We start from the raw sequence: 72,089 nt of genomic DNA, 5'->3' as shown, positions 1-72,089 counted from the left end.
ACCAGCCTCGCCTGACCCAAGCTGGATATCAGGAAGAGATGTGAAGTAGAGCTAGCGAGGCAAGACAGTTAGGACAATCTTTACATAATGGAACAGTGGCTTTCATCTTGGGATGAACCATGGTATCACCATCTGAAAACACATATCCCTAGTTGCAAAGAGTCGAACACGACTTAGTGACTGAGCACGCACACATGCATCCCCAGTCCCTAGACCTACAGAATCAGAATCTCCAGGGATGAGTTGGGATTATTACTCTTATTATCTTTTTTATCTTTCACAGATAACTCTGATACTGAGTAAGGCCTGGAAAACACTGAGAGAGGAAGGCCATGATGCAGACACAGAGCCTTGGCTTTAGATTCATGAGTCCTGGATCTGAGTTCTGGTCTTGGCATCAATAATGCTCTGAGTTAGGGAAAGCCACTGTCTGGACCTCAATTTTATAATATTCAAGGTAGGAGTGATCATAGAGGTGTCTATCTTGCTCAAAAGGTCATTATGGTGGATGAGCAGAATGTTGCATTTGAAAGCCCCGGTGTAGCAAAAGCGAGAGGAAAACAGAAGGAGAGGTGAGCTGACTGTCTGAATTGGGAGGTGCTACAGGGTGCTTGGTGTTTGGAGCTGGCAGGGCACACAGGGAAGAATGAGCATTGAGGATCAGAGGGTCCTGAGAAGGGTTAATGCAATGATTCAGGTGTGAGTGGATATAGTACAGAGATGGTGAGGCCCTAAGGACATCTGTGTGGCCACAGGCCAAAAGGATTCCAGTTCTCCATGGGTGAAAGGCAAGGCAGTATACACATCTAAAAATAAAACAAACTTCTCCCAACATTGGTCTGGGTGCCCCGAAATGACTGGAGGGCAGTGAGATGCAATTCTGGCTTACAAAAGTTGGCTCTTTTAACACAAACTCACCAGCAGCTATACTGGGGGGAAATATCCACATATTGTGTCTTCCAGACTATTGCCATTGAGAGGACTGTCCAGGCAGGAGGCCCTGGGGGTCTCTGATTCTGGCATCTTCCATCAGGTGTGGGGAAAAATAGGGGACCAACTCCCTGGAGTTTTAACAAAAACTGAGCTGCCATTCCACACTTTTGATGCTCCCAACTTGATCCCCAGAGCAGTTCACTCTGACCCTGAAAGAGTTACTATACCTCAGGGTGGGGGTGCCTGCTCCCCTTCCACCCCTCCTGGCAGCTTCAGGACCCATTATCTCATGAACTTTCCCCATATCCCTTGGAGATAAGTATTTCCTTATGGTAATGATTGTTATTCTCATTTTACAGCTGAGCACGTGGAGACAGAGAGATGGTCCTGAAAAGAGGGATACATTTTCTTCCTTTTCTCTGGACTCCGTCAAGTTCAAATCATAAAATGGGAAGCACGGGGAAGATCTCCGAGTGTTTCCAAGCCTGAGGTAGCCGGGAGCAGTGCTAGAAGGAATGCTTATTGTGGGTTTTGGTGTGCTGTAAAATTTATGTTCAACTTTTTGGGGGCGGTGGATAGCTCCTTTTTATTTTCCTGTGACCATAAAGGAAAGCGGGGTTTCAGAAATAATCCCACAGGGCCTGCATTTTGCATATGAGGAAATCAAGGCCAAAAGAGGGAAATTGTTCTGCAGGCTCTGAGGGGAAGGGCCGAGCCCCTAGCTCCTAGTTGCATTTATGTCTCCCTGCCTCTCAGCCTGAACCATTTCACATGCGCTGTGGGCTGACTCTCCCGGCAAAGTCACGTCCAAGGGTAACGCTGCCTTTTCTCAAGGTTGTCGTGAGCGCCTGGCTAGAGGTGGAATTCTCTGCAAAGTTTGAGAAACATATTGGAATTATCAGCGTTTGGAACACTGCCGTCCTTTGCACTGAGCTTTCACCGCCTCACAGAGCAAATCCTAGACTTGAACTGCTCAACGTTTATCCAGTTTTATTTGCCTCATCAGGAGCCCTGCAATCTTAGGCTGGTCCCCCAGGCTTGGGAGGTATGGGAATCATGCTGGCCTCACAGTCCCCCATGGACTGACCAGTCTTGGAGGGATTTTGGAAACCTCCCCAGCCTGAGAACAGCCTGGGCCCTGGACCTGGGTGCAGGGAAGGGCACAAATAGAGAAGCCAGGATGACTGCTTTCCAGGTGTCTTCCCAGGTAGAAAACAGGCCATCAACATAGAGCTGTGGGCCTGAGTTATAAAAACCAATATGGCAGTCAGTAGAGGGCCACCCCTTTCTATGCAAGTGATCTGTTATTTGAAAGTGAAAGTCCCTCAATCATGTCCCGAAGCTTTGGGACCCCATGGACTACAGAGTCCACAGAATTCTCTAGGCCAGAATACTGGAGTGGATAGCCTATCCCTTCTCCAGTGGATCTTCCCAACCCAGGAATCGAACTGGGGTCTCCTGCATTGCAGGTGGATTCTTAACCAACTGAACTATCAGGAAGACTTCCCACAATTACAAATGTGAATAATCCAAACTCATTTTCATATAGCGCTTTCCAGGTGGTGCAGTGGTAAAGAATCTGTCTGCAGTGCAGGAGACCCAGGTTTGATCCCTGGATTGGGAAGATCCCCTGGAGAAGGAAATGGCAGTCTGCACCAGTATTCTTGCCTGGAGACTTCCATGGACAGAGGAGCCTGACAGGCTACAGTCCATGTGGCCACAGAGTCAGACATGACTAAGTAACTAGCACACGCAGTTTTCTTATAGGCATAAAAGCAGAAAGGTTGGACTTTTGAGAATTACAAATCTATCAGTACTGTAAAAACAAAAAGAAAAAAGAAAAGAAAAACTAATTTTTTTTTGCTTTTGAATTTACTTTAAAACATTAAATTCATAAATAAATATTTTTAGAAAACTAAAAGAAGTTTGTTAATTTTTTTTCTTCAGGTCATCTCTGGTCCTTTCCTAAATCAAGTCTCAATCAGCTGCTTGAGTTATCCTTGCAGATATTGGATCATCTTCATAGTATTTTATCACATCTAAATCTATTTCATGTTATTCTTCTCAGGAATGTTTGTCAGCCAAAGCACCATCCTGACCACTTAATGTACATTTGGACAGAGTTGACAAAAGATATAGAAAAAAATACTTACATTATAAGAACACTGAGTAATGAATGAAATGGCAGAAAGGGTGTTCCACCCCACTTGCTTAGATAAACAGCAGAATGGAGAGGTGAGGAATTTGCATGTGCTGATGTACATAGCATTGACATGGAACAATAGTGAAAACAGTGTTTACAAGTAATTCAGCACTATTGATCATTATGCTATTCTCAATTTTTATAAATTTTAGAGAGTGGAGTAATTTTGAATTTTTATCTTTTTGTATACTATCAATTCATTAAACTTTTTACTGTATTGTGAAATATACAAAATAATGTGGAAGTTTAGAGAAAGGAATAGAGGAAAAAGACTAGAATCAGGATTAAAACTCACAACTTTCACTTCTGGAGAATTTTATATATGATTTACTCAGCCATGTATCTTCTAAAGATCCACCATTCTTACATTTGATATACCCCATTATCTCTTTGGGGGAAAATCATTTCCCAAAAGTCATCGTGTTAGGCACATTTATTTTATTCAGTTCCCATAACAATACTGTAATGTCAGTTTCCTTATGGTCAAGTTCCCATTGAGTACGGTGTTATTTCCCTATGTCTCTAGTCTCTCTAGAAACATGGCCCTTTGTGTCCTGGCTGCTTTAGGAGTTCTGAACTTCAATGTTTATCTCCCCAGACTCTTAACAACTACTCTCTGCCAGGCTTTGCAGACTGTCTTCCTGCCCACTCCCCCCCCACCCCCAAATTGGCAATTGCACCAGATCAAAGCAGAGTCGAAAACTGTGCACACAACTTCGCCCCTTAAGTCTTGGCTTCTATAGTAGTTTTATACTGCCTTTTATTTTATCTACTTGTCTTATTGTTCTCAGCTAGAACAAAGGTTTGCTAGTGCTACTGTGTATAACCAGAAGTGGAAGATAACATATGTTTTTGAGATTTGTATATATAGATGTGGGCCATTCTTTTTAGCAGATGAATATAATTTACATATACAGTACACTGTATTTATTTATAGATGGATATTTGAGTGTTTTCCAATTTTCACTGTTGAAAGCAATGCTGCAATGAATATTCTTGGATGTGTTTTCCTGTGCGTATCTTTCAAAATTCCTCTAGAATATACATCTGGGTGTGGAATTGCAGAGCCAGAAAGGATGCTCATTTGTAATTTCGTTCCTTAATGCCAATTTTCTTTCCTCAGTAGAAGATCCCGCTTTACCTTTCTCCCAGCGACTCATAACTGTTTCTGTTTCCCACTACCTTCGATAATTGTGAGACCATTTAATTTCCACTCATCAAATAGAAATGGATTTGTAGCTTCTTATTTTATTGGTAGGACTCTCAAATTCATTCCATTTCAGGGTTCTACTTCTGGAAATTCCTGTTCACATTCCTAGTCAGTTTTTCAAATGAGTTGTCTCTTCCTTATAAATCTATTTTTTTTCCTCCAGTTTTATTGACATGCAATAGACATAGAGCATTGTATAAGTTTAAAGTGTACAGCGTAGTTATTTGACTTACAATGGCAACCCACTCCAGTACTGTTGCCTGGAAAATCCCTTGGATGGAGAAGCCTGGTAGGCTACAGTCCATGGAGTCACAAAGAATTGGACACGACTGAGTGAGTGAATGGTACCCCACTCCAGTACTCTTGCCTGGAAAATCCCACGGACGGAGGATCCTGGTAGGCTGCAGTCCATGGGGTCACTAAGAGTCGGACATGACTGAGCGACTTCACTTTCACTTTTCACTTTTACACATTGGAGAAGGAAATGGCAACCCACTCCAGTGTTCTTGCCTGGAGAATCCCAGGGACGGGGGAGCCTGGTGGGCTGCCGTCTATGGGGTTGCACAGAGTTGGACACGACTGAAGCGACTTAGCAGAGTGACTTCACTCACATCATAAAAGGGTTGCCATGATAACTTTAGTGAACATCTACCAGCTTATATACATATGCAACTCAAGAAATAGAACAAAATACTTTTCCTTGTGATGACAGCTCTTAGGATTTACTGTCTTAACAACTTTCATATATAACATACAGCAGTGTGAATGATATTTGTCATGCTGTATACTGCATCCTTAATGCTTACTTATAACTGACACTCTGTATCTTTTGACTGCATTCATCCTACTCCTTGCCACATACCCTCTCCCTCTGGGAACCATAAATCTGATCTCTTTTTGAGTTTGTCTGTTCATTTGTTTTTGAATTATAATTGAACTCCAACACTGTGCTAAAGATATAACCTCATACCCATCAGAATGGCTATTTTCAAAGAGACAACCAAATAACAAAAGCTGACAAGGACATGGAGAAAAGACAACTCTCATGCTCTGTTGGTGTAAGTTAAAACAGGTTTAGTCACTATGTAAAACTGCATGAGAGTTCCTCAAAAAATATAAATAGAACTACCATATAATCTCTTTCACAATCCCTCTCCTTGATTTTTATCCAAAGAAACTTAAAACACTAATTAAAAAGGATATATGCCCTCCTATGGGTTTCCCTGGTGGCTCAGTGATAAAGAATCTGCCTGCAATGCAAGAGAATCAGGTTCTATCTCTGGGTCAGGAAAATCCCCTGGAGAAGGGAGTGGCTACCCACTCCAGTATTCTTGCCTGGAGAATTCCATGGACAGAGGAGCTTGGTGGGCTACCATCCACGGGGTCGCAGAGTCGGGACATGACTGATTGACTAAGCACACACATATCACATGCACTCCTATATTCATTGCAGCATTATTTGCAATAGCCAAGATATGGAAGTAATCTAAGTGCCCATCAAATGATGAATAGATAACAAAGTGATACACATGCAAATATATATATATATATATATACACACACACATACATATAGGTATATACACAATGAAATATTACTCAGCCACAAAAATAATGAAATCTTACCATTAACAACATCATGAAAGGACCTAGAAATAGCCTAGCATAAGGGTATTATGCTAAGTGAAGTACAACAGACAGAGAAAGACAAAACTGTATGATTTTACTCATATGTGAAATCTAAAAAACAAAACAAATAAACATACATAACAAAGCAGAAACAGAGTCATAGATACAAAGAACAAATAGGTGTTAACAATGGGGAGGAAAGAAACAGAAAGAGGTACAAACTTCCAGCTGCAAAATAAATGAGTCATGGGTTGAAATGTGGGGGAAGAGTCAATAATATCTCCATATGGTGACAGAGCATAAGTAGACTTATGCTGGTGATCATATTGAAATGTATAGAAATATCAAATCACTATGTTTTGTAGCATGAATGTATTTTTTATACAACCTGGGTACCAATTAATCCTCAGCTTGCTATATATGCGGCAAATTAATCTGAAAGCATCTATTAAGTTCCTTCTACATGAAGTGCTTTGAGACATTGCTTTGCCAACAAAGGTCTGTACAGTAAAAGCTATGGTTTTTCCAGTAGTCATGTAAGATGTGAAAGTTGGACCATAAAGACGGCTGAGTGCTGAAGAATTAATGCTTTTGAACTGTCACGTTGGAGAAGACTCTTGAGAGTCCCTTGGACTGCAAAGAGATCAAACCAGTCAATCATAAAGGAAATCAACCCTGAATATTCACTGGCAGGATTGATGCTGAAGCTGAAGCTTCAATACTTTGGCCACCTAATGTGAAGAGCCGACTCATTGGAAAAGATACTGATGCTGGGAAAGATTTAACGCAGGAGAAGGGGAGGACAGAGGATGAGATAGTTGGATGGCATCATGCCATCACCAACTTGATGGACATGAGTTTGAGCAAGATCTGGGAGATGGTGAATGACAGGGAAGCCTGTCATGCTGCAGTCCATGGGGTCGCAAAGAGGCAGACACAACTGAGCAACTGAACAACAAGATGAAATTCTAGGGACATGGGGGTGAATAAGACAGACTGGGTTTCCTTTTCATGGGTCATATGTTCTGGAAGGGGGATCAGATTATCAACAAAATTAATCAATATTTATCTATTAAGCTAATAAAATAGTTTTCAATCAGAAGAAATATAAAATAAAACCTGAAAATGAGATGAAGAGTGATGGTGTGGAAAGTTTTCTTCAGAATGGACAGGTCACAGAAAGCCTCAGACTAAGACAGGTTGAAATGAAAGCACTCTGTAAAGCTGAGAGGAGAATGCTCACCCATAGGGGTAAAAACTAGTCCCAGGCCCTGAGACAGCCTCAACTGGGCATTTAGTGTTTTCTTTGCTATGCACCCATCCTCCAAAGGCCGTCACCCTCTGCTCCAACAGGGCCACAGTATTGCTCATCTGAGTTCAGGTTGCAGCAAGCTCAGTTCAATTCAGTCACTTGGTCATGTCTGGCTCTTTGCGACCCCATGGACTGCAGCACACCAGGCTTCTCTGTCCATCACCAACTCCTGGAGCTTGCTCAAACTCATGTCCATCGAGTTGGTGATGCCATCCAACTATCTCACCCTCTGTTATCCCCTTCTCCTCCTGCCTTTGATCTTTCCCAGGATCAGGGTCTTTTCCAGTGAGTCAGTTCTTTGCATGAGGTGGCCAAAGTATGGGAGTTTCAGCTTCAGCGTCAGTCTTTCCAATGAATATTCAGGACTGATTTCCTTTAGGAGGGACTGGTTGGATCTTCTTGCAGTCCAAGGGACTCTCAAGAGTCTTCTCCAACACCACAGTTCAAAAGCATCAATTATTCAGTGCTCAGTTTTCTTTATAGTCCAACTCTCACATCCATACATGACTACTGGAAAAGCTATAGCTTTGACTAGATGGACCTTTGTCAGCAAAGTAATGTCTGCTTTTTAATATGCTATCTAGGTTGGTCATAGCAAACTAGAAGTTCAGATTACTCTCTGTTACAGTAAGATGAGTTTGGCTCAAGCCCCCTGGCAGTGATAATAACTGAAGAAGAGGGAAGTTTATCTTTCTTGAAGCACAGGTTGTGACATCTGGACACCATTCTGACCAGCACAACGAGCATCTTGGATTCAGATTGCCCAGCTTCATATCTTCCTTCCATCATTTTAGTTCAGACCTTAAAGGGGGTTCTCTAAACACCGTGCTTCACTTTCCCCTCATACAGAATGAGGGTCATTAGTATTAGGCAGGCCTCTCAGATGTCCCCTGTGATCTTCGTCTCTTGGGATCCATGTCCTTGTGTAATTCCTTCTGAAGAATGAAGGCTGGATCTAGTGACTCACTTCTAATGACTAGGATAAAGTAATAGGTTTCTTGTTCTGAGATTAGGGTTTTTTTGTTTTGTTTTAAAGATTAGACTTCCACTGAATTAAACTGTGATGCAAATTCATGACTGATTCATATCCTGCAAAATAAGGATGGCTAAGTTGCATTAGAAGGACTGATAACAAAGGACACACTGAAATGTTATATAAATCAAAAATTTTGCATTATCCAGAGCTGAGTATAACTATTTTCCCCAATATCCAATAGAATTCAAGCCATCATTATAGAAACAATTTATATATTTTTGTAGATTCTACATATAAGCTGTAGCACATGATATATATTTTTTTCTGGTTTACTTCACTCAGTATGACAGTCCTTAGGTCCATCCATTTTGCTGCACATAGGTTTATTTCAGTCTTTCTTATGGCTGAGTAAGATTCCATTGCAAATCTGTACCACGTCTTCCTTATTCATTCATCTGTCAATGGACATTTAGGTTGCTCCCATGCCCTGGCTATCGTAAAGAGTGCTGCACTGAATGCTGGGGTGTGTGTGTGTCTTTTCAAATTGTGGTTTTCTCTGGATATATGACCAGGAATGGGATTGCAGGTCATATGTTACCACTATTCTTAGTTTTCTAAGGAACCTCCATACTGTTCTCCATAATGGCTGTACCAATTTACAATCCCACCAAAAAAGTGGGAGGGTCCCTTTTTCTCTACACCCTCTCCAGAATCTAGTATGTGTGGACTTTTTGATGATGTCCATTTGACCAGTGGGCAGTGATACCTCATTGTAGTTTTGAGCCACATTTCTCTAATAATTAGTGAGGCTGAGGATCTTTTCATGTGCCTTTTGGCCATCGGTATGTGAAATTAGGTTTTCAAGGGCTGTGACTTCCACCTTGCTGACTCTCACTCTCTCTTGCTTGCTCTCTTTAGGAGCCAGATGTATGTCAAAGGGCCTAGAAGACAAGGAGTTAAGGATGCCTTCCAGCCAGGAGTCACTGAGGGACGAGGGACGGAATCTTACTAACACCCACTGAGCAAGCCTGCTCAACTGAATGAGATGATGTGCCCATGCCTGAGAACTGATACTGCCCTGTGAGAAACTCTGAGCTGCAGGACCCAGCTGAGCTGGGCCTTGATTTTTAACCCCCAGACACTGTGATAATAAACACATGTTATTTTAAGGCATGAAGATTTGGGGTAATTTGTTACACAGTAATAGATAACAAATGTAACAAATGGCCTTATCGGGTAGTACCTGTGATGATGACATTATTTAACACAAGTAAAGTGCTGTGAACACTGCATAATACTTGATAAGGACACTTTAAATGTTGGGAGTGTAAGTCCTACTTATTGCCAAGGTTAGGCAACTTCTGCAATATGCAATATTAAGGCTGACAAAGATTCTTGTCTCACACAAATCCCCCTTAAGCCCATTGGACCACAGTTCAGACCCAAGAAGCAGCCTTGCAGTTACAATGTCAAGGCTCACATTTTTTTTTTTTTTCAAACTTTAGACTCTTTATTTTATATCTGGGTATAACTGATTAACAATGTTGAGATAGTTTCAGTTGAACAGTGAAGGAACTCAGCCATACATATACATGTATCCATTCCCCTCCAAAACCCTCTCCCTTCCAGAATGGCACATAACATTGAGTAGAGTTCCATGTGCCATCCAGTAGGTCTTGTTGGTCATCCATTTTGAATACAGCAGTGTGTACATCTTATAACAGGTCAACACTCCAGCCAACTCAGTTCTGACTTTCTCCAGAAAGGCTTTAGACACAAACCCCACTCACAAAGCCCTCGTCTTCCTCTGGAAACCTTCCCTCATTATTTTCAGTGTCCAACACACAGTATGGTCTGGAACTGTATTCTGTCTTCTCCTGGCCCTTCCTCCACCCCCAGATCAACTTGCAGCCCATTGAAGCCAAGTCATGAAATATTACAGAGCTCGGAAACAGATCACATGCGTGTGATCTTGGACAAGCCACACAACCTCTCTGTGCCCATTTCTTCATTTGTAAAGTGAGGACAGAAATACAAACCTCAGAGGTTAAGACCTTCACAACTTTAGCAGAATGCCCGACCTAAAATTCACTGAAACATCTCAGCCATTTCCATTATTATCATGCCTTTGTATTTGCCTCCAACCAAGCATGAGGTACTTGAAGGGGATTCCACATATGCTGTTTTTTCTCCTATCACCATCTTAGTATGCAACTAATTTCTTAATGTTACTGCACTGATATCCTTGCTTAGTGGGATTCAAGCTTCAGTAGAGTGGAATCTTTGCTTGTATTCTTCACAACTTGATTCCAAGGACCTAGCACAGTGCTTAACATACAGTAAGAGTTCAGGAAGTGATGATTGAATTGACGAATGAATGATGATGCTTGCAAGGCACTTAACCTCTGAATTGGCTTTCTCTGAATAGGAATAATACCACTACTGCAAAGAGTAGTTGCTGCTTTCAAATCCCTGCAGTTTATTCTATTCCACTGGCCAAAAATTTAGTTCAGGTTTTCTGTTAATCAGTGGTCCCCGATCTTCATGGCACCAGGAACCAACTTTGTGGAAGACAATTTTTCCAGGGACCAGGGTCAGGGGGCATGATTTCAGGATGATTCAAATGCGTGACATTTTTTGGGCACTTTCTTTCTAATATAACACTGTGGCTGATCTAACAGGAGACACCTGTCTACAGTTCAGAAGTTGGAGACCTCTACAAGATGATATGGAAAAACCTGACCTATCTTTTTGGCCAACCTAATATGTCTAATAGTACAGCTCACCCTTCCTGTGTGGAAGCTGTTTCATGTGGTTCTGCTGACACTGACCAGAGGGGTGGTACTGTCACCAAGCTGGCCTGGCCAATAGAGAAATATCACTTCTTTGGCTATGGGGATGCACAGATGAGTATATGCTCTAAGCAGTTTCAATCCATAAGATTAGATCAGTGTGTTGTGCCTGAGGGGCAGAGAGGAAGGGCCAGGGATGTCTGGGTGAGCAGCCTCAAGAAGGAGTGGGCCTCATGCTCTTTTGTTCATAAGGATTGGCTGAGAATAAGCTGAGACAAATGAGATTTCAGGAATGGACTTGTGAACTGGTTTGGACAGATGGATGGAAGAGCCAGAAAGAAGCAATTCTCTGTCTGAGATGTCATCCTTCGATTTTTGTTTTTCAAACTCCTGCTCATCCTTCAAGATCTCATTTGAGGATGTTTTCCCTCCTCTAACTCTCCTAGATTGAACTGACCATGAAGGAAAAATAGAACAAGTGAGGGAATGGAAGACATTGTCCTGCCCCAGGTCAAACCAGACATTTCACTTGTCCACAATGGCCATGTGTTTTTTTCTCCTCTGCTGGGTCTAGGAGAACTTCCTGAGCTGACCTAAGTCTGCCAGAGGTTACTGGAGTTCCTTCAGTCATATTTTGGGGAAGACGATGTGCCAAGGGGATGCCTGTATTAAAGTGGGTATTAAAATTATTAGATTATTTATCCATTATTAATTATTTTAATTTCTTAGGGTTTTCCTTTTACTCCCTTCCCATATTCAATAAATCTCCCAGAGCTGTCAATTCTTCCAATGTAGCTGTCCCTCAATGAGGTCTTGCTTGGACTGGAAAACCAACTTCCCAAATGGCTTGCTTGGCACCACTGTCCCCGCTTTAATGTTAAAGTATTCATTGAAACACTGGCCTTACGATTGCAATCTATCTGGAATTCAGGGCTAATCTTGCCATTCGTCTACTAAAATCTCTGAAGAAATCTCACTAAAAGAGTAGGTCACTGCTACCCTGACCTTCACACCCTTCTTGGCTGGCATGTCACACATCTGTCCTGTGTGTTCTATTCTCTCCACTCTTCCACCATACCAGGATCACATCCCTGAGCCTTAACCTGTGCTCTTCCCATTGCAGAACCTATAGCACTCCCTTCTCCTCCAAGGAACTCAAGGCCAACTCAAGACACATGCTCGGTTGAAGCCTTCTACACATCACCATGAGTTGTCCTTTGAGCTCTTCATCAGAGACTCATCATGTAGTATTATGGCTATTTGTATGCTTGTATTATCTTCATCTGCTAGACTGGGAGTAATTTGATGGTCTTATTAATCAGGGTATCCCTAGCTCCTGATACAGTAACCAGAATATAAGTGAAAGTGAAAGTCGCTGTGTCATGTCCAATTCTTTGTGAACCCGTGGACTATAGCCCACTAGGCTCCTCTGTTCAACTAATTCTCCAGGCAAGAATACCAGAGTGGGTTGCCATTCCCTTCTCCAGGGAATCTTCCTGACCCAGGGATCGAACCCTGGTGTCCTGCATTGTAGGCAGATTCTTAACTATCTGAGCCACCAAGGAATCCCAACTAGAATATAATAGATATGCAAAAAAAGTTAGTAGAGTTTCTATGGATGCCAAATATGTTCCAGGTATAACGCACAATATGGATCTGACCTAGATCCAGTCACAACTCATGGTAGTGTCTGAAAGTCTTGAATGGAGGTGGGGGTGGGAAAGGATTCCTGTAGAGTGTGATCTGGGACTCATCATATGGGTAGTGACTTTAGGAATGGAGTGCAAAACAATTTCTTGCCCTCAGGGTAAAAACAGGGGGAGAATTCCCAGTAGAAATAAGTGGCCCAATTTGAGGAAAATTAGAAGCAGCCAAAAAAGCTTCAAGAATATTGAGTGGCTGAAATTAGTGGAGAAGTAAGAATCATTTGCTGAAAGTCTTCATGCTGAAGTGATGGTCCTTGGCTTGCAACACCGGTCACCTGCTTTCATGAACTTCCAGACAGCAGAAGAAAAGGCGAGAGCCCACATATGGGATGACTTAAATTGGTGCAAGGGAATGTGTGTGTCACTCGGATCGGGGGGTGGTACGTGCTGCCTTATTAGGTCCAGGCTGAGGCCACGGTACAGTCATAAATCAAGAAGCGGGTGTTTAAAAAACAGTGGAAGTGCTAAGGAAACGTGAAGTGGCTGACCTGTGGGGCTGGGCTGTTACTCCCAACAAGAATTTCGATGACTAATGATGTGGATACAGAAGTACTTAACTTTCTTATAACCGCACGTGTAATTTATTTAATTCTGGGGGTATCATGCAGTTCTGGAAACCCTTTAAGATGTTGGTGATCTGTTGAAAAAGGTTTCCCATTATTCAGAAGAGGCTGGAAACATATGCTTCCAAAATCTGTCCCCTGCCCCCTACCGCGCTCCTGGTAACTGGGATTCAAGGGCAGAAAGGTGGGATTGACAAGAGGCCACCCACCTTTCTACTTTAATGTATAGTTTGTGAAGTTTTACCAGTAGATAATCGTTCACCTGGGTCTATGAGAGCTTTAAAAAGATAAAAACTGGGAAGGAGGTAGAGCTGACTTCAAGATTTAGTGCAGTGATTCCCAACCTTATGGACACCAGGGACCAGTTTCATGGAAGACAGCTTTTCCTTGGACCAGGGGCAGAGGGATGGTTTCAGGATGTCTCAAATGCATTACATTTATTGTGTACTTTATTTCTAATCTAATTCTGCCCCTAATCTGACAGGAGGTACTGTCTGAGGCCCAGAGGTTGGGACCCCTGATTTAGTAGATCAGGTTCACAGAGATTCATAGCAATCTGCTGAGAAAAAGGCCTAGATGCTTAGAGGCATTGAAGGATGACAAATCATGGAAGCCTGAGACTGTTCCCCTGCCTGCCTGCCTGTTGTCCTGTGTTCATATATAATATGCTTCTTAGATGTATGTGAAAGTTATATTTAAATTGAACAAGCATCATAAATTTATAGATGCATAATAAGAAAACGCTGGTCTCAGCTAATTATCAGCTAGCACATAATCCTTAATTGGACCTTACTTGTTTGGTGCAATCTTAGAAATAATATTTTTAGTATGTTGTTTGTTTAAAATAGTTTCTTTTTCTTTTCTTTTTTACTTTATAGCTGAACACAGGTAATGAGCTTACACCAAGTGAATGATACTGTTTATTTGTTTATTTTATGTCTTTTCTACAAGCAGGCCAGTTTTATAAATCTTCTTAAATAATTAGTATCATTGATCCTTTCTATTATATGTTTGCTTTCTATTTCATTAAAATTTGCTGTTACAGATTTCTTATTTGTTTAATTTTTTTACTTTCCTTGAATTAATATCTCCGGTACTCTTTTTAACTTCTGGAAGTGAATGTGTAGCTGATTGATTTCCAATTATTCTCTATTTCTAACATAGGCTATTATTTTATTATCATTTTCTAACAATATTTTAAAATTTCTATTTTGATTTCTTATTTGATCCATCATTAACCTGGAAGTATATTTCTTGATTTCTAAGCATATGAGTTTCCCAATTATGTTTATTACTGACATTATTTCTCTATTCTGTCAGGTTCAATCTGCAGCCAGATTTACACTCTGAGCTTTTAATTTCAGTTATAACATCCCTGGTGGCTCAGATGGTAAAGAATCTGCCTGCAGTTGGGGAGACTGGGGTTTGATCCATGAGTCTGGAAGATCGTTTGGAGAAGGGAATAACTACCCACTCCAGTATTCTTGCCTGAAAAATTCCATGGATAGAGGAACCTGGTGGGTTACAGTCCATGGAGTCACAGAGTTGGACACAACTGATGGACTAACACTTTCATTTTTCACAGAGTAACTTTCATTTCTAGAAGTCAAAGTTCCATATCATTCTAGAAAATATTGCTTCTATATTTTTGTGTTTTCTGCTGAAATTTTCAAACCCATCTTTATTTCTTTAATAGGCAGCAAGTATAGTGGTTTTTATCATCTAAGTCTGATAATTCCCATATCTGAAATCCTGGGGTCGGTGCTGCGACTCCAGTTCATGGTATCTGCACTTGCAAGCTTAGTGCTAATCATTGTCCTTATAAAAATTATTTATGGAGGTTGTCCAAGCCTTTTCATGAAGGTACATTCTTCTAAAGAGAATTTAAAGTTCTTTTTTCTTGCTGTTCATCTAAGGCATTATGTGTGTGTGTGTGTGTTGTATTTACTAGTCCCTAACTTAGGATGCGAATGCAACGGCACCCTACTCCAGTACTCTTGCCTGGAAAATCCCATGGATGGAGGAGCCTGGTAGGCTGCAGTCCATGGGGTCACTAAGAGTCGGACACGACTGAGAGACTTCACTTTCACTTTTCACTTTCATGCATTGGAGAAGGAAATGGCAACCCACTCCAGTATTCTTGCCTGGAGAATCCCAGTGATGGGGGAGCCTAGTGGGCTGCCGTCTATGGGATCGCACAGAGTTGGACACGACTGAAGCGACTTAGCAGCAGCAGCAGCAGCAACATAGGATGCATTCATAACAACTTTAGACCAATCCAACGATTTGAGCTTTTTTTTGTATTGTCCTGGTGAAATCAGTTTTAACTCATTCATGGGGGCCAGGCATTTGTTAAAGCCTTGAAGGGTAGGTTTTCTCTTGTTTTATATGTTCCTTATTCTTCTAAGTGTTAAGACAACTTCCATGTTCCATCCAACAGTTGGAAGTATAATATAAGGTAAACCCTCACTCACCCTTACTTTGAGTATGTAGTAGATCATAATCTCAGATTATTGTGAATTTGTGTGGATGACCATCAATCCCAGATTTTGTTCAGGCTTTCACATCTATCCATCTTCAGCTTATTGGTTTCTATGTAGTTAAAAAAGCTTCACACTCATTATTTCTTCCAGGGAGACAAACGTTCTTTGTGTCAAAGTAATTTTGCCTTCTTGTTTAACTTATAGGATTCTTACCTTCAGGTTTGATAATGTGGATCACTGATAGTCTTTAATGAATTTTTTTACAATATTGCTTCTGATTTGTGTTTTGGTTTTTTGGCCACGAGGCAGGTGGGATCTTCGCTCCCTGACCAGGGATTGAACCTATACCTCCTGCATTGGAAGGCGAAGTCTCAACTACTGGACCATCAGAGAAGTCCTAAGTCTGTACAATTTTGATCAAGAATTTCCACTAATTTGTCAGCATTTTGATGCTTTTAAGAAAATTTATTTATTTTTTTCCTATTTTCATAAGAATTGTTCAGTTCAGTTCAGTCACTCAGTCGTGTCTGACTCTTTGCAACCCCATGAATCGCAGCACACCAGGCCTCCCTGTCCATCACCAACTTCCGGAGTTCACTCAGACTCACATCCATCGAGTCAGTGATGCCATCCAGCCATCTCATCCTCTGTCGTCCCCTTCTCCTCCTGCCCCCAATCCCTCCCAGCATCAGAGTCCTTTCCAATGAGTCAACTCTTCGCATGAGGTGGCCAAACTACTGGAATTTCAGCTTTAGCATCATTCCTTCCAAAGAAATCCCAGGGCTGATCTCCTTCAGAATGGACTGGTTGGATCTCCTTGCAGTCCAAGGGACTCTCAAGAGTCTTCTCCAACACCACGGTTCAAAAGCATCAATTCTTTGGCGCTCAGCTTTCTTCACAGTCCAACTGTTACATCCATACATGACCACTGGAAAAACCATAGCCTTGACTAGACGGACCTTTGTTGGCGAAGTAATGTCTCTGCTTTTGAGTATGCTGTCTAGGTTGGTCATAACTTTTCTTCCAAGGCGTAAACATCTTTGTTAGAATTGTTAGATGTCCTTAAATAAAAATTGGTCCAAATAGCTTAGCCTGCTGTTTCTGGGAGCCAATATTTGCTTTTATTTGTAAAAAGAAGCACACAAAAGAGCTTTTCTCCATCACTTGTTATTTTATTTAGAAAATTTTACAGAAAATAATATTGTTGTATTAATGGTTACATACTGGAAAAGCTATCCTAAGTATTGGGAATCTTTAATTAGTGGCTTTTTACTAATAGGATATGAATAATCTCTCTGAATTCTCAACAGATGTTGGAGAGTTAAAACTGTTGTATTTCAAAGGAAACGGATGCATTTACTATAAAGTACAGTAATATGGTTCTTTTGATCATTGTATTATGATTTAAGTCAGACATCTTCATTGTTTGTGCAATTTCTCCAAACCCATGAAAGATGATATATTTCCGTCTGGCAGAAAACCAACACTCTGGATTGGGTACTGGGTTATTTAACCATCTCAATAAATAATTTACACTTGAGGATATTATGCAGAAACCTTTTCAATTAACTGGTGTTGACAGGGAAACTAAATATAGTAGTCAATGAAAATTTTTTTCAACACATTCTTGACCTAACAGGCAGAAAAAAATCTTATTTAAAAAATTATTTACTCTAGAAAACCAAGGCACTAAAGGGAAAAATTGTGAATAATAATGGTTATAAATATGAGAATTAAATATCTACATTTTTTTTAGAGAAAAATTTTAAGTTTAAATATGTACATTATTTTAGTTCACTAAAAGTAGTGTCCACTGGAATAGTGGAAGGAGGCTCTAAAATCTGAAAAATTTTGGTTCAAATTCTGAACCCATCAGGCTTCAGGCAAGTCACTAGGCTTAGGAATAGAAATACCTTCTAGTGTTGTAACGTTACAAGGATCAGAGATAATATATGTAAAATATCTCATATAAATAGCAGTTTTTATTATTCTAGAAAAGGGCTTTCTCTTAATTTGTCCCATGAATTGATGATGCAAATCTTAGGGATTAGGAAAAATGTGACATTATTTTAAAAAGAAAATAAGCTCTTTAATTTTTTTTTATTTTAAATTTTATTTTATTTTTAAACTTTACATAATTGTATTAGTTTTGCCAAATATCAAAATGAATCCACCACAGGTATACATGTGTTCCCCATCTTGAACCCTCCTCCCACCTCCATCCCCATACCATCCCTCTGGGTCATCCCAGTGCACCAGCCCCAAGCATCCAGTATCGTGCATAGAACCTGGACTGGCAACTCGTTTCATACATGATATTATACATGTTTCAATGTCATTCTCCCAAATCTTCCCACCCTCTCCCTCTCCCACAGAGTCCATAAGACTGTTCTATACATCAGTGTCTCTTTTGCTGTCTCGTACACAGGGTTATTGTTACCATCTTTCTAAATTTCATATATATGCATTAGTATACTGTATTGGTGTTTTTCTTTCTGGCTTACTTCACTCTGTATAATAAGCTCCAGTTTCATCCACCTCATTAGAACTGATTCAAATGTATTCTTTTTAATGGCTGAGTAATACTCCATTGTGTATATGTACCATAGCTTTCTTATCCATTCATCTGTTGATGGACATCTAGGTTGCTTCCATGTCCTGGCTATTATAAACAGTGCTGTGATGAACATTGGGGTACACGTGTCTCTTTCCCTTCTGGTTTCCTCAGTGTGTATACCCAGCAGTGAGATTTCTGGATCATAAGGCAGTTCTATTTCCAATTTTTTAAGGAATCTCCACACTGTTCTCCATAGTGGCTGTACTAGTTTGCATTCCACCAACAGTGTAAGAGGGTTCCCTTTTCTCCACACCCTCTCCAGCATTTACTGCTTGTAGACTTTTGGATCGCAGCCATTCTGACTGGTGTGAAATGGTACCTCATAGTAGTTTTGATTTGCATTTCTCTGATAATGAGTGATGTTGAGCATCTTTTCATGTGTTTGCTAGCCATCTGTATGTCTTCTTTGGAGAGATGTCTATTTAGTTCTTTGGCCCATTTTTTGATTGGGTCATTTATTTTTCTGGAGTTGAGCTGTAGGAGTTGCTTGTATATTCTCGAGATTAGTTGTTTGTCAGTTGCTTCATTTGCTATTATTTTCTCCCATTCTGAAGGCTGTCTTTTCACCTTGCTAATAGTTTCCTTTGATGTGCAGAAGCTTTTAAGGTTACTTAGGTCCCATTTGTTTATTTTTGCTTTTATTTCCAATATTCTGGGAGGTGGGTCATAGAGGATCCTGCTGTGATGTATGTCGGAGAGTGTTTTGCCTATGTTCTCTTCTAGGAGATTTATAGTTTCTGGTCTTACGTTTAGATCTTTAATCCATTTTGAGTTTATTTTTGTGTATGGTGTTAGAAAGTGTTCTAGTTTCATTCTTTTACAAGTGGTTGACCAGATTTCCCAGCACCACTTGTTAAAGAGATTGTCTTTAATCCATTGTATATTCTTGCCTCTTTTGTCAAAGATAAGGTGTCCATATGTGTGTGGATTTATCTCTGGGCTTTCTATTTTGTTCCATTGATCAATATTTCTGTCTTTGTGCAGTACCATACTGTCTTGATAACTGTGGCTTTGTAGTAGAGCCTGAAGTCAGGTAGGTTGATTCCTCCAGTTCCATTCTTCTTTCTCAAGATAGCTTTGGCTATTCAAGGTTTTTTGTATTTCCATACAAATTGTGAAATTATTTGTTCTAGCTCTGTGAAGAATACCGTTGGTAGCTTGATAGGGATTGCATTGAATCTATAAATTGCTTTGGGTAGTATATTCATTTTCACTATATTGATTCTTCCAATCCATGAACATGGTATATTTCTCCATCTATTAGTGTCCTCTTTGATTTCTTTCACCAGTGTTTTATAGTTTTCTATATATAGGTCTTTAGTTTCTTTAGGTAGATATATTCCTAAGTATTTTATTCTTTCCTTTTCAATGGTATTGTTTTTGTTTAGTCATATCTGACTCTTTTCAATCCCATGGACTGTAGCCCACCAGGCTCCTCTGTCCATGGGATTTTCTAGGCAAGAATACTGGAGTAGCTTGTCATTTCTTTCTCCAGGGGACCTTCCCAACCCAGGAATCAAACCCATGTCTCCTGCTTGGCAGGCAGATTCTTTACTGCTGAGCCATCAGGGAAGGTCTTTTTTTTTTTTTTTTTTAATACAGATGCACTTATTTGAAAATTAATTACAGGGCAGAATAAATACCTACTGGTTATGGCAAAATTAATTGTGTTGGCTTTGGAAAAATCATATCTAATCAACTGAAGGCAGGCTGCTTACTAGAATACACAGGACTCAGCAGACAAAAAATGGACAGCAGTACTATATAGAAGCGGTAAACTATAGAAGCTTCCAGGGCAATTTGTGGGGAGATTAATTCTTTTTAGCCTATGAGCCTTCTTTGTTGACATTCTAGCTCCCCTCCTATTAATTTCAAATTAGTACTGACTACAGTTGTCAAAAAGGTGACACACTTACTAGAGTTTTCATGCTTGTCATGAGTTTTGCATAAGATTATGTAGGAAAATCCAGCATTACTTTCACAAGTCAGAAAGGCCTTCTTCTCCCTGTGAAGGTTGAAGTCACTCTCTAAGGAAAACTAAGACACCATCTTCCAAGCCAGTTAAGTCAGCTCCATATACCCTGGCTATCAGCAGGGTGGTAGACCGCTTAGTTTTAGATCATTAATTAATGAATTAAATAACCATCCTAATATCTTGTGGGTAATATGTATATTACAGCTCTGTACCGGATGTTAATAGGAAATAAGAATGTTCAAACATGTCCCTTCTTTCTGGTTCTTGAAAACTGACATCTAGACTTCAAATCTTCTCTCACCTTTATTTCTCTGATTTGATTTGCAACAGATAAATAGAACTATTTAGTCCTAGGGTAGCCCAGGTTTCAGTTATGAATGTCTTTTTAATCTGTTCACACTACCCCAAACACTTATGTAGGATTATCCATTATAAGTCTTTCTACAATCTTAATCAAATTGCCTGCTAAAGGAAGCCTGATATTTATTACATTTTTTCTTAAATGGAAAACAGCTGTGATAAATTAATTCACTCACCAGAAATCTCATATTAGAAATGATTCTCAGAGATTTTCTTAACTGCCAGTCTTTCCAACTATGAATAATATATTCCTCCACCCCTGTGTCTTTGAGCATGGCTAATTCACTTGGCCGCTTTTCTACCTCTCTGTGAGGTATACTCTCTAGTATACCTCACCCCCTAGACTAACAATATTTAGATGATAAACGGATATTTAAAAGAAGGAAAAAAAAAAAAAAAGAATCACTCAGAAGGCAGCATAGTCAGCCACAACAGAACGCAGGATTACAAGGTCCACCTTAAGATCCAGATCCATCCAGAGCATCAACCCCCCTCCCCTGCTTACGCAGGTATCACTGCTAATGTCATCAAACACGCCACCTCAGAATTAACTTCCTCTCCTCTGGTTCTATAATAACAAATCAAGATTCTGATTTCATTCCCCAGGTGAATTTCTTTACTTGGGTAAAAATGTTACCCAAAGGAAAGAGACTTCCCTCTCCTTTTGTGGTTTTTTGTTATCAATAGAAATTTGGACAAATTCAAATATCTGAAACTGCTAAGACCCAAACATTGTATACTGATATTCCCAAAGACTTGCCATGTTGGCTGCCTCTCATCATCAGCCCCCTCTCTTTCAAGCTGTAATATTCAATTTCTTCATGTTTTCACTTGCTCATTTGCAAGGTGATTTTTATTTACAAATTTATGTTTCTTCTCTCTAGTCAGTAATTCCAGTGGTCTGTTTTCTCTATAGAAAACAAAATCTATCCCAGATAGTTTAAGGAGGAAGAGATAGATTATAGTACACTCGGTGCCTAGAGAATAATGGGAAGCGCTGGAAAAGTGGGATAGGTTATAGTCCCAGGAATGACTCCAGAAACACAAAAGTACTGACCTGCAAGTGGGAGTCTGGAGGGCGCCCATGGAAATACAGAGTCACCGCTGGCAGCACCACAGCTAATAGTTGGGATCAAGAATCCGGGATCAGGAGCCCACCGCAACTGCAGCCCCCTCTCAATAACCATTAAGAAGTGAATGGACAGAATTATGAGGTCTATCCCAATTGCCTTTTTCTATCAAAAAAAAAAAAAATAAAATTTAGAAAAACAACCAAAACCCCCTATCAAACTAGACAAAAAGAAATTACTCTGTACCCACAGCCTTTCTTGCCAGCAGAAAATAGCCAGAAACACCAGGAAGAAGTATTTCTTTTTAATTATCTCTTCAAAATGTCACTCTAGGGGTATCTTCTTGCTGGAAACAGATTTTCATCAGGAACATAGACAATGTATGTTTTTTGTTTACTGTGTTACAACTCTCCAATCTATGCAAGCTAAAAAGCATGCTCCAGATGTAGGTGGCAAAGAAAATTGAATTGCAATTGGCCACATCCAGAATGTTTTTGGTTCTATTCATCTTATGTTTCTATAAATTTAACATGTTATATTGGAGTTAGCCTATCTTTCACATAGCCTACTGCTCACAGGTGATCACTTGATATGTGTGTATGCATTTGTGGGTAAGACTGAAGTTGTCCACTGGAGTTCAGTTCAGTTCAGTCAATCAGTCGTGTCTGACTCTTTGTGACCCCATGAACCACAGCACGCCAGGCCTCCCTGTCCATCACCAACTCCCGGAGTCCACCCAAACCCATGTCCATTGCGTTGATGATGCCATCCAACCACCTCATCGTCTATCATCCCCTTCTCCTCCTGCCCTCAATCTTTCCAAGCATCAGTGTCTTTTCCAATGAGTCAACTCTTTGCATCAGGTGGCCAAGTATTGGAGTTTCAGCCTCAACATCAGTCCTTCCAATGAACACCCACTGCTGATCTCCTTTAGGATGGACTGGTTGGATCTCCTTGCAGTCCAAGGGACTCTCAAGAGTCTTCTCCAACACCACAGTTCAAAAGCATCAATTCTTTGATGCTCAGCTTTCTTTATAGTCCAACTCTCAAATCCATACATGACCACTGGAAAAACCATAGCCTTGAGTAGACAGACTGTTGTTGGCAAAGTAATGTCTCTGCTTTTTAATATGCTGTCTAGCTTGGTCATAACTTTCCTTCCAAGGAGTAAGCGTCTTTTAATTTCATGGCTGCAATCACCATCTGCAGTGATTTTGGAGCTCCCCCAAATAAAGTCTGACACTGTTTCCACTGTTTCCCCATCTATTTCCCATGAAGTGATGGGACCGGATGCCATGATCTTAGTTTTCTGAATGTTGAGCTTTAAGCCAACATTTTCACTCTCCTCTTTCACTTTCATCAAGAGGCTCTTTAGTTCTTCTTCACTTTCTGCCATAAGGGTGGTGTCATCTGCATATCTGAGGTTATTGATACTTCTCCTGGCAATCTTGATTCCAGCTTGTGCTTCTTTCAGCCCAGCGTTTCTCATGATGGACTCTGCATATAAGTTAAATAAGCAGGGTGACAATATACAGCCTTGATGTACTCCTTTTCCTATTTGGAACCAGTCTGTTGTTCCATGTCCTGTTCTAACTGTTGCTTCCTGACCTGCATACACGTTTCTCAAGAGGCAGGTCAGGTGGTCTGGTATGCCCATCTGTTTCAGAATTTTCCACAGTTTATTGTGATATGCACAAAGTCTTTGGCATAGTCAATAAAGCAGAAATAGATGTTACAAGCCACTGGAGTTAGTTGCAAGTTATACTTAGTGTGATGTCCTATGTGAGATCCTATATAGTTTCATTCCAATGGAGGCTACAACTAATGATTAACTATGTAATGTGTGTATCATTGAACGTCCCCATAGCACACATAAAGAGGAAAAATAGCTAAATTCTCATTGGAAAGAATACTCTCATTTGATTTTTTGCAACATTTACTTTAATGAGATATTGTTGTTGTTCAGTTGCCAAGTCATGTCCAAGTCTTTGTGACCCCATGGACTGTGGCATGCCAGGCTTCAGTGTCCCTCACCATCTCCCGGAGTTTGCCCAAGTTCATGTCCGTTGAATCAGTGATGCCATCCAACCATCTCATCCTCTGTTGCCCTCTTCTCCTTCTGCCTTCAATCTTTCCCTTCAATATAATGAGATACAGATCCCAACTCTGCTGTTCCTTTCCTTTCTACTTTGCCATAATTTTCTAATTTAAGTATAGTCGCTTTTTTATAGCTTCCATTATTTTTTCAAAATACAGTTATCTTCTTTTCCAGTTCACAGGAAATTATAGAGCAAAAAATGTGTGCTCAGAGAAAAAGGGAAAATACACAGTGACTTTTGCAACACCCTCAGCTTCATTTATCTATAGGATGGCTCGTGATAGCTCTGTGTGAGCTTTTGAAAGTTCAGCCAAGCCAGCTGCAGTGATCAGCACGGAGACAATAGCTCCCACACACGGGGCTACATGGATTAAAGAACCCGATCCATCAGTAAATCTGCCAGATGGCAGTGGAAGAAAGCTTGTAACTCTCTCACTTTCATTTCAACAGCAGCAAACAATGTTCCATGTTTAAAATAAACTCTTCCAGATGAGCTAAAGATAAACTCTGAGGTTGGTGGACTTGAGCTTGCTAGGCTGCAGCTCTGAAGTGTTTGATTACATTAACACAAAATCCCTGGGTAGAACCTGCTTCTGTCAACAGAATGCTTAGGCTCGAACACCTACTACACAAAGCCATTTCCTGTGCTTTCATGGGTTGGTGGCAGAAACTCACTTGGCTTTTTTCACTGAACTAATAATGATTGCGTGTGTATATGTGTGTGTGTGTGTGTGTGTGTGTGTGTATACACACACATATATCCCTGTTCAGCATTCCTCAAAGCATGTATACAACTCCTAGATATACATAAAATGGCAACACTGTGTGTAGGTCTGCACAGATAAAAGTGTTTTGAATATATTTACAACTGAAACTTCTATTTACTCACTCATTACTGCTCCCTTAGTAGCAAAAAAGATGCCATTAGGATTTAGTCTTTCTGCTGATGACTGGATAACTATTCAATCTATGGGCTATACAAAAAACAAAAACAGGAAGGAAAACAAAAGTACAAGTATTTTTTTAAGTTAGAATTTACAAAGGAAGCTTGAAAACAGATTTTAAGACTTGCAACTTAAGACAGATCAAGCTGTGATACATCATGTGGGACACGGCAACTTCTGAAGATACAATGACATACTGAAAAAATAATTCTATTAAAAGTGTTCAAGAATTTATTGGTTTAATGCAATCTGTAGGAGCTTTAAATGAGAGAGGGAAGCAAACAGTTGATGATGAAAATACGTCTTCAGTTCAGTCACTCAGTCGTGTCCGACTCTTTGCAATCCCATGAACCACAGCACGCCAGGCCTCCCTGTCCATCACCAGCTCCCGAAGTCCACCCAAACCCATGTCCATTGAGTCGGTGATGCTATCCTCAACCATCTCATCCTCTGTCATCCCCTTTTCCTCCTGCCCTCAATCTTTCCCAGCATCAGGGTCTTTTCAAATGAGTCAACTCTTTGTATCAGGTGGCCAAAGTATTGTAGTTTCAGCTTCAAAATCAGTCCTACCAATGAACACCCAGGACTGAGGCTACAAAAAACATTTAGGACCAAATATATCAAATAAATATATTGGGACATTAAAAAATAAAAGATATTCCAAAATTTAGATTAGAAGGCTTTGGGAAAATATGATACAGATACATTCATAACCAGTTCCTCCAAACTGAAATTTTTCTTATATGTCAGTGATAGCTCTATTTTATACAATAGAAGCCTTCTTATTTGAACTTGGTGGGTCACATGAAAAGCTGATTAAAGAAGGAAATTGTAAAAATGAATAATATGCACTGCAACATTATTATTTGAAGTAAAAACATTTAACATGTTTATTCATTTCCCAACTTCTGATATAAAGCTAAGGGTTTGTCTTCACTATTTTTCTGAGTATGAGCTCACTTAGAATTCTATCTTCTAATAGTCACATAAATAGGGTAGTCTATGATTTCCAGATTTTGTGTCTCTAGAATGGAGTGAAAGTTTAAAGCCACTTGCAAAGACTGAATATGGACAACTTTTAGATTTTTGTAATATTTATTTTTAAGTATTTGACAGTTGTTCTGAGACTTTATCCGACAGTAAGTTTCTATTGATTCACCTTCATTTAGCTTTTACAAAGCACTCAGCTTTCTTTTCATAAAATTTCATTTTCTCTTTGTATTTATATTTCATCAGTTTGCATTATGATTAATAACTTCTAGTGTGATTAATAAAAGGCATAGTTAACATACACGTGTAGATTTGGTTTGGTTTCCTTCGCTGCCTCCTAGGTCCCCTGAGCCTTAGAATAATGTCTGACACATTCTAGGTATTCAATAAATATTTATTAAACAAAATGAATGGTACAGAACTTACCCTTCCTAAATGTATCACAGAACAGGTGAGGGCAGGAGTGCCAGTGACGGGCTAGAGGGAGCCTCCCAACCTAGTGCATCCCCATGCTGTGGGCCTCAGTCACCATGTTTTACAAAAAGAACAGAGAACTGGTTATTATAGCCAGTCTGTTAGAGATGATCGCTGGCTAAGAGTGCTTCTACTGTACTTTGATTAAACATCTAGCATAGCAAAAACTCTTTCTTTGTATAACTGAGTGTTCCCTCTAACTTTCCTTTAGGAATACTCTCTATTCCTCCATGTTAACCTGTAACTAACTTAACTGCCTGCTGTCCAGGGAAGGTTGGGAAACATGTGAAGCTCCTTCTGTGGGGCCAAGCTCCTGAAGAGTGATTAGGAACATGTCTTCACTGCAGTGTTCCTTAGCACATTTGGAATCAATTAAATATTTAAATACAGGTTCTCTTAGATCTCAGGCCAGGCCCAGCAGGTTTGTGAGAGAGGGAGCTGAAGGCAGATAACTGCTATTCTTCACACCAGAATCTGGAGCCGCAGAGAGATTTGAAAAATATACTCTCTCCACTTCCTGGGTCTGCAAGCAAACAGTCCAATGAGATGAGAATGATTAAGAGAAACAACATGAGCCTTACTAAGAAATAGGAGTAACAGTGTACTTGAGAGCTGCTGCCTTACACCGTGTCTTAAAAACAAAAAGAATATATTCGGATGCTGCATAAGTACAACAGTATGGCCTGAGTGATTCAAGAATGTTTTTATATTTTTTAAGGATTGTCAAAAAAAAGAATATGTAGCAGAAAAAGAATATATACCTGTGGCTTAATAACCTTAAGTATTTATAATCTAGCCTTTTTTATTTAAAAAATTGTTTTAAATTATGTTTTAAAATTATTTATGTTAACTGTGCTTAGTCTTTTTTGCAGCTTGGTCTTCTCTAGTTGCTGTGTGTGGGCTGAGTTGCAGTATGTGGCCTCTTAATTACCCAACCGAGGATCAAACCCGGGACCCTTACATTGGGAGTGTGGAATCTTATCCATTGGACTACCAGGGAAGTACCCAATCTAGCCTTTAAAAAAAAAAAAGTTCGCTGGCTCTTGATTTAGAGGGTTTTTTTTTTTCCCATTATGTGTACTCAACTAGTTACTATTAACAGTATGGGGACGACAGGACGACAGAGGATGAGATGGTTGGATGGCAACACCAACTTGATGGACATGAGTTTGAACAAGCTCCAGGAGTTGGTGATGAATGGGGAAGCCTGGCGTGCTGCAGTCCATGGGGTTGCAAAGTGTTAGACCCAACTGAGCAACTGAACTGAACTGATTAACACTACAGTGATAAGGTACGTTGGGAAGAGGAAATGAACATGTGGCAGGCATTTTGTTAAACTCTTTACTCTGTTGGTTTCTTCACTGAACCATCCTCCAAAATAGGCATTCATGTCTCAATGACAGAGCCAAGAAAACAGAAGAGATGGTTACTTAACCTCAGGTCACAGAATTGTTCATTAAACCCAATGTCGTGGTATATTTAAGTAGTGGGGCCACTGTCCTAATTAAACACTACTTAGAATCCCACTATATAAAATAGTTACTCTGAGCAAAGCTGAGGCAGAAGACCCAGAAGTCTCACCTTTTCAGAATAACCTGCTTGAAATAGACATCAACATTTCAAAAGATTAAGTCAATAAACAATGGGTTTCCAAATCAATTATTCCATTGTATGGCATGTTACACGCTTATCTCAATAATAGTTTGCTAAAGGTAAGAGTATCACAGTAACAAAACTGCCTTTTTCTTATTTCCTTGTCCAGTGAAATAGAAGTGAGTCAACAGAAAGGGGAAAGGAAAGCAAAAGGTTTAAATAATCTTCAAAATCTAACTAGTTCTACTATAGTGATTAGTCCTTGAGTCCACTGAACATCAAGTGGGAAGGACATCTTCCAAATGGCAGCTCATTTGACCTGAATAGTTGGTGTTTCCAGACAAGTTTCTAGTTTTCCATGATAAGTTAATATATCCAATTTTATTATGGTGCCACAAATAAGAACTCTGAAAGGCTCAACTCTTACAAAAAAGTCCCAAATCCCCTGAAAAGCATCAGGTATCAAAATACAGCCAGAAAAGATGGTATTAACTGAAAAAAAAAAAAAAAAAAAAAAGGTTCCTTTTTAATGAAGTCAAGGTGTAGGACAGATTTATTAGCTTCCATTTTTCCAGGTTGCATTCTGATGTATTTCCTGCCCGTATTTCTAAATTCAGCAGGTCTTTTTTAGGATTATTTTTTAAAAATACATTTCAAAGAACACAATGCAGCTATAATGACTACACCTGCAAAGACACACCTGTGATAATACAAACACTCAGTGCTCCTCGTATTCACAACCCAGTGCCCTAACAGGAAACAGACCTTCTCTACCATCTGCCAAGATGCTGCCTTTTTTAAAAAGAACTGATACTGGTAACCAGATATTACAGTCAGGACTGCTCCTGGTCAAAATGGTCATTAAATTCTGTGTAGTTCAGTCTATTCTTCACTGTCATAATTCACTTTTCCAATATTATGAGATGGTTAAAACAAATAGTTAAAATTATTTTTTATGCTTATAATATTCCTACTTAATTTTAATATTTATTCATACATAATCCATTATTCAATATGTACTGTGTATCAGGTACAATACTTGGTTCTTGAGGAAATAAATCTAGTAAGAATATATTTCCTTGGATAACTCCTATTCCAACTGCCTAATTGGAGTTGTGAACAAATAATTAGTGTACTAAATTGCTAAATTTCAAGTGCTCAGTAAGCGCATGTGTCTAGAGTCTGTCTTATTGGACAGTGCAGACAGAATTATTTCCTCACTGCAGAAAATTCGACTGGACAGCGCTGAGTGAAGAGTACAAGGTAAGCCTGTGGCCAGTTCAGGGAGAGTCTCAAAAGTATATTAAAAAGTTTAACTGGAAATTGCTTATAAACTACTGAATTCCACAAATTTCTTTCAGGAAAAGCCTTTGAGAACTCCATTCTCAAAGCATTGCTATAATCTGGTTTACCCACGCAGCTTCTATATTTGAATAATACTTCAAATTTTAGAAATAATACTTCAAATTTTAATATTTTAGAAATATTACTTCTTAAAGCAGTGCACAAAATGTGTGGGAAGAAAATACACTGGCCATACCATCAGTAGAGGCTAGTGATATGATAAAGGATTAACTTCAAAGAAGCTTCTAAAGAAAAACACAATTAAGAATCTGTATCAATAAATTTATTCCAAGTAAGAATTGTGCATTCACACCAGGCATATTATTTCCCCACAAAAGCCAGTATCATCATTAAGATATTTAACACTAAATATACCATAAAACTCACAGGTATGTGAAAAACTTCTCAAGGTATCTATTTCAGGTCATTAAATTCTTCAATATTTGTAATCTATGCATAAACATATCACTCATAATTATTTATATGCTTATTATATATATTTAAAACATCTTTTGGGAAATTTTATGCTCTCCAAATAATAACTTCTTAGTAACTTAAAAATACCTCTATGAACCTCTTAGCAGTACTATTGTAAAACCAAAATTGTATTTTCAAGCAGCAAGGATCCAAGACACACCATTCCTGACTAAAGACAGGGCTGATATCCGGTTTTCCAAACAGCTCTCGTCCATTCCTTATCCCTATTTTAATATGCCAACCATTACTTCACTGATATCCCAAAGTTTTCTCGCCACAGACTCATCCATAGCTTTGGGCAACAGTTCTTCTTCTTTACAGTCCCCAAAGTACCTCCCTGAAACACCTTCGACCTCAGGTGAAGAGGCCAAATAAACTGCAGTCTGGGCTCCCTCTTCTGGAGTTTTGAAGAAAGCCCATGACACTAAATTGAAAAGTGGTCTGACTAACAGTGGGATGTGTATGTGCCTCCCGAGGTTAGTCCGCACTATGCCAGGGTGTAACACATTCACAGTGACGCTGGTGCCTTCTAAGCGGCGGGCTAGTTCTCTGGTAAAAAGAATGTTAGCCAGTTTGCTCCGACTGTAACAGAAGCTTTTATTATAGCTCTGTTCACTGTTCAAGTCTTCAAAGTTGATGTCTCCATATTTGTAAAGTTTAGAGGAAACGACCACAATTCTGCTGGGAGCTGAACTTTTGAGGAGTCCAAGGAGAAGGTTGGTGAGTAGGAAGTGTCCCAGATGGTTCACCCCAAACTGCATCTCAAATCCATCTTCAGTCTTCATATAAGGGCACTGGAAGACCCCAGCGTTATTGATCAACACATCCAGTCTAGGCTCTTCCTTCAAATGGCAAAAAGAGAATGGCAGAATTAGGAACACAGGCCTTAAGCGTGCCTAAAATGAAATTAAAAAAAAAAATTCCCACAAACTACTAAAATTCTAAAAAATGCCTCTATGAGTTTTCAACAACTGAGAAAAAAAGACGATGAAAACTTGAGTGCTTATGAGGTGCCTGACTTGTGCTTTTCATGTTATCATCATCTACTCTTAACAATTCTATAAGCAAACGAAAGCACTAAAGTTAGGTGATCTGTCCAGTATCACAGGGTTCCTCAGTGGCAAACAAAAATTTGAAGATGAGATTGACACCAGTGGCCCTATTCTTAATTGGTAAGCTAGACTGCTTTCCTAATTGAGATTTTTAAACCAAAGTGAGACAACCAATGTGAGCTCGAGTGGAACTATAGCAGAAGACAGGTCAGCACTGTTCACTCCCACGGCTGTCAGGATTGCTTTACTCTGGTTTTCTAAAGGTAAAAGGCACCATGCAGATGGAGCAACTTTAAGTTGTTTCCTTACAACTGGGCCAAGCAATAGAGAGCATCAGGGATACAAATTAAGACTGGAGAGAACATCATGAATAGATCAAAGAAACATTAAGACAAAAATTACAGTTATACAAATATCAGAAACACCACCATGAATCAGATATACCAAGTCTCACAGTAACAGAAAAGGAGACTAACAGGAGGTAGACCCAACAAGCACCTTTGACCTCTATTATGATTTTAGAATTCAGTTCTTTTTTCCTATATGAAAAGCTTTCAAGCTTCAAAGGGTCCCCAACTTAGAAGATCTATACAGTTAGAGTTCTGCAGTTTGATCATATCCTTCTGCATCCCTCCAGATTAAAGTCCTAAAATTTAGACTGTCAAAAGGGAAGTCTTTTCATTCTTACTTAATGTAAAGTGGCTTTCCCTCATCCTTTCCTGGTTCCTCTGTCTCTTTTGATAGGCAGAGGGAAAAAAAAAAAAAAAATACGTGTTCCAGGTGTAAAGACACAGTGATGACCCACAATTATATAAATCTGAGGTCAAATTTCAAATATTACTGGTCCTTTTGCCAAACATAAATGAAAAGAAAAATGTGTTAAATTTCACAACTGTTATCAGAGCCTACCTGTCAGAGGATTAACTATTTCTCATTCTGTCTGTCTCAGCACCTTTTGCTTTTCCAATAGTCGACTTCAAAAAGAAGGCAAAAGTTCACCCGTGGGGGAAAGAAAGGAGTGTTCGTTTCAGTAATCCTTTGGAAGAGTTTCCTGTATTAATCATTTCTAAGCCATCATTCTTTGCTGGGCTTGTGTATTTTAAGACTTTATCATTTACTGTTTTTTAAGTTCTAGAAGATAAATGAGATAAATACCAAGAATACCAACTTGTGGGAAATTTACACTTCCTTTTTTTTGAATTCTGATTACAGTCACTGAACTACTGAACTTCAGAGCCAGGAAGGAACTTAATACATACTTAGCAGGAAGGACAACAACTTTGTTATCTGTTTATTTCCTTAACTTTTCATTGGTTTGTCAAGTGCCTTTACTTTTCAAATAAAAAACCATAGTATCAAGGAGTAAGTATACACTGCTGCCCCATCTACATCTTTAATGAATAGGAAGGTCCATTTTTGATCCTTCCAACATCTCTTATAAACTATTACTTCTTATTTTCTAAACCTGTTTTACTTGATAATGTAATACTAGTCCTAAAAACAAAATGAAACAAACCTCTTTAGATCTGTAACAGCTCCCCAACTGTGCATTAAGGAACCCTAAGAGTCACAAGGAACTCTCAGGATGATCTGGAGTGTTTTAAAATTTCAAGGCAAACAAAACAACATGTTGCTCAACATCTCAACTACAGTCTCCAAGTGGCGCACAGCTTCAACATTTTATATTGAATATATTCAATATAATATATTCTATATTCCTTCTGATGATGTCCTATCTTTGCAAAGGTGAGTGTTTAGCAGTTGTTGTAATAAATGCAAGTACGATGTTAAAAATCAGCAGAGAACAGAAATGAGGGTGGCAAAGTCCAATCTGATTCCGACAAGCTGGTACAGTGAACAGATGCACATTTCCCAATTGTATACTTATGGTTATGATAATTATGGTTATTAAAAAATGAAATAAAAATATCTTTTCTTTCAGCTATGTGTATTTTTTTTTCCCAAACAGCTATTGTTACAGAAATAAGTAACAGGTTGTTTGGACCTAGTTACTTAATGAATTAACTAAGTTTTTGTTTTGACCCAAAGGCATCATGAAAAAATTAGAACTGTATGGAGCTTATGTTCTAGACCCAGGAGACTTCTTTTCATATGGGCTCTTTTTTTTTATGCCAGCTAATTTTAGACATCACTCTTCTGAAGACCTCTGGCAAGTCACCTCTGCAGGAAACCCTTCTATCACAAATTCAGCAGAGGACATCCATTTCAGTGTAATATTTACTATCTATACAAAGAAATCCTCTGCCTCACTGGCATACAGAAGAAGTACAGGGGTTAAAAGCAAGGGCTTTAGAGAGATCCTGGGCCAATTACTTAGCCTACCTATGCCTTAGAAGCCTTACGATGCAAAATGGGGATAGTAATGCCTACTTTGCAGGGTCACAGTGAGGACCAGATGACAATAGCAGCCAAAGTCACTTTAATTTCATTAAAAATTAGAAGTATATATATATATATCTGAAATGCTTAGAACAGCTCCTGGCACACAGGCATTTTCAATAAATACTAGGTATGATATTTTTATTTCGGTCCCTATTTAGAGCACATGACCACTGGCGTTACAAGCTCCAGTCTATTTGGAAATTAGGCCAGAGTCTCCACTAAGGATACTACTCAAGAATTCACTGGTGGCAGAGAGCAACTTCCTACTCCAGCAGGGGAAAATTAAAAAAAAAAAGACTTGCTCCAAAGTCCCTGGCGAGCAACCTCCCCTATCTGCTCTCAGGCTCTTTGAGAGATGGCTTAGTGCAAAAGAGTCACTTGGGACACAGGAAAAAAACAATTCAGAGAACTGGCGTGTCTCCTTCTGGGCTGTCCTCACATGGCAAGAGGAAATGTTCAGAAATTCGCTTATTTTCCTCTTGGGTCCACTTTTTTTCCCCCTCAACATTTTTGGAAGACAGAAGACTGCCCTACCAATTTTTCCAGCTTTCAATTCCCCAACAGCCTCCATCACTCGATCATTTCTACTCCTGGCCTCGGTCATTCCTAAGGTCACACCCCCTCGACTGTGGGCGGTCCTTTCCTCGTTCAACCCACGGCCCTCCAGGCCCCGCCCTGGCCGTCGAGACCCCCCACAATAGCCGGTCGCGGATCTCCAGAAGGTGCCCCAAGCCCCACACCTGGAGCATCTCCTGACAGAAGGAGCGCACGGAGCTCAGCGAGGCGAGGTCCAACTCCTTGACGACGAGCTCGCCGGCACCGCCGGAGTTGGGCCCCGAGTCGGGGCCTGCCGCCGGGCAGACCTCGCGACGGAGCTGACCCGCCGCCTCCTCGGCGCGCTCGCGGTCCCGGCAGCCCATGATCACTCGAGCCCCCAGGCGCAGCAGCTCGGCCGCTGTGGCGCGGCCCAGGCCGCTGTTTGCCCCCGTGATCAGCACGGTCTTCCCGCGCATGAGGCCGGAGTCCCCGCCTTGGTGCAGCCGCTGGACGTTGGACCCCACAAACCGCCGGGCGGCTAGCCACAGGATCCCACCTAGTGCAGCCAGTAATGCTGCCGCGGTAGCCACTGCCATAGCCGCCGGGGCCGAGGGCCCACCGGCCCCTGCGCGGGACTTCCGGGGTCGCGGCTTGCCAGGTCCAAAGCCGGCCACCTGTACGCAAAGGACACTGGGCACGCGGCTCGTCGTCTCCTGAAGGCGGCGTGGGGCATGCTGGGACTTGTAGTCTCTTTTCCGAGGGCACCTGATTGGCTAAGAGAGTCCGGCGTTTGTGGTACCTCGGTGGAATGGGCTCCTATCGCTAGAGGAGGGTGGCCGCAGGTCCTTAGATTTTCAGGCTCCTGGGGCCACTGCCCACGGAAATCCCAGAGTGGTGGTGGCCTTGCCTGTGGGATGCCTAATGACTACTTTGAACTTACGAATCTCTTTTTAGGCTGCTTTACAAATCCCACAATTTAGGGCTAGTTTACTGTGTTTTCCGTTTAGGACACCTGGGACTTGTTAACCCTCAGTTCAGTTTACCTTCATTCTCTGGAGGATGGTCCCTTTAGAACTGAAGTCTGAGGAAACGCTCCCCTCCCCCCCCCCACCCCCCCCACCCCCATAGCTGATGCTAAGAACTTAAGCAGCCTGAATCAGTTAGAAACAGAATAGATCTGCGGTTCTCAGACTTCGGCGTTGCATCGGAATCACCCGCAGGACATGTAAAAACAGAAATTTCAGGGCCCAGGCACTAGCGTTTCGAATTCATTAGAAGCCAAGATGGAACCTGAGAACTTTGTATTTCTAACAGGTTCCCAGGTGATTCTGATGCGGCTGATCTGGGGACCACGATCTGGGAACGGAAGACTATTTAGCATTGATCACTGTATAAAAAGTCATCCTCAGATGGTCTTACGGGACACTGAGAGAGATACACTGTGGAAAGCTTGGACTTACTGTACATATAGACTTACAAACAGGCTCATCCACAAGTGTCTTCTTTCCTGTTTGCAGAGGATATTAAATGTAACAAGGAAGTGAAAGTGTTTTTTACATTGTAAAATGCTTCAGAAATGAGGGAGGTGGGGGTGGCTATTGCCACAGAGATACATCTTTGAGCTGCAAACTTCAAACTTTAGGCCAAGTTACTCTTAAGCTGGAATACATTTATCTACTCACCCATCTAGTGTGTGCCAGGCCCAGTGCCCTGTGGAGTCACAAGGAAATAGGGTCCTATTTCTGCCCTCAGGGTGCCTACTGTCTGGTACAGAGACCTCCCTGCCTGCCCCCATTCTAGAATCTTCAGGAAAAAAAGAGACACACAACTTTTATAATTTGAACTATACTCCACAGATGATTTTGATAATCCCTCCTCCACTTCCTTATATTTGGGAAGGATATAACATGCAACCAAAGGCATAATATTAATACAAAGAGCAAATGGGTAGGATGCCAGAAGGTAGTTTCTTATTGAGTGCTGAGAATGGAGCTCAGAGATGGGACGAGAACCAGGAACAACAGTCTTGAAAGGGAGGCCTTTATTCCACCCTACCTGTAACTTGAAGCTGCCTCTCCAACTCACTGAGCCAGGAGCACATGTTTCCTCTCTCTCTTCCTTTCTCTCCTTCCACATCTTCCTATCCTTCAAAGCCCACCTTCATTTCCTGACAACTTCCAGCCCATATAGATCTCTGCTTCAACCTCATGTGTGATCTTCAGTTGGCACTGAAGACTATTAACCCTTTGGTGTTGGGTATTTGAACTTGTACCTTTGATTTCTTCTAGGGGATTGTTAAATAGGATGGGATGAGATAATATCTGAGTCTGTCTTGTGGCCTTATTATTGGGTAATGCATAGAAAACAATAGGTACTCAGAAAGCATAATGACTGATATTATTTTAGACTGGTTTACAGCCAGTTAGGAAGCAGATCAAAAAGTCTGTGTCAGCAGCAGTCTGGTTTACTAGAACTAGGGATGGAATATGTAGGTGGGGTAGAGAAGAAATGGAGTAGAAGGAGCAAGAGAGGGTATGAGGAAAAGAAATAGCATATAGCTTCTGAAGTGAGATCTGAATTTGAATCTTAGTCCTACCATTTATTACCTGCATATCCCTGGTCAAACTATTTAATCTTTTTGAGTGTTAGGTTCTTCACTGATTAAAAAAAAAAAAAAAGGAAGGTAATAATGTCATGAAGTTTTCTTTGATGAAAAATAAAGTAACAATTGAAAATAACCAGCTCATTGTTTCTAACATTGTAATAGATTATGAGTACTAACCAATGTTTTTTTTTTTTTTTTTTGTAAATGAAAATCACAACAGAATGACAACAATGAAGCTAGGAAACTACACTTACTGTCACATTTTGAAGTGGAAGGCAAGACTTCTTTCCTCATACAAACATTGGACCTACCTGCCAGAACCAAAGCCAGAGACTTCAAATATGAAGCCGTGTAGTCCACAGCTAGTCCAGAGGCAATGAACCCACCAAATAAGCTTCAAAGATTCTAGGATGCTCTGTCTGGAACTCATCTTGGGTGAAAGTAACTTGTATGAATAACTAGCTTCTTTATTTCTGAATGAGCAATATCAAAATTGTATACTCAGGCAGGTAGAGTGGTATTTTCATTTTTGCACTAATAGAAAGGCAGGGACAACAGACTAAAAAGCTCCAGTTTTCAAGAGTGTACTTAAACCCTATCTTTCCACTTGTGAAGACCCACTATTCTATAACAATGATGGGTAATGATTCTAGCTACCAACATCCAAAAATGAACAATGCTTTGTAAAAGGAAGTAGGCTTCTGACATAGCCCTTTTGCAAGTTCTAAACTTTCTCTAAAGAGTCATCACTATGACTTATACACAGAGGTAGTTGCAATGTTATCAACAGCATTGACAGCTCAAATGGAAGTAGCTTGAAGGTAACTTGAGAGTTCAAAATGTTTTTAAAAACTCAAGAGAAAACCTTTGCAAATTAACAAAGTTGTGAGGTCTAGTCTACCGAAATACCTAATTACCCTAGGGATCCATAGGTGATTCCATAATACCAGACTCGATGCTTTATTTCTCCTCCCCATCCCTAATTGTTCACTTTTGACTAATTCCATAAGGTACATGAGCTGTGGTGGTGCCATATTTCTGCGCCCCTTCAATGTGGAACATATGATCATCAAAGAAGAGATGGGGCCTTATCTTTGCCAAAATGGGACCCTTGGGGGCTCCAGCAAGGAAAAGAGCTTCGTCTATTTCTAGACCCCAGCGGCGAAGGGTTTTCAGCACGCGGGCGCCTGAACTGGCTGCACTCCTGGCTGTAACCAGGTAGGTCCGGATAGGGCAACATAACCGTTCGTCTTTGGCATAAAACTTCTTTTGCAGTCTGCCTAAATCTTCCATAAAGCCTTTCAAGGGACCCTGCAAAAGGAACATATGTCACAGCTGTCATCCATGGAGCAAAAGTAAGTGAATGCTAAAAAGCAGATGTTTATAAGAAACTTGTAATACTGCATGAAGCATGCAGCATAGACCAGTAATACAATGCTGAAACTCTTCCGTTTATTGTGATTATGTTTCCTTGTATGGAACCATCCTTGCATTCTTAGAATACAAAATAGGATGGCCATATAATTTATCATTTGAACACACATATTTTAAGAGTGAAAGAAGCTTCTGTAAAAAGTTGAACCAGGGCAACAGACATAAACTATCCATGGGAAAATGGGGTTACTCTAAAGTTTAGCTTAGAACTGAACCAAAAGCACTACTTTTTAAATTTATTTATTTTTGTAGAATTGTACATTTTAATATTTATATAAAGTGTACTTTTCTATCTTGTTCAATTTCTTCAGGGTTTGAATCCAATCTTGTCTATATTTACTGTATTTTATATATACACCCTACTTCACACTTACTTTTATCTTCAACCTTTCTGAACACTTACTTTTAGCTGTACTTCTAGCACAGGATAGAGAATTGGATTTTTCTATGTGATACTATCATAAAGTCTTAATTTTTAAAACAAAACTTGAGTTTATAGTAGGGGTGAAATTAAAATGTATGACAGTATTACAAAACATGGGAGGGAGGAATTAAGAGTGTACTCTTGTAAGATTCTTCCATTATACATGATGTGGCATAATATTATTTGAAAGTAGAGTGTTATTGATTAAGGTTATATATTATATATCTGATGCTAACTACTATAAAATCTAACACAAGTAATAAATCATTAATGGTTATGCAATTTTAGGAAGCCTAAAAACATACAATATACACAACAAGTGCTAAGTCACTTCAGTCGTGTCTGACTCTTTGTGACCCCATGGACCACAGCCCTCCAGGCTACCCTGTCCGTGAGATTCTCCAGGCAAGAATACTGGCGTGGGTTTCCATTTCCTCCTCCAGGGGATTGTCCCAACCCAGGGATTGAACCTGTGTCTCTTATATATCCTGCATTAGCAGGCAGATTCTTTACTACTCATGCCACCTTGGAAGCCCCCATGTACAGTAAGTTAAAAAGCAAAAATAATAAGAGGAAAAAAATTAAAGTTAACTAAAGATGAAACAAATCCAAAAAATAGGAAGATGGTAGATTTTAATCTGAGGCTTCCCTGGTGGCTCAGATGGTAAAGAATTCGCCTACGGTGCAGGAGACCCAGATTTGATCCCTGAATCAAGAAGATCCTCTGAAGAAGGAAATGGCAACCCACTCCAGTATTCTTGCTTGGGAAATCTCATGAACAGAGAGACTGGCAGGCTACAGTCCATGGGGTCTCAAAGAGTTGGACACAACTGAGTAACTTAACAACAGCAACAAATAAGTTTCTGCTAATTGAAGGACACCGAACAATATTTAAAGAATTAAAAACAAGCGCAGACTGAGAGAAAATATGTGCAAAGAAATATATGATAAAGCACTTGTACCCAGAATATATAAAGAACTCTCAGAACTCAATAATAAAATGAAAAACAACCCAATTCACATGAGCAAGAGATCTGAACAGAAATTTTTGCCAAAGAATACATATAATGGCAAATAAGCACTTAATAAAATGTTCAATATCATTTGTCATTAGGATATGCAAATTAAAATCACAATGAGGTACTATTATGTAACCACTGAACAACTTAAAACAAACAGATGAAAAACAACTGACATTACCAAATACTGGCAAGGATGCAGAGTAAAAGATCTCTCATGGAAATGCAAAGTGGTATGACCACTTTGGAAAATAGTTTCCTTAAAGTTAAACATATATTTATCCTGTGACCTAGAAATCTTACTCCAAGGTATTTACTTATGAGAAATGAGATTTTATGTTACACAGAATCCTGTGTGAAAATGCTTAAAGTAGCTTTATTTATAAATGTCCCAAACTGGAAATGACCTAAATATTCTCCAGTAGGTAAATTGCTAAGAACATGTGGTTCATCCATAGAACAGGCTGCCTCTGCTGCTGCTAAGTCGCTTTAGTCGTGTCCGACTCTGTGAGACCCCATAAACAGCAGCCCACCAGGCTCCCCCATCCCTGGGATTCTCCAGGCAAGAACACTGGAGTGGGTTGCCATTTCCCTCCCCAATGCAGGAAAGTGAAAAGTGAAAGTGATGTCACACAGTTGTGTCCGACTCTTAGTGACCCCATGGACTACAGCCTACCAGGCTTCTCCGTCCATGGGATTTTCCAGGCAAGAGTACTGGAGTGGATTGCCATTGCCTTCTCCGTAGAACAGGCTAGTACTCAGCATAAAAAGGAATGCACTACTGATACACGAATGACACGAATGAATCTCAAATGCATCATTTGAAGTAAAATAAGTCAAATTCAAAAGACTGCATCCTTTGGGGCTCCATTTATATGATACCTGAAGAGGCAAAACATTAGGGACAGAAATCAGATTAGTGGTTGACAGATCCTAAAGAGAGGGAGTACAATGACTTACAAAGAAACACAAGTGAATTTTGTTAGTATTTTGAGTTTGATCATGGTTTCATGTCTGTACATGTATGTTTGCCAAAACTCTCAGAACCATGCACTAAAAATGATGAATTATACTATATATGAAATACACCTCAACAACTCTGGTTAAAACAGACACATACACACCCATGTGCGTGTGTGTGCACACACATACACAGAGATCACTATTCTAGAATGGTGAAATGAGACAGATATCAAATCAGGAGACAATGAGAATGGATAAATTAATCCTGTCCAGCTGTCCCATTTGCTGGTGACCCTCAGATCTCCTCCATTTGAGACAATTGGACATTGTTGTGACCAAACCACAAGCCCCACGGCCAACATAATTGAAAGTCATGGTTAGGAATCATGCCTCATAACTTCTTTCCCATCAGTGGAAACATCTGGCAAAGTCTGGTCTTTATAGAAGAGCTACCCTTTCTATGTGAAAAGTAGCGTATTTTCCCACCGTCAGAAGGACCGTATTATGGAAACAAGTATGCTTAATAAAATTCATTGGGTATTTCTCCAATAACTAGTGTTGAGCTTCACAATTGTTTAATGGGAAAAATGATATAAAATATGGAAAAAGAGGAACTGATAAGTACAGAATCTAAAAGAAAGTTTGATTATTTCCCTGAGATGAGGAAAAATGGTGTTTTAAGATTATCTTGAAATAATTATTTGCATAATTTTTAAATGCTATTTTTTCGAGATCTTGTACATTTTAATAATATTTAAAGGTTAATATACGATTGGCTCTAAATTTCAGCAAAGCAGGCATGTCAATTATAACAAAGGATATTCCTCGTATTAGTAAACTTTGTTAACACTGAACAACTTCTTGACATGAGCTCAAGACTTCTAAACAAGCTATTTAGGAAAGGACTATGAAGTTAAACACACACATGAACACAGAATTTAAATATCACTTGAGCTGTAATGTGCGGTAAGTTAGTAAAACATTCAGCTTTCAACTAGTATCTTCATGGTTTTATAAATGTAATAAAACTGACAATATTTAAGTACATCTTAAGTTCAAGAAAAGCTGAGAAAAAAATGCCAATTAAAAAAAGGTCTTGGTAAGATTCACATATTAAACCTGAATGATCTATTGTTTCCTATCCAGTTTGGAGAAAATTTTGATATTCAGATCTCCTTTGGTTCCGAAGTTGTAGGTTTTATTTATTCTAGACCATAACTTTAACACTTCAATTCATGGATTGATTTCCCAAAATCTAAAATTTTAATTTCAGTTTGATTCATTGTTCATAATTTGCACTTTTTTGAGGCTCATTATTTGACTGGGTTCAAACTCTAAGTTTTGCAGATTTTTCTCAATCATGTTATGCCTTCATGGAGTTTGAGGTCATGGATGAGAGATTCAACAAGTTTACTGACTGGCTGGAAATGATCTTACTATTTTGAGAACTTATTATGTAGAATTGGCTAATTTGTAAGCTGTATTACCTCTCTTTCTTTACTTATAATTTAGAGGAGATGAACTCTTTATCATGAGGAGAGGATAGAAACATTTCCAAAAGGATAAAAGAACACTAAAATTAAAAAAAAAAAAAGTTGGCAGCTTTAAAATGAGGCGTTCATGAAAGAAAGAGAGAAGGCTACAAAGGATAAGAAGTGAGAAGTGCCTAAAAAAATTTATAAATCATCACAGTGAAGAAATAATTACATCTATATGTTGGAAAATAAGTAGATCAAAATTAAGCAGCTTCACTGAACCTACCTGACCAAGAGGCTTATTGTCTGCTAGGGCTTCGTGTTGGAAGCATTTGTCCAGCCCGTGATCCTTGGTACCGTGTTCAGGCTCCTCACAGAAGAGGACGGCGTCCCCATCAAAGACCACACGGAGCTGTGTGTCGCAGTAAGACATGTCCTTGGTGCCTTCATACATCGTTGCAGAGGCGATCCCTGGCAGACCATTGGAATTAATAAACAGTCTTCTTAGGACCATGAGTTTTAGTGTCTACTATTTAAAAACAAAACAAAGAACAGTCCTCCCGGACCTTGAATTTCCTCTCTGGCTGTGACCTGACAACCACACATCTCAAACGAGCTGTCTTTGAGCTGCCTCTGTTGCTATAAGGGATGGGAGAGTGTAAAATGGGTGTAGGACAATCACTGAAGATGTCCACCTCAAGGAAGGTCAAAGCTCTAAAAGACAAACTTAAGGGCTGCCACTTGTGGAAACATCTTAGCAGAAAATCCAATGACGATGATGTAAACAACATAATCATTGAAGCCCAAGGAAACACTAGTGAGACTTCTTTATTAACGAGAAAGAAAAAACCAAGGAATACCTTCTTGTATTGCTTCTAGTACTTTGTCAGAATCCGCAGAAACATACAAGTTGGTAAGATATGCCTTCAAATAGCCAATGGGGCTTTTTCCTCCAGTCAGACAGAAGCGGTCAATTAGTAATCCTATTATCAGGCAAGAAAGACTTTGTTATGGCAGAGACTAAAGACAGCATGCTTACTGGAAATGCAAATGAAAGCTGCCTTCGGAATAACTGAGTGCCTAGAAAAATTTTAGAATTATGTTCATAGTACCAATATTGAAAAATGTCTCAGTTATTTTATATAATAGTAGGTATGTCTGGTGCGTGATAATTTATGAAGTATATCCAGATAGGCCACGCCAGTTTACTGTCACAACAGCCGTGATGGCAGGCACTAGTATCCTCATTATAGAAAAGGAGACTGAGACATAAACACTTGTTTCAGCCCACTAGATAACATTGACTCTTGTCTAGGCTAGAAGAGTGCACGTTTACTTCAGCTATAGCATCCTCACTCGATGAGAGGGCCAACTGAGATGTGCTCTATTTTTAAGTACCATTTCTGTATTTTCTTAGTAACAATACAATGTAATAGCCAGTAGTGATAGGATTTAAACTATTTTCCTAAAACTGAAGAACAAAAGGTCTGAAATTGTCTCTCTTGACTTGAAATTTTAAATGAGGTCATTATCAGACTAAAAATTAATAGACCTTTAAATGCCTTCTGAATCAACAACAGCTTTTAAAAAAACACTAGATGCTTGTGAGAAGTCTGTAAAATAGGCACTTACATACACTGTGGATGAAAGTATGAATTGGCACGGACTGTCTAGAAAGTAATTTTGTATTTAGTGATAAAAGTATTTTTAAATTAAATTAATTTATTTTTAATTAAAGGATAACCGTTTTACCAAATTTAAATCTTATTTTTACTTGGACATACCCATAAGACTGGATATGTCACTTAGCAAATAGGCTAAAGGTCTCCACATAAGTCAGGTAAATTCATAAGAGAAAAATGGGGACCTCCCTTGAAACTCTCTAACACACTGATGGAGATGTCATGAAGAGTCTAGTGTCAAACAAATTTTCCCTGTAAAGGAATAAAGACAGTTTTGCTGGCATGGGTATGAATTTGATGTATGGGGCAAGCAGCCGGGGAGAGTCAGATGTTAAGAGTGGAAAGGAAAGGTAAAAACCTTAAAACCTTTAACACACATCTGTGGTGAGCAAGAAGTCTGATCACACAGAGAAAGCCCTAGGCTGACGGCACCTTGAAGTCAAGTTCAGAAGTGAAAAACGTAAAACAGAGAAATATATTGCAGGGCCTGGGATTAAGACTTTGAAATTCACACTTGACAAGTTAAGTCCAGAGCTTTGGGCCCGACTCTGGACTGAAGTTAAAAATGAACATGGCCTCTCTTGTTCTGACATAGGCAAATAAACATTCTCACGCAAAAGAGGGTGTCAGTATCAAAGAGGCTGCATTAGTTAGGCCACGGTGAGCAAAATAACATGGCTTCTCTCTTCCAGAGCAGCAAGCTGTTCCTCCACACGGTATTTATTTTACTTACCGTAGTGATTGACGCTGTTTATAAGCCGCACTCCCACTTGGGCATGGTTATTAGTCATCAGTACAATATCAAATAAGTCCTGTTCGTCAGGATACAGCTCACGGAGTCTGCAGTTGACATGCTGCAGTGCCTGTAGGTTACAAACACGGACGTGTGTGAGGAGGGCCAGGCAAGGTGGGCATCGGGGGTCTGGAGGGAACGGATCCCTTAGGTGTCCAATTCAAGCTCCGAAGACTCTTCCCTGAGAGACTGTGGCTCCTTTAAGGCAGGGTTATGCCATTCATGTCAGTATTTTCAGCCTCTCATACAAAGGACCTCAGCAAATGTTTATTGAAAGATGGGTGATGTTTTGGTTTACTAGAATTATTTCTGTGAGGTAGACATAAGATCAGGCTAACCCTTTTAGGGTTTGTCTATTTTTGTTTTTGATTCATAAAACCTGCCTTTTTTGATCATCTGATGATTATTTTTTATTGTGAAACATATAGGCTGCCTCAAGAGTTCTCATGTTATCCTTGCATAGAGGCCATGTTAATGGTCTCTGTATTGTTCCAATTTTAGCACAAGTGCCACCAAAGTGAGCATTTTGTGTATTTTTTAAATGTGAGTCTTTAGAATAGGTTTGTGGTTTCCTGCAATGATTCCACTATGCTCCATAACTACTTTCTACTTACAACTAGCAGAGGTGTCATTTGTTTCTGCCTGGTTATGATATTATTGTATCATATTTGTATAAGCTGTATAGGGGATCAGAGCTAGAAGTGCTATACATTTTGGTGCAAATTCCAAGATTACTTTCTCTATTAAAATCATGCCCCTAAGTGCCAAGAGCATCTTGACTTTTTTAATGTGCTGTGGGGCAGGAGAAGCTAATGTGAATTTCATCGTATTTGAATGGGGTGTTTCATTTCTACTACTTGGAATTGTAAACTCACTATTACTTCTGGTTATTGCTCCTTCTGTGGAGGGAATGATCGTTTCTGTTACAGATCTCAGGATGTGGACTCAGAATTCCAAACCTCGAGCTGCAGTCCCTCCCTCAACAGTGTTGAAGTTTCTTTGAAAATACAAAGTGACCTAGGGTCAACTTGCAAATGGCAAGAATGACAAAGGTAGACTAGGAATGATAAGGAAAACTGGATGAGATCCTAAGGGTTGGCATGGGTCCTTGCCTGCCCTCTAAAGTCCTGGAGGGCCAGAGACAGCTTTGCAGAGTACCTTGACAAAGCGGAAGGCCGGCCCTGGGGTCAAGACGACATTCTCGTTGGTAAGCTGATACTCCATGTATTTCTCCAGACCCTCTTCATCATAGATTTTCCTGCTGTCCATCATGTTGAAGAGTGCCCCGGATGACACAGCAACAGTGATGGCATGCTTGGGTTTGGGCTGCAGAGAGGGGCACCAACAGGAGGACAGTCACACAGATACAAAAGGGTCAGAAATAGAGCTCATGCCAGGGTAGGGTGGGAAGCAAATAGGTGGTCCTGGCTTGGAGGACTGGGATGCTGAAGACAGCCAAGAATGGGATCCTGGCATCTACAGTGCAGAGGGGCAGGTTTAGGGAGGAGAAGCAGTGGCCTGAGTGAGCTTCCCTGCACCACGGAGAGGAGCTAGGCCTCAGGGCTGGGCTGTGTGGGGGTAAACCCGGGTGCCCAGGGGAGGCAGGCCCTGCTCACCGGCCTGGGGCGCAAGCAGTTGGGTGTCTTCTCGTACAGTGTTCTCACAGACGCCCAGTAGGCCTCATCCTCGTCCTCCTCTTCCTCTCGTTTCCTGGCCAGGTCAGACACACAGTCGTGGTCCATCTGAGAGGGGTAGAGCATCCTGCGCTGAGTATAGGATTTCCATTCGGAGGGAGGCGTGCGAGAGTATTCCCGCTGGTGTGTGTCCCTGGAATCGTGCGAGTCCCGGGAGCGGGACATGTCTCGTGTGTCCCGGGACTCTCTCTTATCTCGGCTCTCTCGCATCTCCCGCCCCGTGCTGTGAGACCAGGTGTCAGGATTCTCAGACTTGGTGGTGCGCCGGGACGTGGTCTGCAGCTGGGCCTCCGGGGACACGGAATTCCGTGAGTCGAGTGGCATGTTTTGCGTGGGTGGCGAGGGCTGCGCTGACAGCTGTTTCGGTGACTCTTGATGGCTAGGGGAGGTGGATGAAGTCCGGGAGGTCGTGGAGCTATTGGGGAGCTGGAACAAGAAAGTGGGCCTCTGGGTTCCATGCTTGCTTAGGATCCCTGTACTCCTCTCCGCCCAGCTGGCATCAAGGAGCTGTCCCTTCTGTCTGTTCCATTCCTAGCTCTTACATGGATCCTGGTTCATCTCAGCTTCTTTTAAATAGGGCTTAGTAGTAGTAGTAGTAATTTAGTCGCTAAGTCGTGTCCAACTCTTGCGACCTTATGGACTGTAGCCTGCCAGGCTCCTCTAGGGATTCTCCAGGCAAGAATACTGGAGTGGGCTGCCATTTCCTTTTCCAGGGGATCTTCCCAACCCAGGAATCGAACCTGGGTCTCCTGCATTGCAGGCAGATTCTTTACTGACTGAGCTATGAGGGAAGCCCTTAAATAGGGCTTAAGGGGCTCCAAATGTTAGACATTTCTGTTATGTGAACACAAAGACAGCTCTCATTTTCCCCAGCTGCCCTGTCAGCACCTCTCACTTTCTTTGTTCATTTCCTTTTGTGATAGACAGGGTGGAGGTCCTTTTCCTTGCTCCTACATAGTTGGCACACACTTTGCAAAGTTCTGTCACTTTGTTCACATACACCTGCTTAGTCAGAGACCTCCAGGTAGGACAGAGGGCTTGAGTAAGGGACCTTGCTTGCCCCTGTCTCCACCTGCCACCTCCAGTTAACTCAGCGAGTGGCTGGACAGGAAGTCCCCACCACTGAAGGCACTATAAAGCATCATCTCGGGGCATGTGTCTCCACCTTTGCCCCCTGTAGTTAAAGCAGCGAATGCTGGGAAGGTCGGCAGGCTGGAGAATCAAGTGACTCCCCTTCAGAGTTTCTTGTGCCAGGGAAGTTCAACTGGAGAGAATCATCTTCCTAAACTGGAAGCAATCTTTCTAGAGAAAGGACTCTTTCACTAAGGTGTAAGAGAGATTATAAGTATCCATATATCATTCCAGCTTTTGTGACTGTTTCACAAGTTTCAAAAGGCATGTTCTTGGTTAAATTATTGAGCCAGTCCTCCTCACAAAGATAGACAGATTGTTTCTCCCAGTGCCTGGGACCAGGTCACCCTCTGCATTCAAAAACTTAATCTCACGACAGACTTTTTATTTTGTGTGACTAGGCCTAGTTAAGGGCTCACAGTGTCACACAGCCTAGTATTCTTCAACAATTTATCTCCTTTGTTGACCTTTTCACCCCCTCTTCTGAGTCTTGAGTACTCAATGAATAGTTTTTAAATGTGTGAAGTAAGGAAGGAGAAACCATGGAGTTTAATCATTCAGGGAGCCGTTAAGAGACCTAGAGACTCTAGGTTTTGATCTAGTTCTGTGGGCATTACTAATGAGAAATCTTAGGTGACTCTGTGTTTCAGTTTCCTTACGCTGGGGATTAGTGGGGGCGGGAGTGTGTGACACTAATTAGCTGAAAGATATAAAATACACAGAACAGGGCCTGGCACATAGAAAGTATCAGTGCACATTGCTGTTATTATTACTATTATTCTGCAATGTGCTCTTCCCTTTCGTGTCCATCTCTACCTTAAGACTGGTGTTCTTGCTTCTGGACTCCTCTGCTGATGGAGGTCTGGTGGATGGGCTCCGTGAAGTTCGAGACCACTGATTTCGCACTACGTACCCTCGAGAGTCTGACTTCGGCAAAGTTAATTCTTGTGATCCCTTTTGAGGAGAGAAGAGACCCAGAAGTGTAATACCCCACCCCCACCCCCTGACCTTCCACACATGTGCTGATGAAATAGCCATGTCGAGCTAAATATGGCAGTGCTCAGTGAGAAGGTCCCTGCCCTCTATAACCTGTAATTCAGCCTTAGCCCTTGTGTATTTTTCTAGCTCTGATTGAATCCTAACTTCTGTGAGGATCTATGAAGTGGGAATCTACCTGGAAGGGCATCCAAAACCAAGAAGCAAATCTGATATCTCATGTTTTTTCACCTGTGACTCCAAGAGTCTTATGCGAAGCTTAGTAGAGTTGAGCATTCTTCCTCCCTTTTCCCCACATCTTTCCTTAAGGATAAGCCTGTTATCAGATGCTGAAAAGACATCTCCAGCACTTTTGACCAGACTGCAAAGATGAAAGCAGCTGGTACCTGGTTAAGGCTGCCGCAGTGCTCCAGGCACTGCAGGAGAAGGAATAGCGCCCTCTAGCACTCCCTTTGGGAGGAACAGGATGGAGGAGACCATGGAGAGGCAAGTGGACATTTCTATTCCCGTATCCTTCCCCTCACCCAGATTGCCTGTGGCTCCCCTCCAAAATCAATAGTTTGATCTCTGCTCACCCTGATCATCGTGATCTGCCGGCCCTGTTCCCACAACAGGCACATGTGAATATAAATACGTATTGTGCGGCAGGGGCTAAGAAGTACTTTTCCCTCAGCTGCACAAAGGCAGCGTCTACACGACGGGTGACCCCGCATGGAGCAACATCTCAGCGAGTGATTCGGTATGACTGCACGTCTCATCTGAAAGATGGTGCAGAAAATGGTCAATGTGATGGCCAGACTCCCCTTCCCTCCCTGATTTGAACATAGACCAGTCTCTTCCCTTAGGCTGAGCAGAGGTTTCTATACCACTTGTTCTGTATGAAGACTGGGATGTGGACTGGACTGGGAGGCAGGGACCAGCTAGCTTCTCCTAGGTTTTTCTTGACCTCTCCACAAGGGCATTAGGTATCCCTTAATGTACATCTTGATAGTCAGTCTTTTCTCCCCAGACTCCACTGCCCCCTAATATTTTTTGTTATGCTGTCTACTCTTTAATTTTCTCACCAACTCTAAAGAGGTCAGCTCACCTGAGTGGTCAGACGAACTGATTTCTCAGAATCCTTTCTAGATTTGTCTCCTTCTAGGCTGTCTTTTGAGTACCTCGATCCAGTCTCATTCTTGACATGGAAACAAAGAATGTTTATTAATTTTTTACCTCAGGGACATTAGAAACCTTGGGTATGGGGAATGAAAGGATAAATAAGAATTAGAATTTGTCTCTTTGCCATTATCAAAAAATATAAATTTTAGATATTATTTTCTCCCCTGTTCTAACAAGCGTGAGTAAAAAGAATGCATATCAGAGAACTATACAAACAAATTTTTAATATAGAAATTTGTTGATGTATAGATTTGAGGTGGTGGTAGTTTAGTTGCTAAGTCGTGTCTGACTCGTCTCACTCTTGTGACCCCATGGACTGTAGCCCAGCAGGCTTCTCTGTCCATGGGATTTCCCAGGCAAGAATACTGGAATGGGTTGCCATTTCCTTCTCCAGGGGATCTTCCTGACCCAGAAATTGAACCTGGGTCTCTTGCTTTACAGGCATTTTCCTGCATTTCAGATGGATTCTTTACCAACTGAGCCACCAAGAAAGCCCAATAGATTTCGAAACATGAAACATTTATCATTTGAAAAATGATAACGGGGGAAATACTTTGGGATAATTTCCCAGAGGTCAGTAGCACTTAGAATTAAGTGTGGAGTTGCTTACACAGAACATTTTTTTCCCCATTACTCAGAAGGTTGCTTCTTATGGAACTTTTTCATTTGCCATGTAGAATCGAAACTTCTCTCTCTTTTTTTTTTTTCCATAAACCAATTTTCTGTAGATCTGAGCCTCATCAATAATAGATTTTTAAAATCAAAGACTTTAATCCTGTAGAAATCAATCAATAGGCATGTATTCTATCCGTATCATCTAACTATTCATAGCATCAAGAGTGAAAAGAGGTTTCTTATCAATAAACTAATAGGGAAGGCCATGCAGGGAAACACAAGATAACTTATTTCATGGACATCTATTCCTTTTTTTTTTTTTCATTTTAAATTGCAGGAAATACTATTTTACTGAACCAGTATTTCTATTGCTTCCTGCCAATTCAGTAACTATAATGCAGTCAAGATTAATATTATTTATCTATTTAGGGAGCTCAACTTCCAGCATAAACTGAGGTTTTCAAGGGCAGTCTGTTAATCTCTTTATGCTCTGTGTCTTGCACTCACGAAAAATCTCCAGTTGAGTGATTGAGTCTGTGTCTGAAGAGAATGGCATAGCTGTGCAGTCCTAGAACTAATCCTAAAATCTTTTTGTCACCATGCCCCCAAACACACACACACCACCACCACTGCCACCATCACCACCATAAAATCCCACCACTTCTAACTCCAAAAGATATTTTAATCCAGTCCCTCTTCTCCATTTCTTTTACCATTGCCTTGTTCTAGGCCTTTAGATCATTATGGACATGTAATCTTAAAATACAGCTTTTAACCAGATTTTATGGCCTCAAATCCTCTCAACTTCTAGGTCTATCTACTCGATTTATTTATGATATTTATAAAATATAAATCTACTGATGCTTTATTTTCAGGTGCATTCTTCATTCGCTTGGTTAGAGAGACAAGAGACTCATGCTGTATCCTGTCCACCTCTAATTTGTATACCCTCCACTCTACATCTTATCTCTGTTCTATTTATGCCAAATGACTTGTATTTGTCTGTATACCACCCTTATTTTCTTAAAACCTCCTTTTCCCCTCAGTGTTCTTCAGAACTAAGCTCAGCATGACCTGGGAGAAGTTCCCAGTGTTAAACATTCCTCTGCGTTGCCTGTGTCTTGTGTACACACTTTTACTGAGCGCCAAATTGAACTTTGTTTATGTATTCTCTTTCCTACTAGGCTGTGCATTCTTCAAAGATAGCAACTGTGTTTCACCTCTTACCACTAGCATATGAGCATCTGCTCAATGAATGCTGATTATTGGATGGACTTATACCACATGCTTTCAGCTCCTTTTCCTCCACTCTCCATATTCTTTACCTCTCCTTTTGTCTCTATGCGTGGTCATCCTCTAAATTTGATTGCTGCAAAGCACTGCCCCAGAGCAAAGGAAGGGCTGACATCTATGTTTCCTCAGTTCTTTGGCAAGATTCTAGGACATTCAATTCACTGACCTTCTTTTTCTGTTTCAGAGATGTTTGACTCATTTCTCTAACTACTGATATTCTTTTGTTGTTATGTAGATTTTCTTCTCCCCAGCTCCATTTCCTGTTGTTTCTGTTGCTCAGTTTAGGTTTGCATTTAGAATGTCAAATTTATGACATCACATGTGATTCCATAGTAACCAGCTGACTGTGTGACTATGTGACTTTTTTAAAAAAGAAATAGTATTTATTTGAGTGCATCCATTCATAACCATTGTCTGGGTTTTTATGAATCAATGTCTAAACAATGTTCAAATGTTTAATATCATCATCAGCATTACTGTTTCCTTCTTTTTAAATCTGTCTAATATTTCTAAGTTACTCATCCTATCAATCCCGTTTGTGGGTGTACATTTTCTGGTACTGCCAAAATGAATGGCAGACTCATTTGTGGGCCTGATCATTTCTTACTATTTATCCTGACAGACTTTGGAGAACTTTCTGAAAATCTGGAGACTATTTTTAACCGCTGAGACCTGTTCTACGCTTGAGTGTAGCTTCAGTGTTTGGTGTATCTTTCACAATGGCAAGGCCACGTCCATTCATTAAGTTAAAGTACTTAATGTGGATAGACATAGTGTGGCAGAATGACACTTTCACTGTTTTTCCTGGTGGTTGCCCCATCCCGAAAACATCTAAACATACATCTGTCCCTCTTGTGTACACACAGAGAAGAATGTGTAAAATCCAGTCCCTGACTCTGGTGTATAAGGTCCAATAATGTTCTTCACTTATGGTTCTGCTTTTAGGTCAGAGACATGTGCCATGCCAATCTGATATTGTCAAGCCATCATGGACTGAGACAGGAGAAGTTCTGACAGCTTTAATCAAAGTTCTCCAGAGGTCTTCTAGATAGTTGGTTATGTACACACCAGGTTAGACCACCTGGTTTTCCATCCTTAAATTCTGTCCCCTCCCAGCCCCCATTTCTCACTGTGATCTCTGACAAGTTGTTGAATTATCCTAAATCTCAATATCCTCATTTAGAAAATGAAGATAATGATGGTATCAGCACCAAATGGCAGTTGTGATAGTTGAAATATAAAGTTTTGAAGACAGTGGCATTCATGAGTTAGCAGTGGACACTGTCCATGTCACAAAAAGGATAGCTTGGGGCATGTTGGGCCTCATGTTAGTCAACATAGCTGCACCTTTCCTGAGGCAACAGAATAGCTTACGGAAGGAAAGAAAAATTTGATTTTCCTGTTGTCTTCATCTGCCACTTGAATTGGTTTGCTGCGTCCCTTTTCTCCTGCTGTGTTACAAATAGCCATTTATTTATCAGTTTAAACAAGTCTGTTTATTATCTCATAGTTTCTCAAACTAGAAGTCCAAGTGGGCTTAACTGAGTTCTCTGCTCAGGATCACCTAAGGCTGAAACCAAGGTGTATGCCGGGATGGGTCGGAAGTTCTGAGGAAGAATCTGCTTCCAAGTCGGTTCATGTTCAAGGAATCCAGTTTCCTGCAACTGTAGGGCTGAAGTCCAAGTTGCTGGGTGTTGGCCAGTGTCTACTCTCAGCTCCCAGAGGCCATTCTCAGGTCCTTGCTCCAAGCCCTCCCTCTCATTAATGGGGAACCTCCGTCATGTTGAATTCCTCTCTTGTCTTGAATCTCTCTGCCTTTCTCTTCTGTTAAGAGACAGAGACAATGCTTTGTTCTTAAAGAAATCAAATGATTAGGTTATGCCTACTTGGAAAAATCTCCTTTTAATGTAACCAAGTCAGCTGATGAATAACCTAAATGATAGCTACAAAATCTCTTTGTAGAACATATCATGGAGGTGGTGTCCCACTTCATACAGTGGGAAGGAATCATTTAAGGATAAGGGTCTTCTGTGGGGTCATCATATTAAACTGTGTCCACTACACTCACTTAACTTACTTTACCTTAGTGACCTTTCAAATCCAGAGCTAAAAGAGTAAAACCCAGGCTTGCAAATTATTGACCACCATCTTCTACCTCAAGGAATATAGGCTAACTAGGACTTCTTTAGGCACTTGATTTAAATACCTTTTCTATTTTTGAAAGTATGGGCTGGGAAAGTTAATAGATGGAGAGGTGTCTGAGCTTATTCTTAAGTCTCTTGGATTCAAGTGTTTGGATATTTTTGGAGGAGTGATGAACGTATCCCTTTAGCCCTTTGATAGTCTGTGACTGTTTAAGCAGTCGTGGGACAGCCCTGGGAGCACCTTGAAGCACCTACTGAGTGTTTGTTGTTGTTGTTTAGTTACTCAGTCATGTCCTACTCTTTGTGACCCCATCGACTACAGCCCACCAAGCTCCTCTGTCCATAGGTTTCCCAAGTAAGAAAGAATACCGTGGGTTGTGATTTCCTCCTCTAGGGAATCTTCCCAACCCAAGGACTGAACCTGCATCTCCTGCATTGAGAGATGGCTTCTTTACCACTGAGCGACTAGGGTGGCTAGGGAAGTCCAATGATTTTTTTTTCCCCTAAAAATAAACTCAGCAGTGGCCACAGGACTGGAAAAGGTCAGTTTTCATTCCAATCCCAAAGAAAGGCAATGCCAAAGAATGCTCAAACTACCTCACAATTGCACTCATCTCATACGCTAGTAAAGTAATGCTCAAAATTCTCCAAGCCAGGCTTCAGCAATATGGGAACCATGAACTTCCTAATGTTCAAGCTGGTTTTAGAAAAGCCAGAGGAACTAGAGATCAAATTGCCAACATCTGCTGGATCATGGAAAAAGCAAGAGAGTTCCAGAAAAACATCTATTTCTGCTTTATTGACTATGCCAAAGCCTTTGACTGTGTGGATCACAACAAACTGTGGAAAATTCTGAAAGAGATGGGAATACCAGACCACCTGACCTGCCTCTTGAGAAACCTGTATGCAGGTCAGGAAGCAACAGTTAGAACTGGACATGGAACAACAGACTGGTTCCAAATAGGAAAAGGAGTATATCAAGGCTGTATATTGTTACCCTGCTTATTTAACTTTTATGCAGAGTACATCATGAGAAACGCTGGGCTGGAAGAAGCACAAGCTGGAATCAAGATTGCTGGGAGAAATATCAACAATTTCAGATAGGCAGATAATACCACCCTTATGGCAGAAAGTGAAGAACTAAAGAGCCTCTTGATGAGAGTGAAAGAGGAGAGTGAAAAAGTTGGCTTAAAGCTCAACATTCAGGAAACTGAGATCATGGCATCCGGTCCTGCCACTTCATGGCAAATAGATGGGGAAACAGTGGAAACAGTGGCTGACTTTATTTTTGGGGGGCTCCAAAATCACTGCAGATGGTGACTGCAGCTATGAAATTAAAAGATGCTTACTCCTTGGAAGGAAAGTTATGACCAACCTAGACAGCATATTAAAAAGCAGAGACAGTACTTTGTCAACAAAGGTCCATCTAGTCAAGGCTATGGTTTTTCCAGTGGTCATGTATGGATGTGAGAGTTGGACTATAAAGAAAGCTGAGTGCCGAAGTGCCGGGGACCAGCCCCGGCTGATCCAGGGTATTCGAAGGAGAGACGGCTAGGCGAGGGTCAGGGAATAACTGCTTAATTACACTTTAATTAAGGATACAAAGAGTAATAGAATAAGGATAGCTCAGTGAGGAAATTCAGTGGAGAAAAGCGGCTGAAATAAGGATAGCTCAGTAGGAAAATTCAGTGGAGAAAAGAAGCTGAGTGGCTTGGTTTACGCGGAAAATCAATATAACCCGTGACACCAGGTTAGCTCTGACCACGGAGGCCGCAGGCGCCCTCTCGAATAGCGGAAGGTGCCCCACCTTAGACACCTTCTCGAGTGGGTCTTAGAAGCCCAGGCAAATAAATGGTCACAGAGGACATCCGCGCTCCAGATGGACGCTCAGCTGGAATTTGGGAGAGAGAGTGACATGGGGAGACCAAGTTTCAGTGAACAAGGCCCGCACTTTATTTTCCAAAGTAGTTTTTATACCTTAAGGTATGCATAGAGGATAATGGGGGAAGGGATGGAGTCAAGCAAGGACAGCAGTTCCTGGTTCTAATCTAAGCCAGGCTTTCAAACTTATCATATGCAAAAGTTCAGGTGATTGACATCATCTTCTGGCCCGGAGGCCTGTTAACATTTTAAGAAACTTATTTTTCTCTAAAGGTGATTATTCCAAAGTCAGGCACCAGCCTTCCAAAAAGCATTGGACAAAGCTGCATTTTACATTTCTATACACCCATTATATCAATCAATACACTGCCAAAGACACAGTAGGTAAGGAGTATGGAGACTTAGCAGCAAACATTGGCCCAACAAGTGAAAAACCCTTCACCAATACATTTTCTAATCAATCTTTTAACTACTCAAAGGAATCTGTGTTTAGGCAGTTTAGAACATCTCCTGCCTCTCACAGTTGGGAGGCTCTGAACAATCACATGTGGCCGGGAAAACCCATTCAGGCAGGCTAGAGGATTTCCAAAGGAGTTTGTAGGTTGAAACACTGTCACATCCAGGAATTATTAACTGGAGCTGTAAGCTAACTCTCTTTTCAGAGAGAGGTAGTGGGGGACAGTCCCCCGTAAAGTCAGAGGTGTAGGTGAAAGCACAAAGCAGAAAGTAGGCAGACTCTGGTTTTGGGGGTAGATGCTCGAGAATTTCCAGGGGGACTCCTGAGGCTCGATCCCGCCTTTGCGTATGCCGAGCCTCCTTCCTCATGACCTTTGTCATGGGCGGAGTGCCTCACGCTGGCTCCCGGCAGTGATAGAATTCCAGTTGAGCTATTACAGATCCTCACTCAATATGCAATATGCCGGCTCCCAGCACCGAAGAATTGATGCTTTTGAACTGTGGTGTTGGAGAAGACTCCTGAGAGTCCCTTGGACTGCAAGGAGATCCAGCCAGTCCATCCTAAAGGATATCAGTCCTGGGTGTTCATTGGAAGGACTGATGTTGAAGCTGAAACTCCAGTCCTTTGACCACCTCATGCGAAGAGCTGACTCATTTGAGAAGACCCTGATGCTGGGAAAGATTGAGGGCCGGAGGAGAAGGGGACGACAGAGGATGAGATGATTGGATGGTATCACCGACTCAATGGACATGAGTTTGGGTAAACTCCAGGAGTTGGTGATGGACAGGGAGGCCTGGCGTGCTGCGGTTCATGGGGTTGCAAAGAGTCGGACATGACTGAGCGACTGAACTGAACTGAAAAATAAATGTGAGGATAAAGTGATTTATCCTTTTTACACCTTTCTGTAGAAATGAAGTCATCTCTCATGATTGACCTTCAAAATGTATACCTGAGATATCAATGTGGGTTTTCAAGTCAAATAAACCTGCATTTAAAAGCTAGCCCTGCTACTAATTGTTTGGTAAACCTCTCAACACCTCAGTAAATCCCCCAACATCTCTGAACCTTGTTTTTTATCTCTATAAGATGGGTATTTTGATATCTAGTTTGAGGATCTCTTAGGGAGAAAGATATGTGGAATGCTTTTAATATATTTGGCCCAGAATTCCTGGTTTTGTGGCCAACTGAGTCACACACATTACTTTGCAGTCCCTCTCATCAGGAAGCGGGGATTTCCCACCCCTTGAATCAGACCTGCCTGTGACTTGTTTTATCTACAGTGGTGCTAGGAAGTAGCATTGTGTGAGTTCTAGAACCTGGGCCCTCAAAAGCTTGCAGTAGCTCATTTTCCCTTCTGAAATGCCTAGGGATGGTCTGAAATCTTTATGAATGAAAAAACATGGACCATGAGAGCTCATGATTTTGATAAGGCAATGTGTCCAAAGTCACAAAATCGGCAGTGGATAGAATCAAGTTTCTAACTCAATCCTATCTGCCTCTGAAACTTAACAATGATTGTTTTTTTTTGTTTAATCACACTTCCTCATCTGGGAGCTTCTCCAGTGGCCATTCTTCTATCCCCAGCTTAACAGTAGGTCAGTTGGAAACCCTATGCAGTTAATTGAATAGTCTAATTAATTAGATCAGAAAAGCCTTGCAAGTTTCTAAGTATGAACCTTATCCAATGAGACCATGTCTCTACAAGTCACAGAGCATGAATAAGGAGAAACTTCTCATATAAATCCTGCTGATGGTGTTTGTGAATAGTACGCTTGCTATGAGCTGATAAGTGGAAATTCCTCATCCAGAATATTGATTGAAGGGCAGCATGCATATACCAGGCCCTGCCCAGATGGCAGGTATGTGAGTGTTCTGTTTACATGGGTCAAGTCTGCAAAGTACAAGTTCTGGGATGATTATCCAGAGAAGAGAGTATGCTACTCAGCATTCACCAGTGAAGAATAAGCTGTTTTTGAAGTTCATATTTCTTGAGTGTGTCCATCTTGATTATCCATATGACTCAGGAGAAAATTTGAATTTAGGTAGCCAGAGAACTCTGTCTGTGGCACAGGCTAATGTGATGTGATTGATGGATTGGGAAAGAATTAAAAAATGTAAAACACTTGTAATTTAGAATTTTTTTTTTTAGATTTTTTTTTTAATGTGGACCATTTTTAAAGTCTTTATTGAATTTGTTACAGTATTGTTTCTGTTTTACATTTTGGTTTATTGGCCTCAAGGTATGTGGAATCTTATTTCACTGACCAGGGATTGAACCTGTGACCCCTGCTTGGAAGGCAGAGTCCTAACCATTGGACCACTACGGAAGTCCCTAGAAAATATATATTTTTAAAGTAATCTGGAGGGGAATCATAAAGTTAAAGATGTTCTTTTAAAGTATAAGTCCTTTAAAAATAGAAGTGTTACTTAATTGCTATGTAGATTAGCATTCTGAGCTTCAATCTTCCCTTCTGTAAAATAGGAATTAAGTGTTTATATGCGTCTCACAATTTTGTCATAAAACTTGAATGAAATCATGCAAGTAAAAGCATGTAGCACAGTTCACAGTGAGTTCTTAATAACACATACCTCCAAGACAACTTCCATTAAAATATATATATATATATATCTGCATGTTTGAACAGGGAGAAAAGGTCAATTGGAAGATGGCCAAAGGGCTTAAAAATCAGGCAGGCTAAGTAGAAATTGGTGACCACTTTCTCATAAAGGTGAGAGAACTTGGTGCCAGTGTGAAATCAGGGTCTTGATCTTTTTAAAAAAATCATGAGGAATTTTTTCCACTTCTCATTTGGCTAAGCCAAAATGGTCCATGTTCACCTTTTTTCCTCCATCCTGCCTTCAACACTTACTTTCATAAGTAAAGTTAACAAATGATCCCATTTCTCCCATTAGTAACAGCCATTAGCAGGAATGTTCAACACTCACCAACATTAACCAAACCCTAATTAGCCAAACACGGCCTTCCACCCCTTACAATGCACACCTTTCTTTTCCCATGCCTGCTATGACTCTCCTAAAAGAAACATTTATAGAACTCCCCTCCTTAGCCCACTCTCCCTCACATCATTAATCAGCTTGCTATGCCTCATCCAAAGGGGGGAAAAAAATTATTCAGTTTCCTGTTGCATGCCGGCCAGATGAGCAAGTGCTAAGCAGGACTTCAGTATGTACCCTCATGTTCACGGCACATACGCAGCTGCACCTGGGACTACAGTGTGTTAAGGAGGACGTGTCCTGGATTTCACAGAGGCCGCCTTTTAACTGTCTGGTAATGTATGATGCTGTGGTGCTTCCACTTTCCAGAGCCAAGTCTTGAGCAGAACAAAGCAGGGGAATACTTTCTAACCTGGGACCTGGAGGCTGCTATCGGCTTGCTTGGAGAACCCATGATCTGAGAGGGGCTCTGAGGACTCAGCTTCAAGAAAAGGAAAAAAGAGAAGGCTGAGATGTCTACATGTATGCATGTTCATCACACTGCCCCTGCATTGTCACCAAGTTATTTCCTATGTGGAGGTGACAGTGGTAGGAACTTCATTTCTGGGCTCCAGGAGCTCTCAGGCAGCATGTCTGCCTCCTTGGCCAGGTGGTATGTTGTGGAGATAAGTAATGGGTTTGTGGTCTGCAGACTTGGCTTTGAACATTAATGCTGCCATTTCCTATGGGTCTCTGCAAGTTCCTTAAGCTCACAGCCTGTTTCCTCATTTGTAAGATAGGAATGATAATAATACTGACCTCATAGAGAGAAAAGAAACAAGAAATGTGAAGGACGAAGCACAATGCCTGGCACAGAACAGGCACTCAGTAACCATCATTGTCCCAGGTCCCCTGCCTCCTGATTCACCTGCAAAAACAAATTTCAGGGACGCTGGGGAGGATTTTATCTGGACCCTGTGACCACCTAGCGAGGGCCTTGCCCTGAACTTTAGTGCCCCATGAACAGGAGACTAGGAGTCTTTTCTCTTTGTTTTACTTTGGCCTGTTTTTTATTTGGGGTCTGTGTGATTTCCTGGCAACAGCCCCGTTGGTGGTGAGAAAATATGCGTGTTTGCTATTTGAGGAGCAAGCAGCTTGTTTCTAGAGGTCCCTCCCCCCCAACATGGTTGTAAAATGTAGGTCAGCAATGAATGTCTCTTAGCTCAGCACAGCTCAAATTAGAATCCCAAGTCTAGTCTACCTTGGATTCTGTATTCCTGGGGATGCATATGGGCCAAATTGACTTTCATAACACTTTTCAGTCTTTTGAAGTTTGACTTCAAGATTGATAGCCTTTTTTTCTTTTCTGGTTAGTCTCCTTGGCTGCCCACTTTCTCCTTTCCAGTAAAATCACAAAGTTTACTTCTACTCCTGTGTTCCTATTTTGTGGATGGCACTACCCTCCTCCCAGTAGTTCAGGTAAAATCCTGGATTTATCCTAGACCCCTGCGTCTTCCTCCCTATCACATCCTGTTGCTCATTAGCATCTTTTGGCTTAAGATCATTAATATTCTTCAAGATTAGCCATGTCCTCCCATCACACATCCTTTTACTGTGTTTCCTTTCTTCTGAAAGTAGTCTCTAGTAAGCAGCATATAGATGGGTATCTCTCTCTCTTTTTTAAAATCAATTCACTCACTCTTTGTCTTTTGATTGGCAAATTTAGTCCATTTACATTTAAATTAACTTAATTATTTTCTAGATTTTTTCTTTGTTTTGTAATTTTTCTCTGTTTCTTTCTTGTATGTCTCTAGAAAGAACAACCCTTAGACTACCCAAGAAAAAAAAGAGGACTCAAATTATTAAAATCATAAATTAAAGAGAAGTTATAAGTGATACTACAGAAATACAAAAGATCTTAAGAGACTACTACAGACAATTGTTGCTTAGTTGCTATGTTGTGTCAGACTCTTTTGCAACTCCATGGACCATAGGCTCCTCTGTCCATGGGATTCTCCCAGGCAAGAATACTGGAGTGGGTTGCCATTTCCTTCTCAGGGGATCTTCCTGACCCAGGAATTTAACTCATGTCTCATGTATTACAGACACATTTCCTGCATTACAGATTCTTTAACACTGAGCCACCAGGGAAGCCTATACAATTGTATATCAACAAATTGTGTGACCTGGAAGATATGAATAAAATCCTAAAACATACAATTTTCCAAGACCAATGAGAAGAAAACATAAAATCTGAATGGATTAATAAGGGATTTGAAACATTAATGAAAATTCTTCCAATAAACAACACACCAGGACCAGACAACTTGACTGCCAATTCTAAAACCCTGCAAAGATTTAATACCTGCCCTGAGATTCTCCCTAAAAATCAAGAAGGGAAACCTTCCAAACATACTTGATGAATATGAATGTCAGCATTGCCCTGATACCAAAATCAGACAAAGACACCACACACAAAAAAAGAAAACTGTAGGTCAACATCCTTGATGAGCAAAGATGCAAAAATCCTCAATAAAATATTAGAAAACTAAATCCAAAAATATATTAAAAGGATCATACACCACAGTACCACAGTCAAGTGGGATTTATTCTAGGGACATAAGGATGATCCAACATCTGCAAATCAGTCATTGTGATACATCATATTAACAAACTGAGGAATGAAAACCATATGATCTTCTCAATAGATGCATAAAGCACTTTTGACAAAATTCACCATCCATTTACGATAAAACTCTCAACAAAGTGGGTGTAGAGGGAATGTCCCTCAACATAGTAAAGGCCATATACAATAAACTCATGAATAATATCATACACGCTATTGAAAAGCTGAAAGATTTTCCTTTAAGATTAGGAACAGGACAAGCATGCCCCTATTACCACTTCAGCATAGAATTGGAAGTCCTCGCCACAGAAATTGGGCAAGAAAAAGAAATAAAATGCATCTGAATTGGAAAGGGAAAAGTAAAATTGTTACCATTTGCAGATGACATGACACAATATATGGTGAACCCTAAAGATTCCACTAAAAAGCTGTTAGAATTAATAAATGAATTTGGTAAAATCATAGGATACAGAACAAGTATACAGAAATCTGTGCTGTTTCTATATACTAATAATAAGCTGTCAGAGAAATGAAGAAAATAATTTACAGTTGCATCAAAATAAATAAAATACCTGGGAATAAATTTAACCAAGGAGAAGGAATGAAAGAAATCAAAGAAAACACAAATAAATTGAAAGGTATTTCATGTTCAAAGATTGGAAGAAATGATGTTGTTAAAATGGCCATATTACCTAAGGCAACCTACAGATTCAGTGCAATCCCTATCAAAATAAATCACAATGACATTTCACAGAACTAGAGCAAATAATTCCAAAATTTGTATGGAACTACAAATGATGCTGAATAGCCAAAACGATCTTGAAAGATGGCAAAGCTGGAGGACTTATGCACCTTGATTTCAAGCTACCACGAAACTCTAGTAATCAAAGCAGTATATTTCTGGCACAAAGTTGGACACATATCAATGGAACATCATTGATAGCTCAGGAATAAATCCACACATATATGGACAGTAAATTTATGACAAAGGAGTTAAGAACATACAATGGAGAAAGAATAATAAATCTTCAATAAGTGCTGCTGAGAAACCTGAACAGATACAAACAAAAGAATGAAACTAAACCACTCACTATTTTACACCATACACAAAAATGAACTCGAAATCAACTAAAGACTTAAATGTAAGGTCTGAAACCGTAAAATTCCTAGAAAAAATATGGGCAGTGATTTCACTGACATTGGTCTTAGCAATGTTTTTGTGGATCTAAGTCTAAAAGCAAGGGCAGCAAAGGCAAAAATAAACATCGAACTAAGAAGATGTGTTAATAAAGTATATTTCCTCATGCATTTATGCATTTTTATAAGATTATTATTTTATACATTTCATCATATCAGATCAGATCAGATCAGTCACTTAGTCATGTCTGACTCTTTGCGACCCCATGAATCGCAGCACTCCAGGCCTCCCTGTCCAACTCCAACTCCTGGAATTCACTCAGGCTTATGTCCATCGAGTCAGTGATGCCATCCAGCCATCTCATCCTCTGTCGTCCTCTTCTCCTCTTGCTCCCAATCCCTCCCAGCATCAGAGTCTTTTCCAATGAGTCAACTCTTCGCATGAGGTGGCCAAAGTACTGGAGTTTCAGCTTCAGCATCATTCCTTCCAAAGAAATCCCAGGGCTGATCTCCTTCAGAATGGACTGGTTGGATCTCCTTGCAGTCCAAGGGACTCTCAAGAGTCTTCTCCAACACCACAGTTCAAAAGCATCAATTCTTCGGCACTCAGCCTTCTTCACAGTCCAACTCTCACATCCATACATGACCACAGGAAAAACCATAGCCTTGACTAGACAGACCTTTGTTGGCAAAGTAATGTCTCTGCTTTTGAATATGCTATCTAGGTTGGTCATAACTTTTCTTCCAAGGAGTAAGCGTCTTTTAATTTCATGGCTGCAGTCACCATCTGCAGTGATTTTGGAGCCCAGAAAAGTAAAGTCTGACACTGTTTCCACTGTTTCCCCATCTATTTCCCATGAAGTGATGGGACCGGATGCCGTGATCTTCGTTTTCTGAATGTTGAGCTTTAAGCCAACTTTTTCACTTTCCACTTTCACCTTTGTCAAGAGGCTTTTGAGTTCCTCTTCACTTTCTGCCATAAGGGTGGTGTCATCTACATATCTGAGGTATTGATATTTCTCCCGGCAATCTTGATTCCAGCTTCTGTTTCTTCCAGTCCAGCATTTCTCATGATGTACTCTGCATATAAGTTAAATAAATTAGGGTTAGGGCTAGGGTTCATAGATTTCTGTTTTATTCAATGGGTAAAAACTCACTAATATCATCATTTATTTAGATGCACAAATTTTTTCCAGATTTGGCCAGTAAAAGCTCTTCCAAGTAACCTCTTACGTGTCTTTGATTTGCCCTCATAATTCTTTCAGTTCTTTTCTACTTTCTGAAATAACAGAGCTCTAGGGATGTATTTTACACTTTCTCTCTTCCACCTGTGAAATTAGGTATTACTATTTCTTGAGAGCTCTGTTTTGTTTAGTATTTAGAAACCAATATATAGGCATTAAGTGGCTTGCTGCTTCTCATATGTCACAGCTTCTAGTTTCTTCCAGTTGGTGGAGCTTTGTAATAGATACACACAGACACACAAACACACATCTATGTTTATTTCCATATCTGTTTATCTACCTACATGTTTATAGTATTGAAACTCATGAATTTATTCTGGTATCCCCAATTGCAATCTAGCTCTATATGATTCACTTTAATCTCTTTTTCTGTATTTGTAATTCCCTTATTTGGGCTTCCGTCAACATATTTTTTCCCTTAGTTCTAGTGTAAAGATTGGATAGTGTTGGAATTGCTAACCCATAACACTGTAGTAGTTTTAAAAATAGATTAAGAGCCTTCTTCCTTGTTGTCCTGCCTCCAGTGTTTCTTAACCCCAATTTCTTACATACACATAGCTATCAGACCAACTTTTAAACATTTGAAACTAGAAACACTCCTCTATACTCAAGAGATAATGAAAGATAAAATTCAAAATATTCAAAAAGAACCTAGGCCATTTTGAGAAAAATATTTGAAATCAGAGTAAGTACCATGTTTATGGGCTTCCTGGTGGCTCAGATGGTAAAGCGTCTGCCTGCAATGTGGGAGACCTGGGTTCGATCCCTGGGTCGGGAAGATCCTCTGGAGAAGGAAATGGCAACCCACTCTAGTATTCTTGCCTGGAAAGTTCTGTGGATGGAGGAGCCTGGTAGGCTACAGTCCATGGGGTCACAAAGAGTCAGACATGACTGAGTGACTTCACTTTCACTTTCTTTCACCATGTTTATGAAAAGGATTAGATTAGAGTCCTAATTTTGTTAAGTTATTTAGCATCCAGGTCATTGAAGATACTTATCCTATCTAGCAGTTATTCACTATTAAATCTGAATAATATTCTAATGTGAGAAACTTCTTAGCTACCCATATTGACTTTGACTATATAAAGACCTTGTGAACATTTGAGTTGTGTGCATGGAATTTTCATAGTGATGAGAAAAAAACATAAGCATGATATGTTTCAAAGTACAAATAGACTTGTTTATAATATGAGTTGGTTAAGAGTCTGCCTGCAATGCAGAAGACACATGTTTGATCCCTGGATCAGGATGATCCCCTGGAGAAGGGAATGGCAACACATTCCAGTATTCCACCCTGGAGAACTCCATGGACAGAGGAGACTGGCAGGCTACAGTCCATGGAGTCACAAAGAATTGGACATGACTGAGCAACTTAAAAAAAAGCAACTTATATATTTTTTAGAAGTCTTTATTGAATTTGTTATACTATTTCTTCTGTTATTTATGTTCTGTTTTCTTCTGGCTGTGTGACATTACCAAGAAATGAACCCACACACCCTGCATTGGAAGACAAAGTCTTAAAACCACTGGACCACCAGGAAAGTCCCTTCATGGTATCTTTGAAATAACTATTGAACTAAAACTCCATTACTTATTTTCCTATGGAAGAAGTCAATTATTTATTAAATCTTTACCCTGCTTTAAAAAATAGACTCAAACATGAGAGCTGGGTATTTCCCCAAGCACTATATTCCTCTTAAAAACTAAGGATGTGATACCTGTATACAGTGGAATATTACTCACCCATAAAAAGAGCAGATATTAGTCCATTGTAGTGATGTGACAAACTGAGAGCCTATTATCAGTTCAGTTCAGTTCGGTCACTCAGTCGTGTCCGACTCTTTGCGACCCCATGAACTGCAGCACGCTAGGCCTCCCTGTCCATCACCAACTCCTGGAGTCCAACCAAACCCATGTCCATAGAGTCAGTGATGCCATCCAACCATCTCATCCTCTGTCGTCCCCTTCTCCTCCTGCCCTCAATCTTTCCCAACATCAGGGTCTTCTCAAATGAGTCAGCTCTTCGCATCAGGTGGCCAAAGTATTGGAGTTTCAGTCAACATCAGTCCCACCAATGAACACCCAGGACTGATCTCCTTTAGGTTGGACTGGTTGGATCTCCTTGAAGTCCAGGGGACTCTCAAGAGTCTTCTCCAACACCACAGTTCAAAAGCATCAATTCTTCGGCACTCAGCCTTCTTCACAGTCCAACTCTCACATCCATACATGACCACAGGAAAAACCATAGCCTTGACTAGACAGACCTTTGTTGGCAAAGTAATGTCTCTGCTTTTGAATATGCTATCTAGGTTGGTCATAACTTTTCTTCCAAGGAGTAAGCGTCTTTTAATTTCATGGCTGCAGTCACCATCTGCAGTGATTTTGGAGCCCAGAAAAGTAAAGTCTGACACTGTTTCCACTGTTTCCCCATCTATTTCCCATGAAGTGATGGGACCGGATGCCGTGATCTTCGTTTTCTGAATGTTGAGCTTTAAGCCAACTTTTTCACTTTCCACTTTCACCTTTGTCAAGAGGCTTTTGAGTTCCTCTTCACTTTCTGCCATAAGGGTGGTGTCATCTACATATCTGAGGTATTGATATTTCTCCCGGCAATCTTGATTCCAGCTTCTGTTTCTTCCAGTCCAGCATTTCTCATGATGTACTCTGCATATAAGTTAAATAAATTAGGGTTAGGGCTAGGGTTCATAGATTTCTGTTTTATTCAATGGGTAAAAACTCACTAATATCATCATTTATTTAGATGCACAAATTTTTTCCAGATTTGGCCAGTAAAAGCTCTTCCAAGTAACCTCTTACGTGTCTTTGATTTGCCCTCATAATTCTTTCAGTTCTTTTCTACTTTCTGAAATAACAGAGCTCTAGGGATGTATTTTACACTTTCTCTCTTCCACCTGTGAAATTAGGTATTACTATTTCTTGAGAGCTCTGTTTTGTTTAGTATTTAGAAACCAATATATAGGCATTAAGTGGCTTGCTGCTTCTCATATGTCACAGCTTCTAGTTTCTTCCAGTTGGTGGAGCTTTGTAATAGATACACACAGACACACAAACACACATCTATGTTTATTTCCATATCTGTTTATCTACCTACATGTTTATAGTATTGAAACTCATGAATTTATTCTGGTATCCCCAATTGCAATCTAGCTCTATATGATTCACTTTAATCTCTTTTTCTGTATTTGTAATTCCCTTATTTGGGCTTCCGTCAACATATTTTTTCCCTTAGTTCTAGTGTAAAGATTGGATAGTGTTGGAATTGCTAACCCATAACACTGTAGTAGTTTTAAAAATAGATTAAGAGCCTTCTTCCTTGTTGTCCTGCCTCCAGTGTTTCTTAACCCCAATTTCTTACATACACATAGCTATCAGACCAACTTTTAAACATTTGAAACTAGAAACACTCCTCTATACTCAAGAGATAATGAAAGATAAAATTCAAAATATTCAAAAAGAACCTAGGCCATTTTGAGAAAAATATTTGAAATCAGAGTAAGTACCATGTTTATGGGCTTCCTGGTGGCTCAGATGGTAAAGCGTCTGCCTGCAATGTGGGAGACCTGGGTTCGATCCCTGGGTCGGGAAGATCCTCTGGAGAAGGAAATGGCAACCCACTCTAGTATTCTTGCCTGGAAAGTTCTGTGGATGGAGGAGCCTGGTAGGCTACAGTCCATGGGGTCACAAAGAGTCAGACATGACTGAGCGACTTCACTTTCACTTTCTTTCACCATGTTTATGAAAAGGATTAGATTAGAGTCCTAATTTTGTTAAGTTATTTAGCATCCAGGTCATTGAAGATACTTATCCTATCTAGCAGTTATTCACTATTAAATCTGAATAATATTCTAATGTGAGAAACTTCTTAGCTACCCATATTGACTTTGACTATATAAAGACCTTGTGAACATTTGAGTTGTGTGCATGGAATTTTCATAGTGATGAGAAAAAAACATAAGCATGATATGTTTCAAAGTACAAATAGACTTGTTTATAATATGAGTTGGTTAAGAGTCTGCCTGCAATGCAGAAGACACATGTTTGATCCCTGGATCAGGATGATCCCCTGGAGAAGGGAATGGCAACACATTCCAGTATTCCACCCTGGAGAACTCCATGGACAGAGGAGACTGGCAGGCTACAGTCCATGGAGTCACAAAGAATTGGACATGACTGAGCAACTTAAAAAAAAGCAACTTATATATTTTTTAGAAGTCTTTATTGAATTTGTTATACTATTTCTTCTGTTATTTATGTTCTGTTTTCTTCTGGCTGTGTGACATTACCAAGAAATGAACCCACACACCCTGCATTGGAAGACAAAGTCTTAAAACCACTGGACCACCAGGAAAGTCCCTTCATGGTATCTTTGAAATAACTATTGAACTAAAACTCCATTACTTATTTTCCTATGGAGGAAGTCGATTATTTATTAAATCTTTACCCTGCTTTAAAAAATAGACTCAAACATGAGAGCTGGGTATTTCCCCAAGCACTATATTCCTCTTAAAAACTAAGGATGTGATACCTGTATACAGTGGAATATTACTCACCCATAAAAAGAGCAGATATTAGTCCATTGTAGTGATGTGACAAACTGAGAGCCTATTATCAGTTCAGTTCAGTTCGGTCACTCAGTCGTGTCCGACTCTTTGCGACCCCATGAACTGCAGCACGCTAGGCCTCCCTGTCCATCACCAACTCCTGGAGTCCAACCAAACCCATGCCCATAGAGTCAGTGATGCCATCCAACCATCTCATCCTCTGTCATCCCCTTCTCCTCCTGCCCTCAATCTTTCCCAACATCAGGGTCTTCTCAAATGAGTCAGCTCTTCGCACCAGGTGGCCAAAGTATTGGAGTTTCAGTCAACATCAGTCCCACCAATGAACACCCAGGACTGATCTCCTTTAGGTTGGACTGGTTGGATCTCCTTGAAGTCCAGGGGACTCTCAAGAGTCTTCTCCAACACCACAGTTCAAATGCATCAATTCTTTGGCACTGGGCTTTCTTTGTAGTCCAACTCTCACATCCATACATGACCACTGGAAAAACCATAGCCTTGACTAGACAGACCTTTGTTGGCAAAGTAATGTCTCTTCTTTTCAATATGCTGTCTAGGTTGGTCATAACTTTCTTCCCAAGGAGAAAGTGTCTTTTAATTTCATGGCTTCAGTCACCATCTGCAGTGATTTTGGAGCCCCCCAAAAATAAAGTCAGCCACTGTTTTTACTGTTTCCCCATCTTTTTGCCGTGAAGTGATAGGACCAGATGCCATGATCTTAGTTTCCTGAATGTTGAGCTTTAAGCCAACTTTTTCACTTTCCTCTTTCACTTAAATCAAGAGACTCTTTACTTCCTCTTCACTTTCTGCCATAAAGGTGGTGTCATCTGCATATCTGAGGTTATTGATATTTCTCCAGGTAATCTTGATTCCAGCTTGTGCTTCCTCCAGCCCAGCATTTCTCATGATGTACTCTGCATAGAAGTTAAATAAGCAGGGTGACAATATACAGCCTTGACGTACTCCTTTTCCTATTTGGAACCAGTCTGTTGTTCCATGTCCAGTTCTAACTGTTGCTTCCTGACCTGCATACAGGTTTCTCAAGAGGCAGGTCAGGTGGTCTGGTATTCCCATCTCTTTCAGAATTTTCCACAGTTTGTTGTGATCCACACAGTCAAAGGCTTTGGCATAGTCAATACAGCAGAAATAGATGTTTTTCTGGACCTCTCTTGCTTTTTCCATGATCCAGCGGATGTTGGCAATTTGATCTCTGGTTCCTCTGCCTTTTCTAAAACCAGCTTGAACATCAGGAAGTTCATGTTTCACATATCGTTGAAGCCTTGCTTGGAGAATTTTAAGCATTATTTTACTAGCGTGTGAGATGAGTGCAATTGTGCAGTAGTTTGAGAATTCTTTGGCATTGCCTTTCTTTAGGATTGGATGTGATGAACTTAGAGCCTGTTATACAGAGTGAATTAAGTCAGAAAGAGAAAAGCAAATATTATATATTAATGCACATATATGGAATCTAGTAAAATGGTACTGATGGAATTTTTGCAGGAAAGGATTGGAGACACAGACATAGAGAATGGACTTATGGACATAGCAGAGAAAGGTGAGATCTGGGCAAATTGAGAAAGTGGCATTGACACATATCCTCTATCATGTGCCAAATGGATAGTAGAAAGCTGCTATATAATACAGGGAAGCCAGCCTGGCCCTCTGAGATGAATTAGAAGGGTGGGATGGGGGAGAGGAGGGAGACTCAAGAGCGAGGGCATATATTTATATGTAATTATGACTGCTTCACATTGTTGTATGGCAAAAGCCAACACAACATTGTAAAGCAATTTTCCTCCAATTAGGAAAAAAAAAAAGCTAATGCAAGCAAGAGAATTTTGAAACTACTAAGTTAATGGCAAATGTTATCAGATTTACATGCTCCATGATGCTCCTCTAACATTATATAACCCTCTATTATCAAACATATTACAGGACACTTCGATTGTCATTTGTATGTCTGTCCCTCCTGGATCACCTTGATTATACTTTGTACTCTAGTGCATAAATTGGCCTGCTTCATCACAGGCCTCAATAAATATTTCTGAAGGAATGCAGGCTGGGTGACTACCTTTTGAAATGAATGGACTTCTCTTTCTCTAAGATTTCTTTAACCCATTCATTTCCAAGCTTGATCTTACAACGTGAAACTGATGTAGGAAACATATCTACATTTCCACAATAGGATCTGCAAGGCCATAGATGGATTATAAGCAAACACATATATTGAGAAACTGCTAGATGCCAGATGACTACTCTATGTGTTTATTTGTTTTCAGTCTTACAGCTACTCAATGATGAAGGGAATAGGAATCTCACTTTGCAGATAAGTGTCATGGGAACTGAGTAACTTTCTGGGGAAATGAAGGAACCAAAACTAAACTCTTTATCTGACTTCAAAACAATTTTTTTGGCTATGTGACTGCCCACCAAAGTTCGGATGATATCAGAGCTATGCCAAGTAGGAACATCAAGAGGAAGCACAATGAAAAAGTTAAGTAATGTATGAAATTATGTTGAGGAGCATCACCAAAATAAGTGAACTTATCAAGTACCACTGGCTGGTACAAGCAGCTGGTTGTATTGGGGAGGATGTGTGACACTTCTGGTGGGACAGCAGGTTTTTATAAAGTGTGGGTTAATGGAGTAGATGATATTTTGGATACCATCAAGAAAAATGGGCTTAGTTTATAAATGAAGAAACCAAAGTCTAGAAAGAGGGACGGACTTAACCTAAAGTCATAAAGCAGATCGATGATGGAACCAGGAAGAGAAGCCAGGGCTTTGCAGTCTGTCTCTTCTTACTATATCTAGCTGCTTTATTTTATTTTATTTTCTCATAGTCCATCTTTCTCATTTGCTTCAATTCAATAACAAAACTCTATTGAGAATCAGCTTTGTAACAAGCATTATATTAGGCATTTGAAGTCCAAAGGCAGGAGAATGGAATCGGGTTAGTAAAACGCTCGTCTCTTTTTCTCTCTGTCTCTCTGTTCTTGACAGTGGATGGCCTCCTCCCTGAGTGCAGACAGAGGTCAGAACGTGCCTGTAACATGAACATGTCTTTCGTGTTTTGTCCTCTCTTTACTGTGCATATGTTCTGAGGCTCAGTGTCACATTATGCAGTGCCCACTGATAAAGAGTAGGCCAAGAATGGACGGGCATGATTATGAAGAGGGGAAAATGTCCAGATGTTAGTAGCTCACGATGTTTTAATTTGGAGTAGTTGTGCTTTCCCCAGCACCATCACCAAAGGTTTGTCCTTGGTTTATTTGTGTTATCACAACAGTGACGACGGAGTTAAATGCCGCCTTTGAAAAGAGGATTTTTGCTTGTTTCATTTATATTCTACTGTTCTTTCATTAAACATTTCTAAATATCCATGGGGCCCAATTCTTACAAAAATAAATCAGATAAACCTAGGGTTCTTGCCAAGTCAAATATCTACAGTTTCTGGCAATTATGTAATTTCCAACTCTGCTTCAGTAACTATTGCTGATAAGTCAATCGTCATAAAGAGAAATGTTCCAGACCAATCTTTATTAGTGTGTCCTTCACTGATATAGGCAAAGTCTTATTTTAAAAGCAGAGTTCTAACTTTTTTTTATCCCTAGTGAATAGCTTCTCATCATAACAATTTATATCTGGATAATGTCATAGTAAAATATAAAAATGGTAAATTAAAGCCCATGAAATTAGGTTCTGCTGCTATTAATAAAAACTGCTCTGGTTTTCACCATTTTGTTATGATGGCACTGTCTTATAATGCAACTCTGCAGTAATGTATTTCTGGCATTGCCAGTTGATTTGGCCCAGATGAAAGCAATATTTAGAAAGTTACTCTGTAGAACTGCTTTAGGAAGAAAGAACTTGAGAACCATGTGCTAATTTAAATACCTTCTTAAAGTTGAAGTTAAACACATTATTGATCAGGAAAGGCTTTTAAAGAGAGAGAAACTGCTATTGTATAAGTGGTCTAAAATAAACAAACTGAAAATACCAGCCTGCTATGTTTTTCCAAAGTTATATATCTGGTGCAGATAAACATTGCTTAACATTAA

General features: G+C 40.3%; 2 protein-coding genes and 1 non-coding gene across 3 annotated transcripts; all 3 read right to left on the bottom strand.

The window, feature by feature from the left end:
* Positions 1-29,539: 29,539 nt before the first annotated feature.
* RDH14 (retinol dehydrogenase 14) lies at positions 29,540-34,448 on the bottom strand. The gene is made up of 2 exons (XM_055540878.1): positions 33,944-34,448; positions 29,540-30,590 (listed from the first exon to the last, which is right to left on the bottom strand). The coding sequence occupies exons 1-2, from the start codon at positions 34,334-34,336 to the stop codon at positions 29,973-29,975; spliced, it is 1,011 nt and encodes a 336-aa protein (XP_055396853.1). The 5' UTR covers positions 34,337-34,448; the 3' UTR covers positions 29,540-29,972.
* Positions 34,449-37,332: 2,884 nt separating this feature from the next.
* Positions 37,333-51,224, bottom strand: NT5C1B (5'-nucleotidase, cytosolic IB). Its single transcript, XM_055540877.1, has 9 exons — positions 51,192-51,224; positions 49,044-49,133; positions 47,777-47,914; positions 45,752-46,255; positions 45,294-45,461; positions 44,076-44,205; positions 42,521-42,643; positions 41,947-42,131; positions 37,333-37,656 (listed from the first exon to the last, which is right to left on the bottom strand). The coding sequence occupies exons 1-9, from the start codon at positions 51,222-51,224 to the stop codon at positions 37,333-37,335; spliced, it is 1,695 nt and encodes a 564-aa protein (XP_055396852.1).
* Positions 44,554-44,660, bottom strand: LOC129623894 (U6 spliceosomal RNA). The gene has a single exon (XR_008700649.1). It is a non-coding gene; the product is annotated as a U6 spliceosomal RNA (small nuclear RNA).
* Positions 51,225-72,089: the final 20,865 nt, after the last annotated feature.

Source organism: Bubalus kerabau, chromosome 11 (assembly GCF_029407905.1).
Source record: "Bubalus kerabau isolate K-KA32 ecotype Philippines breed swamp buffalo chromosome 11, PCC_UOA_SB_1v2, whole genome shotgun sequence".
Lineage (NCBI taxonomy): Eukaryota > Metazoa > Chordata > Mammalia > Artiodactyla > Bovidae > Bubalus > Bubalus kerabau.
This window is presented reverse-complemented; position numbering and strand designations above follow the sequence as displayed.

Coding starts and splice junctions, on each gene's coding strand:
- RDH14 (XM_055540878.1), bottom strand. CDS start 34,336: ATGGCAGTGGCTACCGCGGCAGCATTACTGGCTGCACTAGGTGGGATC. Junction 30,591..33,943: donor TCTGTCAGGAGATGCTCCAG/GTGTGGGGCTTG, acceptor TGCCATTTGAAG/GAAGAGCCTAGACTGGATGT.
- NT5C1B (XM_055540877.1), bottom strand. CDS start 51,224: ATGAGTCAAACATCTCTGAAACAGAAAAAGAAG. Junction 47,915..49,043: donor CAGTTCGTCTGACCACTCAG/GTGAGCTGACCT, acceptor TCTCCTCAAAAG/GGATCACAAGAATTAACTTT. Junction 45,462..45,751: donor ACTGCTTGCGCCCCAGGCCG/GTGAGCAGGGCC, acceptor CCCTCTCTGCAG/CCCAAACCCAAGCATGCCAT.